This window comes from Gallinula chloropus (assembly GCF_964237585.1).
Source record: "Gallinula chloropus genome assembly, chromosome: 5".
In the NCBI taxonomy this organism is placed as follows: domain Eukaryota; kingdom Metazoa; phylum Chordata; class Aves; order Gruiformes; family Rallidae; genus Gallinula; species Gallinula chloropus.
In genome coordinates, this window is record NC_140090.1 from 66,237,672 (window position 1) to 66,309,760 (window position 72,089).

At 38.4% G+C, this 72,089-nt stretch overlaps 1 protein-coding gene across 1 annotated transcript; it reads right to left on the reverse strand.

Annotated features, from left to right (window-relative positions):
* Nucleotides 1-8,571: 8,571 nt before the first annotated feature.
* On the reverse strand, nt 8,572-45,944 carry LOC311192727 (gamma-aminobutyric acid receptor subunit pi-like; the record flags this gene model as incomplete). The annotated part of the gene is made up of 9 exons (XM_084265285.1): nt 8,572-8,883; nt 14,295-14,488; nt 15,338-15,490; nt 25,051-25,188; nt 29,578-29,660; nt 29,949-30,166; nt 31,542-31,609; nt 40,799-40,902; nt 45,889-45,944. 9 exons carry the CDS (start codon nt 45,942-45,944, stop codon nt 8,572-8,574), a joined length of 1,326 nt encoding a protein of 441 aa, XP_084121411.1.
* Nucleotides 45,945-72,089: the final 26,145 nt, after the last annotated feature.

Below are 72,089 nucleotides of genomic sequence, written 5' to 3' on the forward strand. Positions count from 1 at the left end.
TCACACTCCCTGAAGAGAACTCTGTGTTCAAATGCTTTGCAAACAAGAAATCATTATTGGCAGCATTTCTGCATTAAATTCTTCAATAAAGATGAATTATTTTTTTGTGAATACTTCAATATGTGGGATATTTCAATAATTGGAAATTGAGCACTGAAGTAATGTCATTGTTTCTTTTTCATGCCTTTATAAAAATACAAGTGTTATTGGAATGAATTGCTGCTCTTGCAATTTTTAAAGTTTTCCATAGCACTCAGTCTTGTGTGCGAGGACTTCAGTTCCTGTAGATGTTAATGTCACCAAAGTGTGACTGCATGAGAACAGAAAAATAACAGAGAACATAGTGTGAGCCTAAACAAGGCAAGTTCATTGTAGAATGACTTATTATTACAGAAAGCCTTCTAAAACACATAGAGAAGTTTAGAATCAAAGACTTCAACCTACTGCACATGGTACAGTAAAAAGGACAATCTATTTGGGGGAAAATAAACCCCAGCAAATACTGAATAAAAACCATTTTCTTAATTGCAACGGTGAGAGAAGAAAAAACTCTGCATTCCCACCAAAACGTTCAAAACAATACCAATACAGCATGAGCTGAGAGCACCCTCTTCTGATCATTATTTTGTTTTTCAGGCTCCAGATAAAGTATCTTGTGCATCTGTTGTAACATTGCAGTGACCTGCCCTTTAGTCAGAATTACAAATACATAATCTGCCTGGGAGATGAATACAATAAATTTGTTTCAGCTACAAACCAATGTTTTTACTTTAGTTTTCTTTTTTACAAACCTAAAGACACTTCTTCCAGTAACTCTTGCCCCTTGTATGTTCCAATTTGATTTCCATGAAGCCATCCAGGGTCAGAAATGAAGGAGGCAGGCTGGTTTTTTAACTAATGTGACCAAGAGAGAGATTTAAATTCACCTGAAGAAAATGATAGTCTAATATTAACACAGGGATTTTACAAAGATGAAAGAAGAAGGAAAGAGTAGGGGGAGAATGAGAACAGGAGGAAGATTAGGGACATAAATATTTTTTTCTATAGCTATAGCTGCATCAGTAGTTCTGTGTTTTCACACAGGCCAAACTGAAGACATAAATTCTACCTCCCACTGTAACTCAGAAAAAAAGCAGAAAAGAGCCCTTCTACCTCATTTTCAGTCTCTGAGGACCAGAGAAGGAGCTCATGAACACTAGAGGTAATGAAGCTTGATTTTCACTAGATTTGTGTTTCGGTGTCAATTGAGACTCGTGTCTAGAAGATATAAATTGTGACTGAAGCCTGTTCTGCATGTGAGGCACAGTGTATTCTCTGGGATTAAAAAAGACTCATGCACATGCTGTTCAGTGGGTAGCAATCAGATGTTTCTCTGACCCCAGACATCTATTTTCATAAAGCTTGTTGGAACATTCTATCTCTGAGATTCCTATTCTTTTATGATATTTGGTAAAAATACAACAATGCATTCAAAAATCTACATAGTGTAGACTAATGGGCAGGTATATTGATACATCTAAACTAATTCACTCTTCACCCCATCTTCATCTATCTGAAGCTTTTTGTTAGAGCACCCTTGAGAGGTAGAGGTATGGGTAGAAGGTCCCCTTGGTGCGGGCAGTGATTCAAAACAGGAATGAAACCTAAAGAGATAAGAGGAGCCAGCAGCTATGGCCAACAGTTTCCCGCACTGTAGATCAGGTGGTATGTTTTGGGGTGAGTGATCCCACCTCTCAGCAAGAGAGGTTTATGTACCAGTATGCACTCTCAGCATCACACACACTGAAAGCCAATAGAATGAAATTGGAAGATGCAGGCACAATCCTATTATGTGATAAGGAAAACAGGGTGGATAGAGACAGCACAGAGATAAGAGGGTCATGAAAACTAACAGAGTAATTTGGATCTGAGAAAGTGGATGCACCGTTCACCAGATGCACTTAGCCACACTGGATTGCCAGATGAGGCTTGTCCTTGTCAAAAAATAATAAATTAGCCTCTTCAGCCCTCTCTGCATTTAAGGTTCTGGCACAAACCATTTCAGACAAACATAGATTGATGGCTGCAGTGTGCACAGGAATGACACAGGACCAGAATGATGCTGAAATATCATTAAAATTGATGGGTTTGGCTTGTCCCTCTGTCATCCTTAGTACAGCATGGCAGTGCATGTGGAGACCTGACATTATCAAAGAACAATGTGGAGCCTTCTGGAAAGGGAAATACTGGAGCTAGAATATAGGCAAATGCAAAGATGCAAAAGATGCAGAAATAGGCTTTGATTCTGCTGGTAAAGAGCTGCAACAGTGAGACAAGTTATCTGACAGGAGAGGTATCCGGCTCAGGGCATTACTTGCACTTGCTTACATGTAGTTGCCATCCATATGGAATGCTTTATAGAAATGTATGGATCTCCAGAGTTATCAGTTCTTGTTATCAGGCTTTGCAAAACATGGACAGCAGTACATGAAAAGGTTGTTCAGTAGGATTAAAATTATCCTGGGGCATAGGAAGCCTCAGATTTTAAAGTCCTTAGATATTTGCACATCATACTTTATTTTTTTCTTTTAAAGAAAAAAAAATACAAGGATCTCTAAATCTTTCATTGTAAAAGAACCTCAAAATACTAGGAAGGATACTTGAGCACAACACTTATACAGTGATAAAGAATGATGGGGAAGATGATAAAATAATGCTCAATCTCTTATTCATCTTTCTGGGAAAGAAATTGAGAACAAAGTTCAATTTATTTTTAGCCACTTACAAAATTTCTTCAGACCTTAATCTGCTATATTATTATTTTGAAGATTGTGCCATTTCGAGAGGTCAAGACTGTCAGTTCTTGTGTTCTCAGAAATGCACCAAAGGGTTCTAAGTGTAAGCCTTCTAAAACTACAGCAAGGATTACACCAGTTACCTGTGGCCAGCTCATAGACCAATGGTGTAGGATAGAAGCTGTTCCTACAGGATGGGAAATACTACAGGAATGGATAGTTGTATTTATCAGATGCCATCAAAAATATATTGCTGTGAATAAAAAGTTCTTTGATTAGGGCTCAATTACCTACATGTACAACAGTTCAGCATATGTGTCTAATAGACTCACATTTAAATGCATATAATTGTATGGATGTTTCCCTTAGAACGGACTACTGCAGTGTTATATGATTCTTGTTCACCTTGTAGTGACACTCATCCAGAGCAGGTGCTTGATAAACTAAAACTGGAAGCAGACTGAGCTGGCTCTTACAGCAACTGGGACACAGAAAAGGAGGAGACAATCCCTTCTTCTGCATCTCTCAGGAATAAGTCAGTGGGTGTGAAGCCAGTTTTCCCTATGCTGGCAAATCTCACAAGTTTGTTCCTGTTTCTGAGATGCAATGAATGTTGTTTGTAGCACCATCATTAACATCAGCTTGTGGGTCAGGGGTATACAAGCTGAAAATGTTAATATGTAATTCAGGTTTGAAATCCATTTTATACTCTCAGTGTACAAACTTGCCAGTTTGTTCTGCTTCCAAAGCAGTCAAGCATCAGCTAGAGCTGTTGCTGTGAGAGCTGCTATTCTGGATCCATTCCTGACCTGCACTTAAAGCAGAAAAATTACATTCCTCTCCTTTCTGAGAAATCAAATAACTCTGGTATCAAATCTTCTACTGTCTATGTTCCAGAAGTTACCTGCTATAGCAAGGAACGCAACACTGGTGCAGCTGCTTGTGCATTAACACAGATGAAGTTATCCAGTGGTTAAATCTGGATTAAATTTAAATTCAGAGCAGAGCTTGAAAATTAATCAGGGTTTTGGTTTGTGTGCACATGTAACAGTGCTAAAATCTTATGGGGTTTTGTCTTCAGAAGTTTTGGCTGTGTTTGGTCTGGAATGAGAAAATAGGGTCCATTCCAGTTTGGAAAGAAACCCAGAACCCAAATTATATGAGTAAACTCACATCAAGAGACTGAAATGCCCCCAAACGCTCCTTTATCCTTCTCTTTCTGAGGGTGGAAAGTTTGACTGTCAGATGGAACCGGGGAAGAAAGATATCTCCAGATGGAAACTGATTAAAAGCTGAATTTGGCAATATTATTAAAGTGACCCCCTGGTTTTAATTATAAAGTTATATAACAAGTAACGGCAAATCTATTACACACTTCAAAATCATGTCAAGATTATCTGCTTTAAGCACTGCCAAGCACCCACTTCTCTACAGTGAGCAGAATTCACTCCAGTCTTCAGGTCCCAGGTTGAGCGAGGTAGCTTGTCCTTACAGCAAGCTGCTTAATCAGCCCAGAAGACTCCCACAACTTCTACAAACCCAGTTTCAAGGAAAAGTTTTCTAATAGGTTTAAGCTAGCTTTTTTAATTAATTTGGTCCTTCTGTCAACTGTTAGTAATTTGCCAATGAATTACCTGGGAACATTTATTTTGGATTCACAACTATAGTAAAAATGTTGGTACAGCCATGATGCTGCCTCCCTTGAAATACCGAGATACTCTAACTCTTTGATTTGTAACATTATAACCTGCAGAAGAAAACCTTGGTGCAGGGATAGAAAATTCACTCCTAGCTCACAAGGTACCGTGGGGCAGGAAGTTAGTTTGCTAGCTGGCAGAATACGTTAACAATTGCAGTGGCTAAAATGATGGAAACTACAGTCTGAAGCTTGAGCTTTAGTGTGAGAATGGAAGTCCTCAGCAGTCCACCTGAAAACGCCCTTCTCTCTGATTTTAATTAATCTGTCACTACAAACACGACCTATTTACCATAGTACAAATGTCAGCTTGTAATCACTTTTCCCTGCAGTCCTCCTTAACTAGCATTTGCCATTTACATTTGCTCATTCAATCATGAAGAGTAGTTAATTAGCTCCATCTACTGCTGCATGGAGTGAATTGTACCTACCAGCAGCTCCAGTTCTCCAGTAGCCTCTTCAGACCGTGCTCATAGCGGTGTTCTACCTGCCCAGCTGCACCATGCCCCTGGCAAGAGCTGTTAGCAGAAACCAGAAGGTTTACATCTCCCCAGTTCTTCTGTCACCAGTTTTAGTGTTACATAGGTATTCTTTGATCTCTAATCTTCTTGGCAATATCTTTCTGAATTGCAGGGTGACGATGTGGAACACCATTTTTTAAAAATACATTTCCCCATGCCAAAAGACGTTAACAGTTCCTTTAAAATAATTAGCACAAACAATGTAGCAACTTGTAAGGAAAGAAACAGAGCTATTTAAGTTACTGCTGCAGTGATAATAGAGGCAGCCACTATGCTGAAAATGGGCGCTCAGATCAACAGATGGATGCCCTGATCTTATGCTAGCCATATGTGTTGTCTGGAGTGTTCAGATGGGGTACTTAGTTGTTTATGTTTTAAAATAAATAATCTGATTTAATTTAAAATGCTTAGGTTATGAGAGAGCTATTGAATGCTTGTTCTAATATGTCATCTTCCTTAGCATTTCCCTTTTCATTTAGGTGGAATATTTCAAATGCTCTCAAAAGGTCTCAGCTAGCATCCAAGCAAGCAGGCTGCATGAGTTACTTACCTACAACATAACTGAACCAGAGAAACACATCAGACAATTGCAGATGAAGAAAGATAGCAAGGATGAAGACTTTCATCTATCTAAAATTTATTTAAATAAACAGCAAAGGGCTTTATTTTCATAACAGATTTACTTTTTCATTAAGAAAGAAAATAACACCAAAGAGCTTATTAAGGTCAGTGATGTTTTTCTAGCCTGCATAATGCTCAGACACTCCTGAGATGGCTCCTAACCCAAAAGACCAGGCTTGCAGGTCATAGAGGAAGGAAGTTCATTCCTTGGGCTGACGGCTGCCTGCAGACACATCAAAAGTAGTGCACCTCCTGCCAACAGCAAAGTAAATTACCCGAAGGCCCATCATCAGTTTGCACCACTACCACCTCCACCTACCTCACGTCCCTAGTTGTACATCTGCCCCAAGTGGCCTCGAAGTTTAACAGGACATTTCCGAATTAGTCTGAGGACTTTGCCTAGAAAACACTAAAATTGATATGAGCAAAAGACAGACAGCTATCAACCAGAACAGGATTGCACAAAGTCCAAGGTCTTTCCCCTTTTCATCGGGTATGAAACCAAAGCCATTTTCATTGCTGAGACTGGCTTTGAGTGCCTCAGCCTCAACTTCAGCCCCTTCTGAGCTCTGAAAGACATTTCTCCATCTCTAATTTACCTCTCTGGTTTTAACCTTAAATGCCTTAGTGGTGAATGCCTCTTACCTAAAAGAGCCTTTCCAGCTAACTCCAAGGAATTCCAGAGTTTCTGGGGACAGTTTTGTATGTTTGAATGGGTTAATCTAAATGTTCTTCTTGATTCTTCATACATCACACCGGAAATCTGTTCCCCTGTCCCCTTGAGGGAACATCTTCTACTTGCACAAATTCATGTCAAACCAAGTTTTATTTTTCAAATTTGTAATTAATGTAAAATTATGCCAAGCAGAATAATAAATAATCTGGCTGTACAGTCTCTTCTTTCATGAAAACATGAGGGATTTCAGTGTCTAACATTGCTTAAAATTAGCACATCAGTGGGAAAACAGAACCTGTTATCAGTTAATGCACTATAAATAAAGCCATCTAGACCTGCAACAGCTTTCTAAAGGAGTATTTAAAATTAATTACCTCCAAGTTAATCGAAAGCTGCTAAACTCTAAATATTTACCTTAATGGTCACAGTAAACAAAACCCCAAATTTAGTGTTAATGCAAAAGGTAACTTACAACTTATGCATGAACAACTTAAAAAGATACAGGATTAACATAAATATAAAATTTAAGAAATTAAATAGAGAGGTTTAATGTGTGTCCACTGTGAATTTTCTGAGATAGTGTCTGGAAAGAGATCTGAGATTCCAGTTCTATACATTTTTTCCAAGAAAAAAAAACCCAAAACCCCAAAACCTCATAGAATCTCTTCCCAAAGAGAGGGTTTAAGGTTAAATGTGCAACACCAGAACATTAAATAAAAAAACCCCATAATTTTTCTTTACTTATCCTCAAGGCAGTCAGGCTGCACTTGATTTTGTGAATGCACTTGCTTTTATATGAATGTCAAAAGAACCACAAGGAACCAAAAGCCACTAGATTGTTCTTGAAGCCTCAATAAACCTCACATGAGGAATTACTGATAACAGCAGTGAAATGAGCTTGTTCAGTACTCAACAAATTTAGCAAATGAAATTACTGAGGGAATGTTATTGACCTAATACTTGTCTACCAGAGTGCAATCATTATACCCTTTTTACAGATTTAGGTGTGAGCAGGTACAAATCGAAGCCACACTGGTATTTTGCAATTTGCTTCTCCTGTAGCAGTGCTCTTCCCAGGCAGCACACATACAAGCAGCTGATTCAAACAGTGTCAATGTTATGGGGACTTTCCAGTGCATTGCTGCGTGCGCAGCACATCAGGAGCCAACTGTTCAAGGAACAGTCTGTAAAAGTACACCTGCACATTTATACATATAGAAGCAACCCACACATATATTGTCAGGGAAAAGGTCTAAGACTGGAGTATAAGGAACAGGTGGCCATATCATCAGTTTCTATAAAATGTGTCAGTGAAGTAACCACTCAGAAAGACTGTTATGGCTTTTCATCATGTAACCATTCTCTAATATGGGTCATGTCAAACTTTCCCTCCTTTCACAAAGAGCTTTTGCATATCCAGAGGTTTTCTTTTCAATTCAAGAAGCAAGCCTTTTCATCTTTGCATTAAACTTTTAATGGCAAGTGGCTCAAGAGGAATTTGCTAAGCTGAAAATTAAGCATATCAATTTTTTCCTCTGCACAAGAGTTACTCAGGCAGATGTGACTGCGCAGAGTACAGCATATAAACGTCAGGATAAATGGCCATAGTCCATTAAGGATTGGCCAACACCTGAACATGTGCTCACTTGGGAAAAAACATCTCTCTGCATCTAAATCTGTTGGCTCAAATCCATTTCTATATTCTGCCCTGCACTTATTCAGAAAAGCCATTGATGCCTGTGGGAGTTCTCTATAAAGATGTAGGGAAGAGTCTCAAGATATATTTGTGACCATATAAAGATGAATATAGTTTGGTTTGTGTTGCTAGGTCATGCCTTCAAAGCTGTTTCTTGCTATGAAACAAACCCACTTTGATCTGCAGTTATACATTTTCTTATACAACGTGGAAAATTCATGCACTGACAAACCTAGAAGGAACTGAAGACACTCTTTATTGTCTTTACTTTTAAATGTATTCAATGCAGTTCAGAAACAAGTGCAATATACCTCTTATTTTACAAAGTTGACATTAAAATATTTTAAAGTGCTTCTTTGCTTTTGATAAACAGTTTAATACAGAACATGCATACTAATAGGAAAGTCAGTTTTGGATGGTAGTCATTCAATGGTGGAAAAGTGAGTTAACAAGAAACTTTGTAGAAACACTTGAAAAGATTGCACATCCTTTCATATCCTTTTATTCAAATACAACTTAATTCTTCTGCAACTCCCCCTCCTAGATCCACTTCCTAAACTTTAAAGCAATTTTACACATTAAAATATTTAGAAATACAAATAATATACCCAATAAAATACATTAATTATGATGAATGATAAAGGGAAAGAAAATCTGGCATAGTTGTCTATGTGATAAGGATTTTTAACATGGAAGCAGTCAAAGATACAGAAAAGTCTCTTCATTACAGACATTGGTGAACTACACACACTGTGTTTACTTCTCTCCCTTTTTCCATCAATACTGGTTTTGCTGCTCTTTTTTGAATCAATCTTGTTTGTATTGTCAGGGGCACTGCAACTGTTAGTAACTGCTGCCAGGACTCCGTTCCTCTCTTCTTCAGCTTCTTCATCCTCATCCTGAGAGGAAAAAAAATGGCAGGTACTTATGTGCATGTTTCATCACCTATTTACTTTAGAGCTGCAGCAAGCAACAGGATTTTTCTTATGACTCCTCCTGTAGCTCCCTGCTTGATTTCAAGGGTGAGCACCTACACACACACCAGACGGCATCTTTCAACTTTCAAAACCTCCATTTACAGGTAAAACATTGACATAAAACATTCGTAGGAATGTCAAGCAAAGCTGGATTTGTTCAAATGTGGCCCACAAAGCTTTAGACAGCAGCAAATGCATGAAATGCAAAGCTATCAATTGTCTTCTGACTCAGGGGAAATACCAGCAAAGGCCAGTGTCTAGAAAGTGGGTAAGGGAGAGCCACAGTCTGAAGCTGGAGAAAGTGGGGGAGCTGCCAGACCAGCTTGTCAAGCTGGCTGCACCCCAAATCAATCACCCCAGAATATAAGACATTTCCCTTCTGTGTAATTGGCCACTGGCTACTCTACTTCTAGTGCCTTGGGAAAAAAAAATCAGAATACTTTCAAAACCCCACAACAATACAAAGGAGAAAAATAGTGGATCATAGAGATGGACAAGCCCCACAACTAATTCAAAACTAAATAGCTCATACTACTCTGTTTCAAGTTCTGAAATTCTTGCTTTAAGTTCAAAGTTATGCTAAGGTTAAGCAAATTTTTATGTGCTTCACTGCATCAAGACAAGTCTTTGGAGAATGTTGTATAAGCCTTCTGGTGGGTTTTGTTTCTTGATTAGAAATGGCTCAGAGCCACGAAGTTCATGTATGAAATTTGCACCCTTTGAAGTCAGCAGGACTCAGAGGACATAGGATTAGACATCAGCTGCAGCTTCAGCTATAAACACAAACTTTCTTGAAAGTTCGGGGGTATTTAGTTTGGTTTGGGATATTGCAGAGACAGCAGCAGGCCCAAACTACAATTGGCTCCAACTTTATATCTAAGCTACACCTAAATTCATATAGTTGGATGAGGGGTCATTTTACTTTGGGAGGTGTACACATAATTTTTATTTTCTCCTGATGACTATTACCTTCCAAATTAATGAGTGGCATATATGCAAGAAAAGGCTAAAGATCTATTTGTGACATGCAGAATACAGAATCAATTTCCTCTGACCAATTTGCTTTTTCCATTTGTATAATGAGAAGAAATAAATTGGACAAGGACAAACTTTTCTAAAGTTAAGATGTACAGTGCTATGTGCAGCCACAAAAAAAAAGATCATTTAGAAAGATCCCAGCTATTAAAGTCAAAGAAAGCTCATTAAGCCACCTGATTGATCTCCATGCCGCTGCAGAATTGCTCTTCCACCCAGCTACCTGTAGACGGCACGGTTCTTGAGCCTTTTTTTCATCTAAAATTAGTAATGTCCTTGAAAATTAAAGTGGAGTCTGGACAATGTCCTTAGACTGCTGTGAATCACCAAAGCAGAACAGATGGAACTAGAAAAATGGATTATTACTGCTTTTCATTTTCTATTTGCCAAAAACCCCCAGTGTATTATATTTGAAAGAGATAAACGTAGCTCAATGCAACATGTCATCCTAAAAATACACTGACTACAAAACCTCACTCATCCTCCACCTAGCCTCCTGCAGCCACGCGAGAATATTGAAAACAAAGGCCGGGGGGCGGGGGAAATCTGCTTATAAAGCATTAAGAGGATCAATCCATAAAATTCCAGTCCGAACCTTAAACAATCCCCAGGGTAGTACTAAAACTCAAACCTGAAGCTTTACCCGGGGCACAGTTCTGTTATAAACACCTAGCTGTTCTGCTTCAAAAGTTCAGGCAGCTGAGGGAAGCGCTGGGGATGGCAGAGGAGCTTTTGTCAGCAGCACCCAGCACTTCAAACAAGGTACCAGAGCAACGGCCAAATGAATGCACTCAGCACTTCAAAAGTTAATACAATAAAGAAACCTGTCAGAAGAGTCCTGACTTTTTTTCCACTGCTCTCTTTTAGGAAGGGGAAAAGGAGAAAAACAACATATATACTTCAAAACTGGCAGGATTGGGGGCATTATTCAGTGTAAGAGCCTATGTCTCTCAGGTAGGACTGGCTAAAAGTTGTACAGAATTAGTTATACTGCAGAGCATGAAAGGACATTGAGTACATGTCATTTTTCTTTTCACACTACCACATGTGAACAATTCACAGGAGGCCTGTGCTTTATTAAGCTGTTTTTAAGTAATAGCTGCCTCTTGGAGAGTAGGAAGGAGTTAAGTACAAAATATCATACAACTCTGCACTTGGTTTCGTTTGCAGAGTTACAAGGGAGGGCAGAGACAAGTTTACAGCAGAAGTGCTGTATCACATTGCTTGAAAAGGAGAGAGTGATTCTAGAGCAGAGCCACAACTGCAAATTTTATAAACTGGGACTGTCAAGGGACTATTCCAACTCACTTGGGAGAACTGAATGTAATGAAAGTTTAAACTGGTTTACGGTCTATAAAAAAAAAAGCATTCCAAGTTTTTGACTGTGGCTTTAATTTTAAATGTCACACTGTTTTTTCTGGATTCCAGCTGCCAATGAGAAAATGAGAGCTGGTGCTAAGGGCTCTCTTTGGATACAAAATCAATTGCATCCAGGAACAGTACTGTACATCACCCAAAAAAAGCACTTTATATGGCACCTGCTACTGTTTATACTAAATTGCTTGCTGATATCTATCAGCCAACAGAATTGAGGAAAGTTGTCACTTCCACTGAATAATAAATATGCTCAAGATTAAAAATATTTCTACCTAAAGTGTTGCACACCCAGAGCTTATGCAGTGCTCAGGAAGACTGCACGATGCTCACACAGAAATGTCACAAAGGCTGAACACTGCCCTTGTAATCTTATTTTCAGTTTTCAAACTTTCCTCTTTTCCAACCAAAAGGGAGAGGTTTAGGTGGACGACAGATGAAGGCCAAGGAGACTTTTTCTATTGTGTAAGAGAGGACACCCTTGTCTAAAAGGGAAGCAATCAGAATTTTGGAGCAGAAACCTCTCTGCTTAGGGAGTCTGCTATGCTGTTAATGCGAAAGGCACATTTTGCCTGACCTTCCTTGCCCCAGGTGGTTCCTCTGCTTTTGCCATTAGCTGTGAAGCTGTCTCTGTGGGTCCTGGTTCACATGATGTGAGACTCCGACAGAGTTTGGATATGATGAGCTGTGTCACCAGTTTATATTCTAAGCTGGAGACCCCAAAGGCTTCAAAAGAACATGATATGCCAGTGACCAACTGCTTCAAAGAGCAAACTGAAAAGCAAACCAGTACAACTAATTCCTGTACAAGGTAGAGTGTCACATCTTCAATGCATCTCCAACATTTATTTACATAATTGAGTGCAAATTTTGTACCAGCTCACATATGGGAATAACACTGGTATGTGAGATTTCTAATTAACCTGTGTCCACGAGAGAGTAAGAGAATGAGAACCCATTTACAGTGATGATACTTAACAAATTTCTGTGGATCTGCTAGACAGCAACATGAGATTTTTTACTGCTGCTGCCCTTGCAATGTTTTGGGTTTTACAGTGAGAAATGAAACGTACAAGTGAAGCGTGCTCTCTGTGGCATCCTGCTCAGTAAGCAGTGCTTGTCCTTGGCTACAGTAGGGAAAGGACACGACAGGTATATTCCTTATTCTATGGAGCATTGAGTTGATTGCCCCTTATATGCTCGTATTTGAATGGGCAAGGAGTTAGACTGGCTTGCTCACTCCTGATATGCAGCAATTAGGAAACATGCTTGAAGTGACAGACCATTCCTTTCAATCTTTAAGTCTTTTTTCCTTCCTTCTTTACAACTGTACCTCCACTTACTTCCATGCACATCTTTAAAATCCAGAAATTCCTACATCTGCCCCGTCGGAACACACGCATGCCTGAGATGAAAGGGTATCTGACACAGCTAGGCAAAGCCAAGGGCAGTCGTAAGTGCCCTTCACGGACCCAAAGATGCTTAATCATCCAAGCATTGAAACACTTTACTTTTTTACCCAAACCCCCAATAAGCTTTTTGGTTTTTTCTGCACTATGAGCAAGATGACAACCACTTACTTCACAAGATGGATATGCTCAGAGGGAATTGTGACTGATGCTACCTTGCCAAGAAAAATTACTTTCAGACTTTCCACTCAAGTCCTCATTCAAAATTAGTGTTTCCCCATTTACAGACATCCCCCTGTTGGATCTTGTCTTTCAAAACCCATTAGGTGGCTCAGCTTTGTGTCCGTTTTTCAGTCCTTTTCCACATACCTAGATCTAATGACAGCTTTGAACATATTCTGATGTGTTTACAAAACCTCAACACTCATCCAAACACCCCAAATCCCATATTATTTGTTGAACTAGATATCTAGGCATAAATCCCCCATATTCATAGTTTTTAAGCTTTGAACTAAACCTGTTTCCTGAGCCTACTGAGGAGCTTTACTTCAGCATTTGTGATGATGCTCTGTTCTAGTTTGGCTTAAATAGTTAGCAGTCTTTCTTCTTCTGGCCATTTATCCCTACAGCACTCAAACAAACATTTCCCTGCTTTTTCACACTTTCCACGTTTCACTTTTTTGTATTTGTCCAGAAATTTCATAAGCTGCTTAAAATTTTCTTTCCTATTATGCATATTAGATTCAGTTCCTTAATTAAAAGCTGTGAGACAATCAGCTACCAACTTTCTTGTGATTTCTTTCTCACTGCATATGAAAGCAGCGCTAAACACTGGAGATGGAAGATGTGACAAAACTTCTTTATTAACCTGTCCTCATTATTTCAGCAAGATGACAACCACCAGACTCAAAACTGCCTGTGTTGATTTGATTCTTTTTTATTTTAAGCTTATTTCACAGCATTACAAAACTGTAAGAAGCAGAAAGCACCGCTACGATAACAATGCAGAAGAAAGTGAGTCTGAGACTGATCTTCAGCTGCAACTGTTGAAAGGGAAGGTGTAAGTGGAAGGCTATATGGATGTGGTATGCCAAATGCATGAAGTTGTCTGCTAGTAAACTGACTCACATACCACAGGCATGCAGAATGTCTCAGACAGAATGTGATGCAATCTTTTCCTTTTCTTGTTCACTGTACTGCAATAAGATCAAGTCACAGGGCTCAGTCTAATTTTTGACCTGTAAGTGAGTGTATACCCTTGTTGGGGAGACAACAAATGCCTACGATTTTTTGTGACAGGTTTGGTAAGTGGCCATAAAGTCTAGAGAGAACAAAGAGAGAAGGGGGTTTCAATTTGTTTGACCTCTTCCAAAAAGCTCCAAGTACTCCAATATTTTTTTCTGATGGTTATTCTGTATTCTAAAATACAGATCAATAATGCTAAGATAATTCATTCTCTTCAGCAGGTACAATTGAAGTCTGTTGCATAGGACAGCAATCAAAGACTTAAAATACCTTTGGAAGTTCTTTTGAACTGAGTCGATGCAGAGTGCAAAAGTGAGCCACAGCATACTCTAACAGTGCTCCAAAGATGAAACTGAAGCAGATACCAAGGTATACATCAATCGCCTTAATAAAGCAATTAGCATTTGGAAGTGAAGTCCTGGCTCCCATCATCAGTGTTGTCATAGTAAGGACCGTGGTAACACCTGTGCAGCACAAAAACATAACTTCTGATAAAACAAGGATGGCAGTGAGGTTCATCCTGCTACAAGATGTTTTTTCCTGGCTCTGTGTACTCCTAGGGTACCACAGCATTTAATGTGTCATGTTTTGGAAAGGAAAGGTTTATATGAACTTGTGATTCTGAAGTTAAATGCTTAAAAATACTTGTAAAAACTGTTTGTAAAGCTGAGAAGACAGGAAATTAACGTGAGAGAGTTTTTGGTGTCATAGAATGCATATTTATGAATAATTCATTATTATTAAAATACTGTGCAAATGCTCCCTTTAAAACATTGACACATTTTGCTCTGTGTAGCTACTCACTGGCCTCATTTGATAGGACGTTTTTTCATCCCTATTCTGTAGGACTATTTTTCCCACCCCACCTGCAGATCAGAACTGATTTGCATACTTTCCTTTTCAGAATCTCCTTTATCTGAAATTAATTATATTTAATCTCTTATAATTATCTTATTATTCATGTGTTAATTAGTATGTATCATTAACCCTCACAAAAGCCTCATAATTCTGTCTGTGCATGCCATGTGTTTGAATATGTAGAAATTATTTCCAAAATCACTGTTTTCCTTTAATTTCAGCAGCCTCCCTTTCCTCCAAGTCTCCTGTAGCTGCTACAGATTTTTTCTTAGTTAAAGTATAGCAAGGCTTTAAGGGGAATCTGCATGATGTACTGCAGATGGCAAACCAGGAAATTAATTCCATAGAACTCAGAACTTTCTGCAACTTTTGGAAATGGATGCTGTATACATGCAATAAATAAAGTATCTTAATGATCCAACTCTTGTTTTGTTTCTGTTTTATCAGCTACTCACCTATGCAGATTCTGGCTGGGACTGATGACTGGCTTATCCAAAATGATACCCAGGAGAGCACAACCAGCAGGATTGATGGTACATATGTCTCTAGTATGAAATACAAGATGTTTCTCTTGAGTTCAAAGTGAAACACTAATTTTGGGTAATGCCCTGTGGAAAGAGCAGGGGAAAAAATATTGTGAAGCTGTGATTCACAGTAGTTCTTTAAATTACTAACCTGCATTACTTTTGTGCATTATGATGTAGTAAAATCTTCAAAAGAAAGCTTGAAAAAAAATTAAACAGAGTGCTGATAAGTTCAATCATGAGGATTCTAAATTGAACCGAAGAAAAAAAAATCTAAATATATAATACCCAGTCACCACATCCAGAGTTCATTAAAGACTTATTGAGTTGGAAATTCACTGAGGATTATTGAAGGAAAAAATAAATTGATCAATGTGTGGAAAGGATGTTTCATTATATAACACAATACAAGGAAATTTGAAATCACATATGTGAATAGCTGTGGCTATTCATAGGAGTTAGCTCTATGAGCTACTGCATAAGCTACCATACCACTTAATCTTTAACTGCCTCAGATATATTTTCTTTCACTTTTATTTTCATTTATGTCTGCTCAACGCTTGCAAAGGCACCTTCTCTGATACTGCTGGCCTACCTCTTATATTCCACATAAAAACAAGCATCTTCACTTTTACATTTTTCTTTACATTAGTGCATTACAGCTCTGAGCAGTGTCACTGTTGTGGTGCAAATGGTTTGCTTCTAAAATGAGTGACTTCCAGAAGATATAAGTCTGGGCCCATGAAGACAGAATTGGGTTCCACTAGGTAAGAGCACACAGCTATAGAGCCCTAATTTGATATCCAGAAAAATTTTACTAAGTTTGGGCAACAGACATGCAGGATCTGAAACTGTGACTAGTCCAAATGATCAAAGTAAAAATCTTGCTTTTAAACATTCTTTTAGTAGAGGAACCAGAATATCAGTGACAGAGTAATACTTGGATCTGCTGTGGCCAGGTAACTGGCTTCATCTATTTGAATCCAACAAATAACTATCTCCAGGACCTATGTTTGTGCCAAGCATTGAGTGCTGTGAGTCAGGACAAAACTGCAGAATGGTAAATGCACTTTAGAAACAACATATGCACAGACACCCTATTTGTGCATCCCTCAGGTGTTCTGTGAGCCACGGAGTGAAAGAATACTCTTAAAAGCTTGGAGTGCAAGTAGTGGATGAAAAAAATGTCTTCTTGTTCCCAGGCTAGAAAATGGAGGGTTAACTTCACTTTTTTAAAAGCTTTGCATAAATTGCATCCTGAGAATAAGGTTTCATAGAACTCTCAAAATCAAAAAAAATCACTAGATTATGTAGGCTGACCCTAGTCACAAATCATTAAAATTCCCTAGTTATCCCTCACTTTCAATTCAATCACTTTGATTGAAATAGAATCCACCTTTCACACAGACATGTAGACTTAATCTGAGGATAGCAAAACATGCAGCTCTCAGTAACAACAACTTAAATCTGCCTATCTGTTTAAAAATGAATGCTTAAGTTATAATTTTTATTTTAAAAAGCTTAATCAAGCTTTCTGCCATGTTGACTCTGCCTTTTCACTAGTAGAATAAATAGTCCTTTGGTAGTCAGCTTTTTCCTCCTGAAGGAAAACACCATACTTCAGGTTCTTCCTTGTAAGTTCAACATAGTGAGTTCTTTGAGTTTCTGCCTGATAGAAAAAAAAAGACAGTAGAAAAGAGACAGCAGACACTAACTCCCTCTGAGGCAGGAGATACAAAGATGTTGTATCTTATCTTCATTATGTGAAAAGAGAAATGTCACATTACTGTGCCTCTAGCAATATTGCGACTTTTACCAACACAGTTGTTTCACTAAGTCACTTTGCCCATCAAAATTTATTTTAAGTGTAAGCAGACCAAAGCACAAAGTTAGGAAGTGCAAAACTAACAGTTGACTGTGCAACATTACTTCTGCTTCTGTCTGCACTCATCCTTGCACTAAATCAAGCACTAGCGCTATGGAAAAAACACCGAGTCTGTACAATAAAAGAATACAGCATAAAGCATGTTTAGGGAAGGAGAATTAGGGTTGCACAGGCAGCTGCAAACCTGTGGCTTTCTAGCATGCAAAAGCAGGCATTTAAAGCCTTAATAAAAACTGGTAGGGATTTTAATAATTTTGCTTCCAAACTTCTAGGCTGCGATTTAATTAGGACTCAAACTTTTAAATAGAAAGACGAGCATTTGTACCCCAAAGCTGTCATTATGGTGGCAGCTAGCACACAAAGGATGATGGCAGGGCCACTGTGGGTGAGCAAAGGGTGTCAACCCAGAGCTTGCATGAGAGTGCAGAGGGTGCAAACCATCAGGAGGAAACTGAATCCTCCATAACAGCTGTTTGTCTTGTGTTTCTGTGCTGACCTTCGGGAAGGATGTGGTACTACGTACCCAGAAAAGGGGAGTGAAGAGATTGGACTTCCTGCAGGGTACCACAGGCGCTTGGATGTTCCTGTGGTTCAGCCTTACAGCTTGTCTTTAGGAAGGCAAGCTCTGAAATAGCCTATTCACCAGTGCAAGACCCTTTCCTTGTTAGTGCCCTACAAGTGCACCCCTGTTCACCTTAGTATAAGTGTCAAATGTGCACATTTTGTACATGTACAAAATATCAAACTTGAAAGTCACACTTTTCTTCAATGTCCAAGTGTAGACAAGGCCTTTGAACATTCCTGTCTTCTTTCATGTTTTTTTCCTGGCGACAGAAATTTCTGAAGCAATATGAACAGAGAGAAATAGAGATGTAACAGCATATAGCTGAGTGGCTTTTTGTGGAACAAAAGGTATTTCTCTAACCTTAAGGCTGTCTGCTTGCCAGAAGCCAAAGACCCATCATGGACTTAATAGCGTCAGCATTTCAGAGTTCAGAAGAGCTTTTATAATGGAAATTTTGAGGCAACCTATATATAGAATTCATATGAGCTCCTCCTGTAATAAACTGAAGGAAAAACTACTCAAAAAAAGTATTCAATGCATGCTTAACATGCTAAAGAAAAGAGCAATAGGACAAAATGAAGACATGAGGTTACCATCTTTTTTTCATCTACCCTCCACATGTACCAAAAGTTACCTTCTTTAAAAAGAAAGATTTGTTACTCCTGTTACATGACTTGCATAGGAGATAGCAAGGATGTATCTCATTGCCTTTGACTCGCATATCTGAGGCTCTGGTGCCATCAGTCAGATCAAAAGTGAAACAGAATCATGTAATCCTTGTCCTAGATTAACCAGAATGAATTTTAGTACAGGTCAAGTTAAATCCTCAAAACTCTCAAATTTCTCCCCTTGCTTGAATCTTATTGGCAACAAAACATTTACATTTAAATGAGAATATGCTTCTCTGTTCAAGTGTCTACCCCATGGTGAATGGCACCTCTGTGCATGACTGCTCTTCAATAATGGGATGGAAATAATCTCTGTGCAGATAGCTAACTTTGCAGCAAAGCAGCACTAGCATTTACCAAAGGATCAAATTACTGTATTTTGCAGTTTTTCAGATGAATCCCAACCTAAATGACTGTGAGTACACATGCTTTAAATCTATTGGAAGGTGATGCATTCTGCTTAGGTCATCCCACAGCAAAAGATTAAGATGAGTTACTTGTGCTTTATAAAATATATAAAGAGCAGAGTTACAAAACTAGTCAGCAGCTCTGGCTTATAGATGAACAAATCAAGAGAGCTGATTATAGCCTTCATACCTACTCTAACTCTCCACTGTTTAAAAAAGAACATGTAGAAAGTAGAAAAAGGTGACAGATCAAGTTTCAGTTGGATCCAACTAACCTTTTCAGCATCATAAAAGTTACACCAGTACGGAATCTTTCCCAGTAAATGTGCAAGTATGGGTTTAGGTCTAAGGCTAGTATTTCTGAAGGTAAGAATAGCTAGCTTATTCCTCTCTAATTTGCCTTTGAAGTTTGGCTCTTGGCATCTAAACATAATTCTAATTTCCAGCACTGCCTACCTGACACTTTGTATAGATCTTGCCATAACACTGACGATTTTATCAACACTGACTATTGCTGCACTGCCTCAGAAAGAGATATAAATCTAAACAAACAGGATTCCTTATCACCCTAGGTCATCCATTTTTTTGTTATCCCATTTTTCTGTGGCATGTGTTCCCAACTGATGGCAGAACACTGCATCTCTGCTCTTTCCTGCTGCCCTCTGCCCCACAGACAGTAACAGTAGAGGTGCCTGAAGGAAGGACTGATGCTCTGGAAACACTCCTGGCAGTTCCTAGCCCCTACACAATTGTTACAGGATGGGAACACCTTCCCCATAGTTACTTCCTGTGGGCTTTTTGATGAACTCTACTCCAGTAAAAGACTGCTCCGTATCACTCTTTATGTAAGAAGCACTTTGGTATCCTGCACAGGGCTGTGCAGTCAGGCACAAAGAGCACATTCTTTTCCATCATGAAATATGTATGCTAACCTCCTGGGTGCCAGTTAAAACGTGTGATGTACATCTCAAGCACATCAGTATAACTCTACCAATGCATCATTTTTTTCTCTTCTTGCACCTTTTAAGGGCACAACACAGGAAAGCTTTAAATAGAAATTTACTGCCTTATCTATGTGCTGAAAAAGTAGGGTTCGGTATGCAATTTTTTATTGCTTGTTTACAATTAACATTCATTAAGGAATGGGTAACATCCCCACTTCTACCCAACAAATAAGTTGGACAAATGAAATGTAATTCTGATGCAGGATGCTAAAGGTGTCAATTTATATGGTTCACAGCTCCTTTGTCCCTCCCCCAGAACAATCATAGTCTGCTCTTCACAGTCACAATCTTTAAAAATGCCTCTTTTGCTACTCCTTCTTCAGAGGTGAACTAAAGGAAATGAAAGATCAGAACAGGCTTCTCAACATGTGTTTCAACTTCACAAAAATGATTTACAAAAAATGAGTTTGAAATCCAAATTTCCTAAAAATGAAACAAATCCTTTCCTGTAGTGTTTGTGTGCAGATACATTTTTGTATTTAGTTTAACAGTAAAAAAATTACAAAATTATGCCACAGAAAGTTTTCCAAGTGTTAATAAGTATTTCTGTCTACACAGCAAAACTGCCCAGAAATTAACAAAAAATGCCTCTTAATGCCCTCTATAGTCACTCTATTCACTGCATTTCCATATGTTTTTGTTACTGTAACTTTTTCAGATCTGTTTTCTTTCTAAGCTGTTTTACATTCCTCAAGTATCACAAAAGCAACTCATGGTGGAACACTTTTCAACATCAAGTGGTAAAGCTTGCTTTCAGGGAGTGGTTGTATGAGCTCTGAGAGGCAAGTTGAATATAACTCAGTAGCAGGTATACATGTGTACATAACTGCTTGAATCTTAGGTGAGGCTGACTAAAGGCTGACTATAACCAGATAAGGTTATACTCAATACAGTTCTGAGATGGCTCATAAGCCTTGTATGACAAAAAGATGTTCTCAGAAATACCCACTGGAGAGCTATAACAGATTAAAAAAGAACTGACAAAAGGAATGAGAGAAGTTCCTCAGCCTACCATGCCTCAAACAGAAGAGAACTGAAAATCCTAGAAGATTTTGATTGTTAACCAATAAATCTCCTGAGCCTTGGGAAACAGCTGATGGGCCTGTAGGATAAAGCAAGGTAGTCTCTTTCAAAAGAGGCATTATGACTGACAAACATAGACTGTGTAGCTGTCTGTTGTATTTATACACTCTAACATACCCTTCATAGTCCAATGTATAGTTTATATACTTATTAATTTTCAGATTGCTAATTATAAATGAGAGCAACTCATTACTGGCTTAGTTGTGACCTCCCACCTGGGAAGCTAATGACACGGAGTGCCAACTCTGCAATGTTTCAACACTGCATAGGCAAACAAGGTCTGACAAGACCTCTAGCCCAAGGAGGCTAAAACAGGATTTGTGATAGACATCAAAACCCTGGCAGTGACTGCAGACAAGGAACAGTGGCCTTTGCAGTCTTTTTCAAGAGGGCAAATGTCTTTGTGCTTCAAGGAGAGGAGACTGACTTCATGCTTTTGTCTCTTCTTTCCCTCTGTTCTGCCAAAATAATACCATTCATTTTGCTGACTTCACAGTTTTCTAAGCAGGAAGGTTCATTGAGAGCCCTGAGTGTCTGGCATAACTCTTCCTGTCTTCTGGGCTCAGGCTGAGGACTCAGTGCTAGACTAGACCTGAACAAGCTGAGTCTTTTCTTTCCTGCTGCTGCTCAAGACTTGGCAGGAGAGTTGCAGTAGTGAGAACAAGACTTAGGGAAATTGCTGGCCAGAAGAAAAGCTATCAACAGGCAATTAGCCTCAAGTGTAAGTGACCACTTTCGTCTTTATCCAATTAAAAATGTTAAGACTAATTAGGTGTCACTTGCTGTGAAACTAGAAGCATTTATTGAGTGGGAACACATGGGGTCTGTCCTGTGCCCAGGACTGCCTAATAACAAACACAATGACATACAAACTGTCTTTTAAGAGTGGAGCATTAAACACATTGCAAAACAGGTTTAGAGTTCAACCTTGCCTCAACAACTGTCAGCCTGCATAAAACAAGAGATGCAGGTCAACAAAAGCAAGTACAGAGTCCTACACTCAGATGAGTACTAGTTCCTTAAACAGAGCACAGGGAATACAAGGCTACATGGAAATAAAGGAGGCAGAAGTACTTGAAGGAGTCACAGGCTGAATAAGAGCAAAAGTGCACAACAGTATTCTGCAATAAAAGCAAATATCAATCCAGAATGGATAAAAAGGAACAGAGTTCATGAAATGCATTAAGTGATCCCTTCTCTCTGTGGAAAATATCTGATGAGAACAGGGTAACCAGTATTTGGGTGCTCTACATCAGCAAAGATAAGAGAAATTCAATGGGAAAAATAATCGCAAAGACAGACCTAAGAAACAGTTTATATGAATTAAAAATGGGAAAAGTGTTTGATAAAAGATATATCTGTCCTGAAACAGTGAAAGGGCTACTGAAAAAGAGCAGGAAATTTGTCTTCTATATCCACATAATGGGTTTGAAATCGAGCAAGGGAGATCAAGATTAGAAATGAGGAAATTACAATCACCAGAAAAAAAAAGTCACCTAGGGAGGGTGAAGCAGACACTCTGGTGGTTTTTCTAACATACTTCTAGAAACATCTGTCAGGAAGTAGGCTGTAGATATAGATGACCTTGCCTTGCGACATGAGAATAGATTAAATAAATTCTTAAAGTATATTTTGGCTTTAATTCTGTGATTATTTACACAAAAAGGTAGTCCGTAACAGACCTTCATTGTTACGTTCTTCCAATAAGGAGGGCAAGATTTATATATCCCTATTTATTATTTTGTGAATGCAGGTGCTGTTGGCTAGACAGCTAAAATAACACCTCAGCAGCCACAATGCACATACACGGCTTCAGTGTCCAAGAGTGTATCAGTGCATGCAGAATATGGACTATAGTTAAGACATGTAGGAATTGGTCCTAGCAATTAATTTACCCACGTCCAAAATTAAATTGGCCTATACCAAACCAAAATCAAGACCAAACCCCAGCCAGCAGTCTAGCTAACATTTTTGAAGTGACTTACCATTATGTAATCACAATGTGATTACTATTATGTGATACATGCTGTTCTATAAACAAGATTAATCCACAATGTCCTTTTCCTAAATTTATTGAAGTTACTTATGCTGGAATTTTGCTGACTGACATTTTAAGTTTGGCTCTGTCAGTGGCTGCGCATGAACTTGGGGGTTGCACTGTGGTACAATATTTCACTTGCACAGCAGCTGTACTGTCTGTTCAAGTTCAGAGTATCAAATCCTGATTGCTTTTTTTGCTGTGTTAGGAAATACTGCACGCAGCTCTGCTCTTGTATCTTTAACTTTGGCCTTGTGAATAACTTATATTTATAATGTAATGGCTATATAAAAAATAGTCTCATGTCTATTAATATTGTTAAGGAAATGCAAAAGTGATTACGTAGTTCCATAATCAGGCTGCTTTTTTCTTTTCATATTGCCTACAGAAGGCACTAATTTCCTAAAAAGATCTGTAGAAAACAGCACCTAATTCATTACAACTGAATAGAAATTTAAGAGGATTATGAGACTTCATTTTAAAATTACTGCACAGTACTTGATAACATGGCTTTCTTGAACAGGAGAGCTGAAACAAGCAGGTGTGGGAAGTTTTAATTGAATTAAGTTGCATGTGTTAAAATGTATAATTAAAAAGTGGCTTTTGACTTTATACGTCTGATTACTGCCAACGTAAAAGCAGGAAGATAGCATCCCTTACTGAAACCACAAGCACGGTTCATATCATGCCTCTTCAGTTAGAATAAAACCAATTTCAAATTATATTTGGTAAAAAAATAATAGAACTTTTCTCTTCCCCCTTTTCTGTACAGTGAACAGGTCCTACTACCCTTCTGGGCAGAGCAGCAGTGAAGGATTATTCTCCTTTCAGTGAGCCTGATGTTGCTTACCCAGCAGCTGCAAAGAAGAGGAAGGCAAGCAGATGTCACTTATGTAAGTAGCAAGATACTTTGTGATCCTGGAGCCTGCTGGTATGTATTTCATTTCTACTTTTCCAGGCATTTAGAGAACTTTGATTCTTAGCCTGAATTAACACCTGATATTAGATCACAGAGTTTCTCTATATTGAATTATTAAAACAGAAGTAGCCAACAATGGAATAGAGAAACTAGATTTCTGTGATTCAGAATTAGTAGTATATTCTCTGCTGAAACTACAGCTTTGGAGCACGTGTGTCTTCATTTAAAGATTAACCTTCCAGGTGGTGCGTTGACTTGAGTGAAAATAAAACTGAGTATGCAGTAAAGAACATCAGTGAAGGACCTAAGAGAAATTCAAAGAGCATAAAGCAGGTCTGGCAGGTCCTGAACCCTTCAAAAGCCCCTCCTTCTGGAAAATAAACAGAAACAGACTCGTTCATAAGGTAAATTCCTGCAGCTAGAGGAAAAATTCTATGTCCATTTCCTAATATCAGCAGAAAAGCAGGTCTGGAAATGCTTCTGACCCTTCCCTGGGCAGTGAAACCTCAGGTTGAGCAACCTACGCTCTGCTGCCCACCAGGCTGGATAGGGGCTGCCATAGATAAAGAACAATTCCTGTAAGCACTAGCCATGAAACCCAACTTCTTGTAGTTGTAAAAGCACCCAGCACACTCGTGGGCATTTCCATGGCTGAACAGAGACCTCTGCCTTGCATTATAAGGCTGGAGTGACTTTCCAGAAAGGCCGGGAACTGTTCTGAGCTGGGCATCCCGGCACCCTGGCCTCTCTCCAATTTAAATGCCCAATTGACAAGCCCTTCTTTCTTCACAAAAACTCCCCCTCAGGTTACACGGAACAGTAATACATCTCTCGTTTATCACCATTTAGATAACGTGCAGCCTCCAAGAAAATGCTCCAAAACTCTTGTCCTTTACATTACCTGGGTCTCTGCTGTAACATCTGGAAAAGTACATATCGTTTCAAGAATGCAATCTAGCAGAATATGAAAGCAGTTATCTTAACAGAAAGCAACATGCTCAGATCCTTAATGCTGCTCAGTTTCCAGAGCTGTATCCCATACTGTATCTAGAACAGGTTAGAGGGGTGTTTTTACCTGTTTCATATACCGCTTCAGATACAGAGGTAAAGTGGTCTTCCACTGTATATTGTGCCAGTCGGAGTGTGTCCAAACCTCGAACTGAATCATTTCCTCTAGTCCAGTAAAACATGACATCATTGATGTTATAACCCCCTGTAGTGATACACAAGCCAACAAAAGTGTTTATTTTACACAATAATTAATCTGTGCTGAGCACACTTGTGGTTCATCTGTTTCTTATTTGTCTGCCTGAAAGTACAATGAGACATAAACAGCAACGGGTTTTGGCAGAACGCAATGCCTGATCACAACAAAACTCCTAACAACATGCAAAGTCCTATCATTTAAAAGCCAACTTTTTGGAGGTGGTCTTTTTTTGTATCTTTCGTTCTAGTATACATGACAAACTAATAAAAAAGATCAGTACCACATGGTATTCCAAAGGCAAAAGCTATTCAGCTCTAAAGAAATAAAGCTTTTATGAATTATAGCACTGCCAGCACTCGGACTAAACATTGTGCGCCCTTTGTTGCATCCCAGAATGCTATTTCTCGATGCAGTGCATGTGGTCCTCAGTCCCATAGAAACAATGGGGTGAGGGGAGCAGCAGGGCTGCTGTGTGTTGGGCTTGGGTCATCACTTGGGATGACATTTTGTCTTAGAAGCTTGAAAGGTTCCCAAGGACAGCAGCTTAGAAACTGATGTTTCGGCAAGCTCTACAGCATGGCACACTTCAGAGGCCCCAGGAGATTTCCTCTTAACCTTCAAGTAGTAATTAGGAGTGGAGACGGGACATGAATCATCTATCAAAAGGCAACTGTATTTTGCACACACTTGTCAATATGCAGCACAATCATAGCTAAAATACCTCTGTAGCTTTTTCCCATTATATTAAAAGGCAAGCAATTTTCAGGCTAGTGTATATGATTAATTCAAGATTATGTTAATGTAATTTACATGTTAACAGGGAGCATTTGAACATCTTTTCCTTTAGCTTACTTAGATCAATCATTCCTGTATTTGACAGACTTATATTGTGCAAGTTAATAGCTCAGCTTAGGGGACAGAAACAGAAGCAGATCATTATTTTTAGACTCCAGTCAATTCTAAGCAAATTACAGTGTGAGACAATAATGCAATAGACTCCGCAAGGGTATATGCTACAAAAAGAACAAAGCTCTGGAATAACAGAAAAAGACATGCATTAAAATAAAAAATATTTTTTTAAGATAATGGCTTTGGTTCTTGCAATGACAAAAAAGAACTGACTTCCCACAACCATTTAATGTAGGAAAAAACAAGAGTTCAGAAACTTCATTTCAAGGAAACTGTGTACTGGTTACCAATTAAAATTACAGTTTCACCTGGAAATTATCTCCCTGATCATTCTTTAAAAGTAAATCCTGTTTTCCCTACCACTGGAGGTTTTCTGAAAAGGTATCATGGCTGAGAATCTCTGTCACTGTCACATTTATAGCAATTAAAGCCAAAACATTGCTACGTCAAGATGCTAAGCCAAAAGCATGCACGTCCATGCTAAGTGCCTGATTCTCTAAAACCACATGCTGGGAAGTTTCCCAGATTTGGGAGATGAAAAATAAGTGTAACATTTTCCTATAAACAATGTTTTGACTGAGGACAACATAAAGAGGTTTGTAGAGTCAGTTGTTATATATGACTCCAGGCATGGATTCATTTTACTTTCCTTCTGTATAAGTGAACTGTAGATATTTAAATAAAGTCCAAAGAACTACACAGCACCACAATAATTCATTTATTTTTACAAGATATTCATTCTTCCAAGTTGTGTGAGATTGGAAAAATTCTCGATGCCCAGATGGATAACAAGCATACCTCCAAAAGGAGGTTGTTTTGCTTTAATAGAACTTTTTTGTTCCAAGTATTTTCATTAACTGAACAACAAGTAGACTTTGATCATCCTTCCTATGAAAATTATTTTAAAATACTAATACCAAAACTCTATTTGTGAAGAAGTTTCATGTGGAGAGCCTTCCCAACAGACAGTAAAGTTAAATAGCACAGTGCTCCCTCTGTGTAAAGTTATTCTTTATTCAGAGGATTAATATTTTACTAATTATAAAATGTTTTAAAGTTAGAGACAAAATCCTCAAGGCACAGCTTTTTCAACTAATCTCTATTTTCTTTATATGACACTGAGTTCTCATTCTAATTCCTCAAGTCCAAAATGTTTCATTCCTGTACTTTGTCGATACAGTACGAGCAGCTAATGTCAACAGGGTTAACTACAGGAATAGTAAATTTGGGATTAAACATTCATAATGCCTAACACAAATGAGTTTCTTTACCTTTCTGTTGCTAATTTTAATTTTCCCTGATTGTCAAGCACAAGCTAAGTGCCTTCACATGGCTCTTCACTGAATAAATGCTAAAGGACAAGTTCAGAAGGAACTGAAGTTTCAGAGACGGGCCCAAAACATGAATATGTATTTAGACTGGAGGCCTTGGGAGCTGGGTGGGGAAAGAGGAAAACAGTTCTCAGCCCAGCGTGAAGGAATAGTGGTGTCCCCTAACACACAGCAGAGAACATGAACCCGCCAGGCAGCACCTACCTAGACAGGAGCCCTCCAAGTCCCCAAATGTTACATCTGTCACATCAGTGGAGACTAAGAGTGGCAACTCTGTCTCCTAACATATGCCTGTGCAACCTTATAAAGTGTTGCAATATCAGGGGAAGAAACAGCTGGCGTTTTGGCTGAAATGCATTTTGCTGCACAGAAACTACAAATGAATTAAAGTTATAGCTACTAATAGCAGAAAAGCGTGTTCCAAAGGCCATGAGGGATGCTGTACTGTGCATAGCTACTACTTCATAGTATTGATTGATTACATTAGTAATCACTTAATAAAAGCCCTGGCACTGCTTCAGATCACATATTTGCTTTATATTTTACATTTCTACACATCAGTAGTTGTGGGGATGCATATGAATGGCCACATTCACAATTCTTAAATCCAGGTATTTGCAAGCTGTACTCTAGGATGTTATCGTTCACCTATAAATTGCCATAGTTTGTCTCATGAGAAGGCAAACACCATTTGTGGCACACCCAAAAGAGAATACAGTGCACTGAAGAAACAGCTGCAGCTAAAAGCACGCTCTTTCCTTTTGCATTTATTGCTTCTAGATGTTTCCTTTAAAATTAACTACCAATGTCAGAGGAGCATTTGTGATGACATTACTGTTTTCCCCTTGGACAGGAGACACTTGTGTGCTGTTGAAAAAGCAGATGGAATCATTCTGAAAAATGCTTAATTTTCAGGTTTTTGTATTCCTGTCAAATAAATTTAAGTACTTGTGGAACATATTTCATTCTGGAACTAGAAAAAAATATTAAATGACTCATTAGGCAGTGCTGTTGATGTAAAGCCATATGCGTTTACTTACCAATAGGCTCTTCCAAAGGAAAATAAATTAGAGATAAATCCAAATTCTAATTCAACCCACTATTTGATAAACACATCTTACAAAACTGCTGACTCTAGAGGGACTCTTGTGTCAGGAGGGCTTTGGGGTCAATTCCCTTTGTGGTTCTGTCTAAAATGAAACTTCGCGGCAATCTTCTAATTGTTCATTACCAAGAGGAGATAAAACAGACACACACACACCTGAAACAGCAAGCAATAAAACTTCACAAGTATTGCAAAACCTTCCAAACGATTTAAGATGTATTGACACATATTTGAATGTATATTTTCATCTTACAGGACTGGGTAGCCTTTTACATTATCCCACGAAGTAACATTTTGATAGATTCTATATTAATAACAGCAAAAAGCTAGCTATAAACATGCATGTCTGGGTACTTGCAAAGCAACTATGCCTACAAAGCATTAGATAGTGTATTTTAATGAAAGTTATGAGACATGGGTTGATAAAATGAGAACCTAGAAAGGTATATTTAGTCTTGGTCCATCAATTTATGGCTTTTTTTCCTCTGGGCACTGGTATAGAGACAATAAATCACAGAATTATCTGTATGTATCCATTACAGAACAAAACTGTCCACACAATTACCATTTTTTTCCAATATGAAGATAATAAATTAAATATTAACCCCATGCCTTACAAATAAGCCTTATTCTAATTTCTTTCTCTACTAAAAGAACAGCACAGTGCCACAGGGGAGAAAAGAAATACATACTGTCTGAAAGAGAAAAATAAATAAAAAAATATTTTCTTGGCTGAGCTAGAAAATGTCTGCTCACAGAACTCCCCCTGAAGACCAACAGAATAACTGCAGGATGTGCTACAAAACCAGGCCTGTGGATCACCTGAGATACTGTTTAATCATTGATAGCACAGCAGCATTTCAGTACTCCCCTGCTATTTTCAGTGATGCCTCATGCATTTATCTTTGTATGCAGATACTGTTGTAATTCACCAGGGACTGGTCACAAGCTATCACCTGGCTTCTTTGAAAGTTCCAGCCTCTTCATTAATAATATCAAGCAGTCCTTGAAAAAGATCATAGATTTTTTTGTACTAAAATAGTGTCTTACAGCTTTCCAGTTGCAAAGTACACGTCTGCTTATCCATTGGGTATTTGGTCAGATCCATACTGCATGCAACAGTTGTGGTAATCCTTTAAAAAGATATTATTGATGATTATTAGTGGGGAAAAACTGTTCATTAGTTAAAATAAAAATAAGCCATACATCCTTCCTGAACTAATATTTGCAGGCAAATATCTATTGTAATTAAAAAGTCTAGCATTTACTAGTATCTAATGGTAAGATTAATAGCATTTAAAATAGGAAACTCCTCCAGAACAGCTGAGTTAAGTGGCATAAGCATAAAACTAAGCTAATCTGGAAAGTTTAAAATATATGTAGAAACCAAACTTAAAGGCTGCTGTGTGGTATATACATACCGAAGAGCATACAAGACTGTTCCATTAGGATATATCCTTATAAGACGATTCTCAACAGTGATATCGTGAAGAAAGGACTTTTTTGAATCAACTATGAAGGTATCTGGTACCCAAAGCATTTCCACAAGCCGACCATCTAAGCTTAAACTCTTATTACCATCAAAACAAAGTCTTTCATCAGTCCATCGCTGCCTTAGGAATATGGTAGCTGTGTAGTCCTGAAAGAGAAAAAAATTGTCATACAGAGCAAGATGGTATTACATTCTGTTTTACAAAAGTATATGGAAACAGCAGTTAGGCACAAATAGCCTGTGACTATCCATTTCCCATTCTTAAATGTTGACACTCTGATAGCAGTTTTACTGGCTCTTATCCTGTCAAATTTTCCAGCACTTGATGTGAGGTTGACATCATTAAGAAATATTATCTTGAGTAGATTTTGTTCTTATGGTCATTGGAATTTTACAGTAAGAGCTGATGGCCTAAGTCTGGGGCTATAAATCAGCTGAAGTCATCCACGTTTTGCAAGTGGATAATCTGGCTCTGTAAATCTGTAAGTTTTAGAATGATTTATAAAAGTGGCTGCAGACAATTTTGCTCACATAAACTAAACACATTTTTAAGGAAACCTTGGGGAAAAGATGTAAAAATTCAGATAGACAAAACAAGTTTGTGAAACCAGGAGGTAATCAGTTTGTGAAACCAGGAGGTAATCATCAGCTCTTAGCACAATTCATCCTTTCAGCATCACAAGGAAAAAAGGCTACCAGATTTATCAGTACCGTGAATATACCTGAGCCTAATACACCTTCAATTCAGATATGCTTTGTAGTCTTACATTAAAATCACACTGTTTCTCAGAAGAAGCCTTTTTAATCAACTTGCAATTTTATGGTGTGTTTTTATCAGTAGCATAATTTCACCCCTTTCTCAATACTAACACTAAGTACAGAGATATTCTAGTGTTCAATTTTTGTAGAAAGCTGAGTAATGAAATGGTGAGGTGCTGTTATATATATATACACACTTTATGCACATTTATATGTGTACACATTTTTACATATATATACACGCACAAAACTATTTTATAGTATTGAACATCTGATTTTGCCTTTTATTTGCATATGCCAATAGAGTATCTTTAATTGGAAGAGTGTACTCCATTTCATATTGTTCAAAAATAAATGATACAAATGTAATGAAAAACAGCTGGAATAAATTAATGTATGACCGTAAAAGAGAAAAACAATCTGAGTTCATCTGTGTCTAATCACAAGGAAAGGGAGTGGCGTCAGTCACACTAATATATTTTTTATTTTCTGAAATACATTTAGTTTAGACATTTCATCTGGAAAATAAATACTTTTCTACATGAATTTAATACGCAGAAGCAAATCTCTATATCTGAGAAAGGTGTAATTTGCATCTGTATTTCTACACTTATTGTAGTGTTTTAATTGCTATCTGTAGTGAAAAATAAAATTCCTTCTCCTAACGCCCATTGACTGCACAAAGAAAAATGCCTCAAAATCACGTTGCCAGCAGCTGTAAACACAGTGAAGCAAACAAAAAATAATTCAAATGCTACAATACCATATTTATTTCTGATATTGTATCAATGCTTGCAATATCCAGACTCATTCCTATTGACACAGGACCATCTGCAAAAAAAATTTCAAAGAGAGAAAGTGAGAATCTTGCACAGAGCTCTTTACTGCTCAGCGTTCAGAACTGCCCACAAAATCTTCTACAACAGGATCCTTTCTGCCCCCGTCCCTCCCCCCAAGATGTTTAGTAGCTTTTTTAAAAGGAAATATTCCTCAAACTTACAATTTCATAGCCAAAAACTAATATACTAACAATATACTAACAATAACTTGGTTTTAATAATCATGCTTTTTTCCTCGTAAATATTTCCTGGTTTGTTTGTTTGGGTTCTTTTGCTTTTTCAAAGTGCTAAGGAAAACATTGCACAACAAGGTGCGGAAGGTACAGTCCCCATGGCACATCACACCCTTCTGCTCTGAGGTGCAGAGCAGTGGAAAGAATTCTTCCAGTTGCAACATCTGGTCCATCAGATGTTAGTAAACGAAGGAGTTGCACCTGGCAGCATCACATGGTTACTAACCAGATGGGGTAACCAAGTGACTTCATTTACTGCCTGGTTAGGAATGTATTGTCTATGTTGTGTCACTGCCTTTTAATAGCTTGCTTTTGAACATTAGTAGTTGACTTGGGGGTTAAGTACTTGCACTTGTAAGCAAGAACTAGTCATTTTATTATTTTTATATTAATATCAGCTGAAGGCTTATTTGATGCAATTAAATACCTTGCCTAAGTAGTTGTCATTATAACCTTAGTACACGCAGACTCTCATTTCTTTGTGGATGCACAGTTTACAGCATGAGAAGGAAAATCAGCAGCTGCACACTTTAAAATGCAAAATTTGTGCAGATCTTTCATGGAAACATATTATTCCTGGTTGAATATGTGCAAAATAATTAGCAGAGTATATTTACAAGGGAGTTCATATTAAATCTTTCCAAGTAAGTGAGAAGTAGAGAACACAGTACTGAGAACTGCAGAAATATTTTAGGTAAGATCAATGTAGCCGATGGTGCCAGTATACTGCAGGCATGCTGCTGAAGTGTTCTCTTGGCCTCTTGCAATGTATAGTTCTTACATGCCCCTATGCATCATGCAGAGGAAGATGGGGTTCAACTCTTAGCCCACTAAGCAACATTAAAGAAAAAAATGTATCATTAAGTGGCATAAGTGTATTAGTGTTATTTTTTCCAAACTAATTTCAATTTGTAATGCATCTGTTAACGTTATTAAACATCTCACACCCCTGAAAAAAAAAAATCTTTAAGTACTTTGTTTTGGACTCACTTGAAAGTTCAAATATAAAGCTGCAGCTTAAAGCAGGGCTGGAAGCTTACAGCATCCCCTGATGGTAACTTACATGTTTATTACATACTATAAATTTTATGTAGAGATTAGAAGAAGTGTTCATCTGTTGGAAGATTACTTTGTTCCAAAATTAACCTCCAAAGTTATTTGACTGAAGTTCTCAGACCATTTCTAGCTTGATTCTTTCCATTCTTTTAAGGTTTTGATATTGTAAGAACAAATCTATGATTTGTTTCTCCTGGGTTAAAAACTAGACCCTCTAGAAAACTCAGCCCAGCTTTCTAGGGTACAACAGCAAAAGTTAATTGATACTTATGCTTACCATTGTACTATATCATTCTTCCAGGTGCAATATTGCCAGCCCTAGGACAGGAGTTAGATCCTCAGAAATCATTAAATTTAAAAATAAGCATGGTTGATAACACTTTTTCTGATTTTTTTTTTTTTTTAATCTCCCTACAGGCTCTCAAATGTTTCCAGAGTGTATTATTGCCAATTGTCACTCAGCAATTTGGGGGTAACCTCACCACGCAAGGCATATGCTTAACGATGAGCATGGAGTTGACAATGCAGTGTTCAACTGACTATGTGGTAATCGTAGCTGGGAATAATCAGACTCTTTCCTACTATATCCTATTTCACTGGTAGGAACAACACTTGATCCTTAAGGTAACACAGATTAGGAGAAGCATTCATTAGCAGCAGTTCAGTATCATCAGTGTTATTGTTATATAACAGAGGAAAAACCTGACTTTCCAGAAAAGTTATGGAAATTAAATTAGGTTTCATTTTTGTGGAATCACAGAAACAGAACTTTGTACATCTTTCATTCCTGTTGCAGTATTTTTCAAAACATTGAGGAACACAACAATAGCATTGGGTGACTCCCAACCACCAAAAGACCTCTGGCTTCGATTAAGAGGTACTTCAAGCCCAAACTGATTGTCCTAGCACAGACCTACCATGCAGTTCAAGTTCTAAAATGTAGTGGTGTAGTCGGGACAAAACCATCCTGGCTTTGCTAGCCTGGACAGCCTTCACAACCAAAGCGCTTGTGCTGTGCAGCCAGCATGTTGAGCCAAGCACTTGTGAAGACTCCACAGAAAATTACATCCCCTCAGATGCAGCAACAAGCCAGGGAGGAATTGTGCAGCCAAAAGATTATGGAAGGGGCATTTGTTAACACAACACAATCTGCTGAGAATAGCTTTAACAGTTAATTAAATCAGAACAATATTAATAGTTAAAGGTTAATTTATATTTTTGCATATGAAACTAACCACAATTTATGGTGCTTTACTAAATACACAAAGTATTAATAACAGAATTAGCCTTCCCATAATTATCCACCAGGGTTTCCCCTGAACTTCCTCTGAAAGGTCTCCTGCTCAGTGTCAAAAACAGGGCAGGAGATCAGACGTGGATGTCTGTTCCATATGTTTGGCAGGAATTGTATGTATAGTGATGATTTCGCAAGAAGCGTACTGATCTTCAGAAGAAAGCTAAAGTCAGTCTGTCCTGGAGTCATGAAGGAAATCTTCAAAACATGGCAGAGAAATGCCAAGGCTGTATCTTGTTACAGTAATGGGCACACTACTAATTAACATACGTTTTAACTTTGACTGGAATTTATGCACAAAGACTGTTACTTTATGCACTTCCCAGATATTCAGAGTAATCCCATAGGGGAAAGCAGCCAGAAGAGTGGCAGATAGCAGCCTAAAACTTAAGTCAGGATCACTGCAATGATCACAGTCCATGAGACTTTGAACCAACAAAGTAAAGCACCACTGTGCCACACACGTATTTGTAAGACCCGCTACTTAAATCACCTGGCACTGTCATGAGCTGCCAGTGCTGATCTGTTACTACCAGCTCTTTCATTTAGTTCAAGAAAATTTAAAACAACTTTCAGAAGGGATGACTTTTTGAAGGAACACCTCATCCTTGCCGCAACACTGGATAAAATAACATGCAACTCTAACAGAAAACTCGAAGGAAAAGTATCACTAGAATAATTTATTATAGCTTCACGCGTTTGTCTGCCTGATTGCCAGCTTTGCTTTCATTTAGAGTGTTAAGGGTCTTTTAGATGGCGATGCATTATGTTTGGATTTTTTCAGTGCATTTAACTTCCCACCACAAGACAGCTTTCTTGACAAATACATGTTACATGAAGAGAGCGGGCAGATTAAGACAGGCCTTCTGACAGACCTCAGCTGTAATTGTTGATACGAAAACATCAGAAGACAGACTCATTTCTAGCAGGAATCAGCTTCAATCCTATTTGTTCGCATCAATGATCTTTAGACAGGGATGTAGGTTTGCTAGTACAGCTTGTGGACAAGACAAAAATTGGAGCGGATGGTAATAACAGCTTGTTAAATCATTTGTCAAAAAACCCATATTTTAATACAGCCAAATGCAAGCAATTAATGTGGAGACAAATAATGCAGGCAGTATGTAAAGGATAGGAAACTATCTTGGCAAGCAGTGCCTTTGAGAAGGATTTAGAGGTTGTCAGAGATAATCATTTCAACATGATCTTTCCATATTATGTTTTGGCAGAAGCACTACAGCAATGAGGAGCAATACACAGAATTAAGTTATCTTGCCATCTAGACTGTATTGGCAAGACTGTTATGAGATTACTGTGACAAGATATATTTTTCCCCACATTTTAGAAAAAAATGTGTCAGAGTTGAATTTACAGAGAAATATTCCAAAAGACAAAAATTCTGGAAGCTTAATATCAAATCTTGTAACATGAAAATCAAGGAACCGCGTTCACTCAGCTCTGCAAAGAGAAGATGGAGATGTGAACTGCCCAATATCAGTAAATGCACAGACAAAGCATCAAGTAATAAGTTGTACAGATTCTCTGAGAAAGCAATGGAAAATCCCAGTTTACAGAAGCTACAGGCAACATGAAACTCCAAATAAATTGATTTTTTTTCTAACTGAATTTAGTCACTGTTTACCATTTACAGTCTCTAGAACTCAGTACTTGGGGGTCAAAGTAAAAAAAAAAAAAGAAAAAAAAAACAAGCACTCTGTTCTGTGTAGTGGCAAAGAGTCTCATAGGGTCTCTTATTTCCATGGGAAAGGAAGGAAAAGCTACGTTACCATTTATATGAAGTTTACTGTTTTACACCAAGCAATTGATTAATTAAATCACAATTTTGGTGATTGAGCAGGGATTTATTTTATTTTTTCTAATATACAACCGGCCATACATATTCTGGGCTTTTTACCTTTGGATGACTAGACACTGGCTAACTTGTACACAGAAATAGCAAACAATTACCATTTAAAGACTTGCTCATATACTGTATGAGCTTGTCTCACTAAATTAAAGGGTCTTAGAAATGGCTAGCATTCTGATACCTCCTGCTGTTTTGGGGGTAAACTGTGAGCTTCCAAGGACTAAAATGTCTTTATATAATTAAACTACTAGAACTTAAACATTTTGGGGGAAAAAAAATACGATGTCTGGTCTTACACAGAAGGTTGTAGTATAAGATTTAATTCATTTTCTTGAATTTAAACCATAATACCCCTTTACTCGCTAAAGTTAAGGAAAATAAACTTCTAAATGTGGTTTAGAATAGCTGATTTAAACTTTACACTTCTCTCTACCACTTGAAAGCAGCTTCCATATTCAAATATACTTAGCTGTGACCTTTTCCTAGTCTCTCTCTCATTAATTAGAACACTTAAGTTATCACATTCAATCAGAGAACAAAATCTATTTGTATAAAATTATTTACAAGATTTTATGCATCCCTTAACAACTCCATGAACCTCATCCAAGGCTCAGTGAAGTCAGCAGGAATTGCTCATTAATTCAGAGAAGTTTGGCACAGCAGCTAAAGTTATAAAATCAGTCTACACGGTTTCAGCAGAAAACCTAATGTTGAAATCAGCTTGTACTGCTAAGATAAAGTGTTGGGGTCATGTAGCACATTTAAGGGAAATAACTGTGCGTTTTAAGTCCCTTATGTCAGCTTTTCTATAGAAGACTTTCACATCTATTTAAAAGTCTAGGATGGATATTATTACGTTAAGGGGTATTATATACTGACAGTAGTACAGGAGTATTCCAGTCCAAAGAATGACTAATATCACTCCAGATTAGGTACTTTTTTTAATTTGCTTAAGGAACTTCCTGGGACTATCTGTTCAGTTTATTAAGACTGGCTTGATGAACCAGTTCAAAGAGGGTCATTAAAATGCTATTAGTTAAGGAAAGAAAACATTCTTAACAGTAACATTCAGATGAGGGCAGAGCCAAGTAGCTCTGAATCCAGATGAGATTCCTCTGCACTAAATACTGCATAAAAGTACCCCCATAATTTAAGTGGCATATGCCACCCACCATGGACAAATATAAAAACACAGTCAGCTTTACTTGTCCGAAGACTTTGACATAGTAAGACTAGTTTTGACTGGCTTAAACTAACCTAACTTTAGGCACTTGGTTTAGATGCCTAAAGATGGGAATAACAGTCTGTACTGGGCATGAATGCCTGTGTTTGGGTAACAAGGGTCTGGATGGGCAACCCATGCGAGAGATTACTAGAGTAAGGTGAGATCAATCCAGGCTTAAAAATCTATAAATCTATTAGTTCCAATCCATGCAAAGAGAGAAGATATTTTTTATGTTGTTATACAGTCATTGCATTCAAATGAAAACTATCTTTTTAATCCCCTCATTAATAACACTAGCTGAATTGTATCCACTTAGGTACTTTCCAGTCATCTACCAGTCCCAGCACGAGGACCACATGCTTAGGAATACACAAATGGAGGGCTTATTAAACTAAGAGCTGACAAACTACCACAATTTTTCCTTGACAAATAAATATTTTGTTTTTTCCCAGCTTTAAGAAAAAGAAACCTTCATTATGTGATCAAAAAACTAAAAAACCATTTTGCTAAATAGCAAGGAGTTCAAGTGTCACTGATTTTGTAAGAGCATGATTGTATCTTGGCAGCAAAAAAAAAATAAAAAATCCCCATTTCCTGCCTGAAGAAAAATTTCAAGGACAAATAACTTTGAAATTACTTTGAATTACGTTATTCTAGAATTCAAGCCAACCTCTGGCCCACACTTGATAAAAATCACATTTCGGTGTTCCGTTATGAGTTGCTAGCATTAAGTTCAAAGCACTGCAGATGGCAACAATGCATATTTATAAGTTCATATCTAACTGACCACACAGAAAATAGCACACATTCAAAAGCAAAGGAATCTTGGCCAAAAAACTAAGTGAGCCAAGTATCTTAAAAAGGCTGACTTTAGGATATTATTTTGGTATCTCTGTGTACCAACATACACATACTAGATTCCTATTTTACACAAATCCTTTCATGCACTGCAGTTGGCAAACAGATCTCATGGTTCATATGTATATACATCCTTTTCTGTTCACATTTCTAGAAATAAAAGTTTCCCCCTCAGTAAATCAGCACTGTTAGGTTGACACAACGAGAACTGTGTAGGCTTTTACAGTACCTGATAATCTTCATTATACCAGAATAACCTGGGTCATGCTTTTGCCATGCATTTGCTCATTAGCCTCCTCAAATCTAACCAGCACTTTGATCTTAGAATCCTTTCTTGATTGGTCAGTCTCTTACTAATAACATGCAAATATCATACTAAAGAAATTAAGGATTTGGGGGGATAAAGAGGGTTAAAAGTGTCACAGAAGATATATAAATTACTAAATTGATATTCTGACTTCATCAACTCTTCAGCAGGTGTGCTGTAACCACAGGCATAATCCTAAATGAGTTATGCTGAAATCTCTCATGAAGAACAGATACAAAGTGTACCAGCTGTAGGCAGAAAATATCCATAAAAATAAGGAAAATATGACGTGGAACAAAGGCAGGGTAGCTGTCGTCACACAGATCAGTATAATTATTGATTTGTTAAGATGAGCATTTAGGTGGTTTACTGCTGCTTCTGAAAAGAGCAATAGCTTCTCCCAGAGCTGAATCTCATCTGACCTGCAGCCCACCTTGCTGGTAACAGATAGGGGTCAGAGCTGGGCAGGTGCCACCCCAAGCATTCACACATCACATAGAAAATGATCCCAGCAACTGATCTTGCAAAAAGACAGTTCCAAAAATTGGAATGAACACTTCCTGGATGACCCTCACCTAAAATTATTCCTTGAAAAAATAATTTTTCACAAAACCACCCTCCCTGCATTTAGAAGTGGCATTAATAAAATGTAGTTTTTCAGTTTCTCATTCCATTCCTTCAGCACTAGGGCTAATATAGATCCATCAAAAGTTTCTGAGACAGTGTTTTCCTGAGCTGCAGCAAGCATATGCAGTGATACTGACACTGTCTTGAAGTGCTAGACCAGTTTTGCATATGACTTAGACTTACATAGGCTTGAACTCCTCTGAGATTTTCAGGCAACCATCAAAAGTCCTTAGCATCCCTCTGAACAAAACTCCCAGGCAGAAAAAGAGCTATAGCCTTGCTGCACTATAACAGCCGAGAAGAAAGTCTGGCTCACATTAGGAAAGGGCGATTTGTAATTCAAGTGTTTCACTGTTGGTCTTGATTACTATCATAGGATTTTGTAATTAAATCCTGCTTGTTGTCTGCCAAAGCATATCCAACATATCGCTAGTACCACCATGAAGTAATGGATGAAATACATTAAATGGCCACTGAATATACAGTTGTCTTCCATTATGCATCATCTCCAATGAGAAGGGGTTCATTTGTTTATTAGCATTATTTTTATTTTGTTGAAAATCTTAGGCCATGTTCTTTACAGAAATTGTATCAGCATCTGAGACAGCTGAAATAAACCAGATGAAATAGTTTTCCCGTTCTTCTAAACCTAAAATCCAGATTGATCTTAATATATTTATGATATGAGCTGAAAATTTGCACATGATATGGCATGCCCTTATTGAGTAGTCTGGTAGTCTCACTGGGTATTTGGATGGCCAGAGGTAATAGTATGGTCTGAAAAACTGTTTACTCAATCATTTTTAAGCAGGATAAAAGGATCATCTGAAACCTCTATCATTTCTGAATATGTAACTTAAGAACTATTGCCTGGGACTCACCCTGTAAGTTTATTTCCTAACAGATATGTGGTGTTGAACATCACTTCAACATGCAGCATATTTTCTTTTACAGAATTCTTCTGTTACCCCAGGCAGGGATTGTCACCCTGCCTTATAACCCTTCAGTATTTTTGATACATGCAGTAGCCTGATTCAAGTTAGAAAGATGTTGGTCATTGAGATTCCAGGTGCCCAACATTGACTGCACCACAGGATGGCAAAATGACTATCGCTTCAGCAGATTACGTGAGTCTTCCAACCTAGAGACCATGTCCTTCTGATGCAGGGAACTGATACTTTCAACTTGTTTTACTCTCACAGTTCTGCAGTGAACCAGTTCAGTGACCTTTAAGTCCCGAGGCCAGAAGTAGTTATTCATTGCAACTCTCTTGCAATCTTATGGTAGATGCACACAGTACTTTGTGTAGTAACAAGATTTGCCTATGCTTTTGTGAACAATTTGATATATAAAGCTTCCTTATCTTTAATAAAAAAATTAGTTATTATTGTGGAAAACAAGGGAAATTATGTTTTTTTCAATAGGACAAGTATTACAGCTTATTTCACTGTGGACACATGAACATCAATAGTCAAGTTTCTAACAGAGCCTGGAAGTTTTTCTTGTGAATACCTGCAACACAAATTCTACCTTGGGCCACAAAAGCTATTATGCTATATCTCATTATATCCTAGTACATCATGTATAATCAGATCAATTACTGTTAAACACTGCACAAAAGAGCATGGCAAAAAATACATTTGCTCTCATTGCTGAGCTTCAGACACTACATTATGTTACAGCTCAAACTTATTAAAACAGCTTTTCTACTTACTATCAAAAAATGGACGGAGATATTTGTTGTATCCTTTTATTATTTTTTGTATAGTTGGAGGTAGAATTTCACCTTTTCCATCAGCTTCAGGAGTTTGCATTAACCTAAAAGAAGTTTTAAAAGGGTTTTAGAAGAACATCATCAATCACAGCAGAAATGACATTCCAAGAAAATTGTTCTGCCTGGAAAAGAAGCAGCCAAGGGGAGACCTTACCACTCTCTTCAGGTCCCTAAAAGCAGATTGTAGCCAGGTGGGTGTCAGCCTTTTCTACTAAGTAACATGCCATAGGACAAGAGGAAACAGCCTCAAGTTGTGCTGGAGAGGCTTAGACAGGATATTAGGAAAAATTTCTTCACCAAAAGGGTTCTCAAGCATGGGAACAAGCTGCCCAGGGAGCTGCTTGACTCATCATCCCTGGAGGTATTTGAAGTACATGTAGATGTGATGCTTAAGAACACAGCTTAATGGGGGACTTAGCAATGCTCGGTTAACATTTTGACTTGATGATCTTAAAGATCTTTTCTTACCCAAACTACTCAATAATTCTATAAAACATTGTATTAGTTTCAAGGTTACTGACAATCACTGCCCATCAGAAAACATATCATGAAGCATTTGCATGTCTGCATTTCATACCAATGTACAAAAATAATGTTCTAGGAGATATTAGATTTTATAATTTGCAGTAGTCTCTTACTAGCATGACAATTAAAAGGCAGCACTTTTATACATTAAAGTTTATCCTTTTTTTAAATTCTATAGTTTCTTAACACTCTGAGAAAGCAGTTCAGCATTCCCTAATACCTTCTCTGTAAATAGGACACCTCTGTTATAATGTAGGAATGCAGGATGGGTGTTGATTGTTTATTTCAGCATTTCAAATTAAGCTTCTTTTCACATAATGAAATACATTTAATTTAGCTCCTGGAGAGAGACAGAAACCAGCCTCAGAGATTAGTGAACAAAAACACTTTTAAAATCCTGCTTTTACAACATAATTTTTAAACAGGTTACAGAAATAACCCTGTTAGGCAAAAATCAGTGAAGCATAATGCAAATGCAAGCCACTCTTTTGTTCGGAAACAGCTACAAATAAGAGTCACAAAAGCCAAATAAAAATAAGTCATTACAAACCCTAGTTTTGCCCTAGGGCCCTTACAGAGTTCCACACAGGAGCCTCACCAACAGGCTGAGTGAAGGCTCTATAGAAGCTACATACCTGAAATGCTATTGCTTACTTAGTGTCCATCAGGGCTCATTTTTATATATTTTCTCCCCACCCAGTCCCCTATTACCAGGATAATGGTTGGCAGCTGTGGGAGGGGCACCTGGAGCCATTAAGGGTTGTTCACTGTCAGCAGCAGTCACATCACAAAAGATACCATAGCTTTGCTCTTAATTTCTGCCTAACCCCTACAATGCTCACCCCAAGAGTGTGAGCAGGGTGTGCTCAACCATCAGAGATTCAGGCCGTGTTCTTCAGAAAGTAAAACACCAATGGTACTGGCTGCTTGGTGCAATAATTTGCCAGGTTCCTGCACACGGGTCAGGACAATCAATCCAAACACAAACACAGGCTGGGCTGAGAATGGATTGAGAGCAGCTCTGAAGGGAAGGGCTAAGGGATGTTGGTAGGCTGGTACCCTTTGAGGAAGTTCCTCATTTTCCCTCATTGCTACATGATGTAGGGCCTCATATCTTTGTTCTTTAGTTTTATGGCTAAGAAAGCTTGCTGGCATGGGAAAGCTGTTGTTGTACCATGTGTGCTATTTTGTCATACAGTCTTAGAGAAGTCTTATCATAGTGAGCCATTATATGAGAAGAACCTGCTGCCTCGTGAGTGTGCAGTGTTACCACCCTGGTAACTTTGGGGATAGTCACGAGCAGGTTGTCAGTGTTGAAAGGCAAGAAATGGACAGATGTGACATGCCTTAAGTGGTTTTGCTTATCTACACTTTTAGGGAGGATGCCTTGTTTTCTTTAAAGTGCCCTCATATGCCCCATTCATCATTAAGAGTGAGCTCACAGCTGCATACATTCCTGTATTCAGTTGTATAGCCTTTTTGCAGGGATCACGAAGGCTAAAAGTAAAAGCTGAGACTTATTCATCTTCTGGATGTCCATCTTCCTATCAGTGCACCTAAGTTTCTCTTTTACCAGGTATTCCAGTTGTTATATTAACTAATTGCATGTTTTAGTTCCTCCATTTTCTTAATGTATTTGAAATATATCGGCATGTATCTAAGTATGTAATTATATTGAAACACCTGTTCCAGAACTTGAGAGAAGAACAAGCTTTTACAGAAGAAAACTAAATTTATTTGACAGCCAGGGATATCTATTTATTCTGGGCTGTCAATGTATAATACGTGCTTTAAACTCCTCAAGGTCAGTGACCCATGCTTGCTTTTATAAAAGCTGAAATACATTTATTTAATTTCCTTAGTTATTTTTGTGGTTCAAACTTGCTATTTTATAGGCTAGGCTAAACTTGGGAGGTAGAGCTGTTATTTATGATACTTTCAAGTTAGTGACTTAACAGAAGTGGGTAACTGGAGGGGCGAAAAGGGAACATCTGCCCTAAACTGTAGAATATATCACTGCTTAAAACACAAGCACAGCCTAGACACAGGTACAGGAATATATTTTGTGGCTATATTTTGTCAGAAGTTATGTATCATGAAAGAGGCAGAAACACCTTAGAACTGAGAAAAGGGAGAAACAAAATGCCAAACACAGTCTGAGCAAGCCTTTGAAACATACCCCTCAGGAAAATTTAGGGAAAAAAAGCTTTTTTCAGGCAATCCACTGACAGGCGAAGGGCTTACAGATGCAAACAAAGGTGCTACTTCTTGTTTCATACCTGACTTGCTCAAGGATACAGGTTTTTATATGGCTTTGTACATAAACTGCAGCAGAATCATCTACATCACTGATTAATTGTCTGCTTCCAAATAGCCAGTGCTTTATGGTTAGTTGGTGAGCTTAAGACAGTAACATTATGTTAGCCCTTTCCAGATACAGGAACAAATACTTATCTAATGTAAGTGTTATTAAACTCACACACATGCAAAAAGTTCCATGGCATTTTCTGGACCTGACCCTGTAAACCCTTTAATCTGAAATCACCCTTCCCGAAATTAATGGGAGCCCTTCTTAGGATCAAATAGTATATGTTTACTTGAACTGATTGCTGATAATAGTTTGAAGTGTAATTTATTTTGATTAATCTGATAAATTTGCCTTCTTTTTAAATTTCTACTTCTTAATAAAAATATTTGGGGGAAAGTGGCTATTCAGAAAACCTCCTGGACATCGATTTTTAGTGTATATACCTATGATGTGCTTGTAATGCAATTGGATGTCAAGTGCTGAAAGTTGAGAAATGCCATTCAGGAAGGGAGAACAGAATCACATCCTGGTGTGATTCTGTTAGCATGTGTGTTGTGACAGATCATGTTCTTTGTATATGATGGGGAAGGTGAGGCTGTGGCCATCTCTAAAGTGGAGTATCTAAGGGATCACTTGGGGGACAATCCTGGCCCTTGCTTCCACACACATTAGCCCTTGGATGCTTGCTCAAAGATCCCTGTTGCAGTGCCAAAGAGGATAGCTTTTTGGTTTCAACAGCTCTTTCACCAAGCCTTCCTAATTTGTGCACTGGAAAAAGGGATTAGTGTACACCATCTTGGCTGTGAGCTAGGCAAGGGGTAGAGCTGCTTCTCAGCCTGTGATTGGATTTGGGCATGACATGACCAGATCAGCCTGATCCTGTGTGCTTCTGCCCAAGCTAAACGGGTGCTGTGATGCGTGCACAGACCTCCCACGGATACTGCACAGGAATTAATGGTCCATGCTTCTGGATAGTCATAGCTATGCGAAGCTGTAAGAGGATTCACAAAGTCTACGTGATAATAATGAAGGCAAATACATGCTGCACGCTGAACTTCTCAGGGAATTTTGCCTCCTTGTTACTTAGATACTTCCGAAATTGTGTTGGTCTCTCTGCAGTGTTTTGTTACTGCAAAGTCATGAATCATCTAGTGATTATAGAGTGTGGCAAGTCACAGCTGAAAAGGAAACAAGATGGAATTAGAGCAAGTGTATGTTCTGGACAAAAATGTCTTTTCAAGCACTGAATAAAGTGGGGGAGATGGATGATTCAATTCCCTTTCAGGCAACTGTTCCACTTGCCCTCACAACCAAGCGGAGGCTTTACCTAATCGTGTGTTTGCAGACCCACTTGAACTAAAGCTCTGGCAGAACTTTATCTTGAGGGGTTTACTGGGAGACCAAATAGGTTAGGCAATTCTGCATGGAGAATTGGCTAACAGTCTTGAAATACTTCAGTTAAAGGTGGTAGTGACAATGCTTAGCCTGTCTATGCTTTCATCTTCTTATTAGAATTATTTATAAGTAAGAAAAGAATATATTTTAAGTTTTCCATTTCTACCTTAAAGTTTTTGTCATGGCAACTGCACTGTGAGCAGGGTTACTTGTACCCATAAGGGATCGGTTTTACCTTCCAGGTTAAGACAACTTAGCTTTCTTAAAGGTTTCAGGATTTCATCAACAGAGAATAAGATGGCAATGGTTTAACCAGGTAATTTTTTTTAAGACATTCTCCTCTAGTAAGAAATACACAATGATGACTTGACTGCCTCAAGCTCATCTAGATTGACTGTGATTCTGTCCTTGGACAAGGTACTATCCTCCAGGCAAGAACTATGTGCCCTCTCTAAATTTGCTAAGGATCTGATATGATATTAACATACTCTAGAGTAATCCTTTATTTGAAGGACCATTTGCTTAAGTTAAATTCCTTTCTTTTTTTGTACCCATCAGTTTTCTCGGTGAAAAATCTGTAATGCAATCAAGGAGGCTGAAAAGATTTGCCAAGGAGTTGATATTAATCTATTTCTGCGATTAATATGCAGGTTGCTTAATCCTTGTTACAGGGAATATTCAACTGTAATGTAGATCTGGCTTTGTTATCTGCTCAGATATATTTCTAATTATAAATAAATTTATTATAAACCGGCTGATATTATACATTGAAGAAATAATATTTTTTGCAAATATTTCTTACCTACATAGCATCAATAGAAAAAGGACTCTGAGATTGCAGCATTTAAGACTGCACATTGTGAGGTGTGGCTTCCAAAGTTCGTGTAGTTCCTAAAAGAAAAAGTGCAGAGGTAATGCTTTATGACACATTTGCATTTGAAATACACAATTTCAGGTTTGCAACACTAAGGACATTAGATTCTGAATAGCTGCTGCTATGAGTGATTAGTAAATATCTACAAACAATTTAAAATTTAAAAAAAAAACAACTTTAAAGCACCTTAGAACACAGAGCTGTTAAAGACCAACATCTCTGGTACACGGGTAAAAGCATACCTATGGTACATACCTTTAAGCTTTTTGTTAGTGAAGAAAATTAAAATTATATATTTCTACTTGTAGCTATTAAAAAAGATCCTTTGCATATAAATAACCATAACCATCTGCCTTCATCAAAATGTTTGGCTGAGGCAAGATGTTTTCTTCTGAAAGGGATTTCTTGCTTTGCTTTTGTCAGAATGATTCACATCTATAGTGGTTATTTTAAGTAATCTGTCAGCTCTGTATTCCATTTCTGGATGAAAAGAGTATCAATCGATAGTTTAATGCAGCCATGCAACAGATCTGAAACTCACAGACTGTGCAAACTTTTGCTGTATTTCATCCAAGCACTGAAATGTTATTTGTAAGACTTGCTTGAAATATTAAAAAAAAAAAAAAAAAGCCCTACATGACAGGAATGTCACCTACCCAGGATCTGCAAGACAACTGTTAAATGAAATCTGTTCCAGGATGTAGGAAAAGATGCTTAAGCAATACTATTTTCAATATCCAGAATTAATTTCTCAGGAGTCCCTTGCACTTCAATTTCACAATAAATTAAAAACAGTAAAGAATTTGAAGCTTCACAACTTGAGGCTTTAGTGAGCAATGCACAATGCACAATGCTAGCAAACTTTTACCCCAAAATTTTTCTTTGTCTACAGTTCTAGTAAGAACAGCACTAGTGGTATTTACCTAAATTAATGCAGTGTGAGTGGTATTTGACTTGTATGTAACAGTGGTGAAGTGACAAAATAAGTTGCTAATGTCTCCAAAGAAAAATTAAAGCTCTTTCAATGGCTCTTTGAACAAGTAAAAATTCTCAGCATCTTGGATACTTTAAGCATACACCAGCCTGGTAAATATTAATGTCAAAATAAATCATGCACTCCTACTGACTTTCACAGAAAATCATGCATGAGACATTAAGAGAGCCTGTTATAGGAAGATACAGCACAAATGAGCAGATGGTGTTGTCAGAACATTGCTCTCTAAATGCTGATTCTGTAACACTCCTGGTGCATATCGTGGGATCTCGTTTGCGTATTTCATTTTGGGTTTGGATGGATACTTTCTCCATTTGCTATCTTTATCTCACAGGGAAATACGCTAAAAATAAGTATTATCTTTCTGGTTTCCCAGAAAACCTCTTACTGACTTTAAGTACTTCAGAAAGCTTCTTTTATATTTAGCTTTTGAATTGCTACTATGAGCTCCTAATGTGTCTGAAGATCCTTTATAAGAGATTAAGGAAACCTATGGATATTTCTGTACTGGTTTGGTTTTAGTTTTCACAGTACTGAAGATCAAAATGAATGACTTGATTACTAATCTTTCTAAAGCAACTGTTTTACCTTCAGATCTTAACTGTCATCTAATTTAGCAATTTGAGGGGGGGATGGGGCAGAGAAGTAGTCTTTAACACATGAAAGGTCAAATCCATTCTACATTACATGATAATTTTGTAGGCTCAGGAAGAGAGAACATGGAAATAACAGGAAGGAGAAGATCTCTCATTTCTGTATGAGAAATCTAATTGCCATGTCAACTGGCAGCCCATCACTGCAAAGGGATTCCCCATGTCAGCCAAGGAATAGAACCAGGTAGCTACTGAAGTCTTAAGCAATTTCACAGATAATAATTAAGCTAGATGTATAAATCACTGCTTCATGTGCATACACGCTTGCATGCACACACATTTTTCTGTGCTTTTTGATGGAGCTTACTGAGCTGGTTAGTTCCATTAAAAAGCCTGCCTCTTGGCATGTTTGCACATCTGGACTTTCCCTCTGTCATCCATTTCCTTATCAAATGCTATCTGCTCACAGCATGATTCCTTCTTGCAAACGTACACCTTGTTAACTTGCTATTTAAAACTAGTTCAGCAGGACCTAGAATATTTTCTTCTTTCCCAGAGCCTAGAAAAATATATGCAACATGTTCTCTGTGTAGAATATCTAGTCATTTAATTTTATCAGACAGGCTATGTGCTGTTCAGATTATTGTGTATACCTTGACACATCTCGTGTTCTAAACATACTACTAAGTAATTGAGGCAAAGGTAACAAATATCTGCCCTGTTTTCCTATATGACTGGGCATCACTTTCTGTTTTGAATCAGATCAGATTAGGACTCTAAAATAGTATATAATGTTTTGGCATTTCCCCCAGGAATTCAGAATTTATTATTTTCAGCATGAGAGGAAAAGCGAATTTTGCAAGTTTCACAAACATCTGAGACTGAAATGGGATGAGGCAGAGAGCTGGCAGAGGTAGTAGCAATATCTTAAAATTTCACTGGAAGCCAATTTTCTGTGAATGAATCAAAGGATGAAATGCCTGTTATACTGAAGCATCTCATCCACAAGACTAAATGTTATTAGATAAAGACACTTTGTCACATGGTGGTAGCCATATGCCTGAGTTCCCATGGCTGTTACAGGCATCTAAATCTGTGTGCAGAATTATCTTAAAATAAAAAGTCAGTAGTTTTATGGATAATATAACATGAATTACCATTGAATCCAAACCTTTGAATGACAGCACCTTTAAGTGCCTGACTGAAAAGCAACTAGAAATTCAGGAGGGATTCAGACAGAGTTCCAAAGTACAACTACATCCTCTGCTCTGCATTGTCCTACTTGCATTGTCTGCTACAACTGCTGCATAGCCAGTAAGTGTAAGTTTGTACATATATTCTTTAATTGTTCCCCTGGTGATTAGATCAATATGAAACAACTTGAGGGAAAATGATGGAAAGGTGAAAATACTAAAGACTAAGTGGGAGAAAGGCAGTGGATATATGGAAGCCAGTCACAAGAAAAGATTCAGAAGTAGACCAGCAGAGAGATAAAAAGGAAAAACTCCTTCAGGATACAGTCCCAAAGTGCCACTGTCACCTCCAGGTATTTTTCAATTCATTCTTCACTCCTGGCCTTGCTTTTAGCAAACTTGCACCGGACACTACATTGCTACCTTTGTTGGCTTCTCCAGTTGTTCTGGGTAGCCTTCATTCCTCCTCCAATCTCCATATTGCATAGGAAATATTTATTTCCCTTCAGCTGTGCACAAGCAACAGGTGTAAACCAAGAAATAGGGAGTAATTTTTTGCTTATCACTTGTAAGAGTCAACTGCATACAACCAATTGACAGTAGTCACTGACAGCATTTTGTGGGATAAAGCCACGTGTATTATATCTGCTGGCTGGCCCTGTATGGAGCCAATGATCTTTCTCGATCCCTTCCAAGTCAGTATATTCTATGGTCAATCAGGGTGCTCATCTATAATAGCCTTATTTTTATGATACTTTTTAAGACACAGATGATAGAGAAGAAACTGCAAAGCTCACACATTAAGATAATTTTTCATGTTAAGATCAATTAATACTTCGGGGGGGGGGTGTGGCTGGAGTGAAAAGTAGAAAGTTGGGGGGGAGGGGGGTTGAGGCAAATTAGAAAGAATAAATAAAACCCAGCAGCAGCAAAACTCCAGGTCTAACTAGGGATTTGACTGATGGAAGTGGACCAATGCCTGTGTCTACATCCTATTATAAGGGGCACCCTCTTATATAGCTGACAAGCTGGCTCTTGGCATACCAGCAAGCTCATTTCTAAACCTTAGGCACATCTGATCTTGCCTAGCATGGACATAAATCATGGAAAGTCTCCTTGGGCAAGTAAGCAAAGTTAGACATACTTGGTCCACAGAAAGCAGCTGTCTTGTCGTGTTTTCTTTGCAGAGACAGGCAGTACAGGGGCTGTCTGTGGTGACAGGGCTGTTAGCAATTGGATGGATGTGAAGTTTCTACTGATGGATATAGCAGTGGTTGAAAGGGAAATAATGTATTCCAGTTATGCCCTGGTGTTCTGATCAATACACCTGTCACGTGGTAGGTAATACAAAGAGTAGCTGAAAATGTCTCTCTCTCACTGAAACACTTGGGAAGCTATTCCTGTCTTTCTCAAGTTTTCTGCTCTGAGATGTTTTTGCCAAAGATATTGTTCAACAGCAGAAGGTCATATTTTTTAAATAAATAGAGTGAATTTAAGACCCACCAGACATGAAAATCTGCTTCTCTGGTACAGCAAAATGAGCTGTAAATGAAGCTTCTCACTTATGCATTTATGTATATGGCATTGCATGAGAGTCTTGCAAGTGATCCTGAAGAAGTCTGTATGAAAAAAATTTCATTTATTTAAAAAAAAATTGAATAAGCATGGCAAGACTTCACACTGTAGCAGCCACAACTCAGTGATATGTTTCAATATCATCGAGTCTAACTCCTGGCTCCACACAGGGACAGCCAAGTTAGAGCATGGGACTGCGTGCTTCATCCAGATGCTTCTTGAACCCAGCCCAGCTTGGTGCTGTGACCACTTCCCTGGGGAGCCCATTCCAGTGCCCGACCACCCTCTCAGTAAAGAGCCTCTTCCTAACATCCAACCTAAACCTGCCCTGTCGCAGCTTCATGTTGTTCCCTTGGGTTCTATCACTGGTCTTTTTGGTGACCACTGGTATGTTATTTCTTTTAGTGTTAGTACTTCTAACCACAAAAGGAGTAAAGACCAGCAGCATGCTGCTAATGCTTTGCAGTATTAAGTATATGAATACGGACTGTTAGACATTGGTTCTAGATGGAGGTCTATGTTTCTCAGTTCTCTGCATCATCAATTTCATAAACATCAGAGCCTTAGAGTAACTTGCATAACCTCTAATAGGATTATATGTTTATCTGTTGATGTTTTCACTCTGTGCATTTTACATAGATTAGTATGTATCTTGGTTTAGCTGGGGAAAAAGTTAACTGGCAGAGATGCTGATGTTACAGAGCTTTCCTGGAAAATGAATGCCGTGTAACAGCTGGGTGGTTAGGATGGTAATACAATTCTAGGAGTTTCCTTCATGGAACAAGGGTCGTACTTCCAACTAGTATAACATTGAACAGAAAGGTTTCAACAATGTACAGAAATCAATGTAGTATTACACACAGAATAGGTTTTAATTAATGAATGTGCTTATGTTTCTACTTAAATATAGCACTCATTATGGGCTTTGCTCATATCTAATGAAAAAATCTATAGAAAGTGTGCCACATGGGCTATTTTCTAATAAAAAGGCACTGGATTAAGTAACTTATGTCCACCTTGTTCCTAAATATGCTTTGAGATAGCTGACTCTCAAAAGTCCAGCACATCAGTGGTATTTTGTTGATGGTGCCATTTGTAATTACTCAAATTAATCAGAAGCTTGGGGGATTATTAATGTTTGTTTATAGGTGTGTACAGACTTTTTTACTTGAATCTTGTGCTCTGTACATTGCAGATCTCCTATCTGTGCAGCTAGACATTGACATAAATCTGCAAATGTTTGAGTCCTCTTGCACCATACCGCAGGGGCCTCAAATCTGAGACCTGCAGTGGCTTTTTAAGGTGTATGTCAACACTGCAAGGTCCTTCCACACCCAGTCCCGCAGGCAGTTGAGGTCACCTTCTGCCACACCAATCTGTGTTTGACAGTCACAAGTCGCAGCCCACCCATGTGACTTTGCCAGAGCAGCAAGGAGCAGAGAGGTGCTTGGTTTTGGTGCAGTTTAAAGAATTAATGTGTTTGAAGTCAAAGGTAGGCAACCTTCAGAGGCTGCAAACAATGAATGAGACCTCAAAAGCACGTTAACAAAGGTGTTGACTTTGCAGGAAGGTACAAACAGCTTTCCCACAGCTAATGCTGATGGTTTGGGTGATCTCCCAGCTCAGACATGGCAGCTGTCTGGGAGAGCACTTTAGGTCACCGAGTTTCTAAAAGGAACCCACAAGTGTGGGTTGAAGGCAGATGCAGTGCTACTGCAGCACTGATGCCATACTTCACTAGTTATACAGGCCAGGGTAACTTGTTTCTATAGCCAGTAGCAAAATGGGAGCCAGTTTTGTCTGGGCACTATCAAAATAGATATGATTAATATGAGTACTTGAAAATCCTGAAAGTTGGACAGAATGTGCTGGTTCAGATTAAGAAAGTAACATCTTGATTTGAAAAGACGAGTGAAGTCACATCTTTCTGATGCCATCTTAAATTATTGTTTCCTTATGAAAGCTAACAGATAGAATTTTCTAGCTCTTAACCTGAAGGAGTCTTCCCACATAGACCCTGATGTCTTTGAGGTTTGCTCAAGCATTCTTATGTCATAGAAGCTATCTGGGACCCAACTAATCTCCCTGCAGCCTCTGGCGTGGGAGAAAGAGGGACATCTCACTGTATGTCACTGAACACACGCTCGAGGCTGTGAGGGAAAAGTAATAGCCCTGCAGTAGCAGATTAGGCTTAATCATCTCCATCTTCTCTCCTCATTCAATATTTTGTAATGTGCCTCTGATTTACGACAGAGAATCAGCCCTGTGGCTTGCAATTAATTTTGTTTGCAACTGCAAATGTTTATTTGTCTGAGGGGGAGAGGGGAAGAAAAGGGATTGTACCCCAGTGATGCCTTGTTTTCCATGCAAATTAGGAAATTGAATGATAGATTTTTTTCGTGGTTTGACTGTTCACATGCATGCCTATAAAACCTCCAGAGAAACTATTCTTTTTCGTGGGACTCTTAGTCACCCAACAACTACTTGTCAGTTTGAGTCTGAGGTCATAATGCCTTCCTGAACTACTGCCCTGTAACCAGGGTATTTACAAACTAACCATCTTGAGCTGAACAACAGGATGAAAGACTAGGAAGGAGAAAAATCTACTTTTCAAAGCAGTTAAGGTTGTTTTACAATCTAGGAATGTTGTGCATTTGAAAAACAACTAGCACAAATTAATGTAATTAAAATTACTCAGTAGATACATGTACTAGCAAATGATAATCACAGAAGAAAGGCTTTTAAGTGCCCAGCCACACAAAAAGATGAATGCTCTCAAAGTTCAGTGTCCAGCTGCACACTTTGATACCTGCCAAGGCTGAAGTTAGAGAAGTTACCCTGACTGAGAGGTGGAACTGAGATCAAAGTCAACAGGAATTCAGTCTAAGAGGAAATCACAAGAGTGGTTTTGAAAGTATGTGGCATTTTTCAATAAAACACGTATTTCAGATTTTTTCCACTAATACAGATTTAACTAATCTTCCCATGTGGTATGTGACTGTTTCAGGATCTTCCTTAAGTACATTCTGCTTAGCTTTATTCTGTGACAGTCATTAGAGCTACCTGGAGTTGTGTCATGATGAAGAGCAGCCTTTAAAAGCCCTATTTATAAAATTTGAATAGACATTGAAATTACGTATATAGGTAGGTTTTTTTTTTATAATTAGAAAAAAGCCTTCTAGAGGAAAAATGCTTTCATTTAATTCAAGTATTTCCTTTCATCATGACTCAATACCCAACAACAGGTTTAATCAACATGATCTCTTTTCATTCAAACACTGCACAGCTCTTTAAGCACTGGCAGACCGTTCATGTCCGTATTTGTTTGAGGTGCAGATCTGACAGGGAATTGAGGGGGAAAAACAGCAAGCGGGACCTTGAATTACCTTTCTGGGATAAGTTTCTCCACGTGCCATTCACTGTATTTAAAGGCCAGTTTTATGCAGGCTGCTTGGGCGAAAATCACTCCTCTGATTGGACTCAGTTCGTTACTGTCCATCTGAGGTGCTCGGTGATATTTTAACCCAGCAGAATGCAGCTTAACAATACCTCCGGGACGAGAAACCAACTTAAAACCCGCAGCTGAGCAGAGGGAGAGGAATGAGAAGGGAAGGCGAGAGCACCCCAGGAAAGGAGCAGCGCTGGGATCAGGGTGCCGCGTCCCCCGAGGGCCACCGCGCCTTACCTGCAGCCGTGGCCGCGGGCCCTCCGCGGCGGCGGGCGGAGGACGGAGCGCGGCGGCCACCTCCGTGCAGCCTCGCAGCCGGCTGAGGACTGCGGGGACGTGGGTTCGAGCCCGCCCACGGACAGGGGTGGGCGGCAGCGGCCAAAAGCCCCCCTCCCTCCTTCCTCCCTCGCGTTGGCAGCCTAAGTAAGCCCCCATAGGTGCCTCTAAGCAGCATCGTCCCCTTCCCTGCCGCTCCTCCTTTGCTTACACCCCTTTTCAGTTGCTACTGTGTTTGGGGGAGAGAGAAGTGGTGAAGGATCCCTGCCAGACAAAAATCAGTGGCAGCACTTCCCACCACTTCTTTTTTCTCAGTGCCTCTGTAACATGCATGAAACGTCCAGTTTATTGCCTTGTTTCCCTTCTTGCAGTTGTCAGACACCAGCTACCACGGGTAGAAATGTTCACCTTGTTCCCTCTTTGACGTGGAAATGTTCTCAGTGTATTCAGGTAACACTGCTCAACACTTCCTAGGAGTGACTGGAAGAAAAATACACTAGTTTTGCAGAAGTCATTTTTCTCTCTGACCTCTTACTTTGGGAGCTGCTTGTGGATAGATGAAAAGTACCCCTTTCTCTGGGGAAACGCCATTCCACACCATGGGAGATGAGGACCACTTACAGAATGTGATTCCCAATGCAGGCTGTGTTAGGGGAAGCAGAGTTTAAGATCTGCTGTCAAAAATCATTGCCTGTAGATAGGATATGAGGAAAAGGAAAAGAAAGCCTTCCTGACAGGGTCACTGTCACCAGTACTAAAATATGGTATTGCTGGTCCAAGCTGCGGAGGAAGAAAAAGATTTTCTATGAGTTTGGTTTCAACTGCTAGTGCTGCTTTTGGTGATGACAGCTGATAGCTGTTGAGGAAGGCAAAGACTGAGAGGTCCCAACCCTGTATGCTCTGGCAGTAAAGATGCACAGATTTTGCCTCCTGGCACATGCTAGTCTCAGCTCATGTCAGATGCAGACACGTTGTTTGCTTTTTCTTAACTTTATCTTTAAATTAGTTACTGACATGCTGCTCTAAGAGGCTATTTTGACATTGCATGTTTGATGTTGCTGCACTGGAAGCTCCCCCCAAGCTACAGAATGTGGGAAGGTCTGAGGCCCAAATTAGGAGAGGAAAAACACAGCTCTCCATAACAAAAAATGGAGCATGTTTCCCTACTGTTGTGTGCTTTTCTGCTACTGTTATTGCCTAAAGCTCTTATTTGTTACTGCATCTGTGGGCAGGAGAAATTAGAGAAATGTAAACTCCCATATTCCCTGCAAATGCTGATCCAATTATAAGTCAGGAATACATGCTGAGTGTGACTGCTCTGGGATACCTCCCCCCATATCTCATTTGAACAGTCTAACTGTGTAACACGTATAGAGTTCATCTTTCATCAGCCAAGCAGAAAGAAGCTTGAAACCTGGGACAGGGGAGGGGGGAGGGAATTCCCTGATTGTTTCTATTGTGGAACAGCTGCGAGTGAGAGAATCAGCAAGTTGGGTCTCATGTGGCATTTCATAGCATTAGAACTGAGAAAACAGCTTTAAAGTCAATTCTATTACCAACTGGCATAGAAACAATGCTCATGTTTGTTTCTTATTCCCAATAGTACTCCAAGCATAGGATCTAGTCCTTAAATTTCTAGGGATTTCTGTCTACATACATCTTAAAACGTATTTCTAGTTCCCACTAATGGTAGGTCATAATTCAAATAGGATGAAAATACTGTCTTAAAGCATCACTGTGCTGTTGCCTGTTTCAGTTCATAGTGGTCAAATGGGGAACTCTGAAAAATAGTATCTTAAAGTGGGAATTCAGGACCTGTCTGAATTTCAATTCTTTGAGGCAGTTGAGATGCATTTGAAAGCCTTGGGCAGCACACATCCTTCCATCCATACAAGAGCATTGAGCAGTGGCAGTAACTGGGACTTCAGATCACCTGAAGCAGCACCTGGGACATGAGCAGCATGGCTGTGTCTGTTGGACACAAGCAATAAATGACAGGGCTCAAATTTAATTACTGTGGACTGAAATAGCTGTCAGTAAAACCTGTTAATATAAAGCCAAAACTTATCCTGCTTACTTCTAAAGCTCATACCGATCCTTCAGAGTGCCCATGGTTCTCAGTTTATTAATTTTTCTGTCAGGGCTGCTGTAGCCTCAGCAAGGGCTGTAATAGATTAGACGCCACTGGCTGATGTAACTGCCCCTATATGCAGAAGCATACCTGCCCTGTAACCCTGAGAGCCCGCTCCTGCCAAACCCTTGCCTTCTTTGTATTCCCTGCAGCAGTGGGATGGATCTCTGAGGCACCAAACCCACCGCTGGCCCTTGAGCTAGTCCCAGAAGGGGATGGCTCAATTATTAACCCAAAGCTTTAGTCTTTGAATAGAGCCATTCATTGACTGGGAAAATCAGCTGACTCCATCCTCAGGCTGGTAAAGGGTAATGAAATTGTTTCAGAGAACAGCTTGCAGAAAAGGCTCCTTGAACACGAAAAATCTGGATTCCCCTGGTAAGAAATAGTTTAATTCCTTGGTGTATTTAGCCTTCTGCATCTGTGTCGAAGCCTATGTTGGGTAAGTTGGGGGCAGGGAGCGGTTAGTAGATTTTCTTTACAGTTTGTGACCTCTTGATTTAACATCCCGAGCACTGATTAAACAGCTGTTTGCAGTTGTAATCTGTAATGACTTTCAGTACCTGTAATGCCAAGAACAATAGAAAGCATAGTGAAGTTCTGGCATCCCAGGGATTCCTAGAGGTGTTAAATTCTGAGCAGCAGGCTACCTGTGAGGTTTTAGGTACTTGAACTGCTTGCTCAATAACACTTATACATAAGACAAAAAAAAGCATTACCACTTAAGTATCATATTGATGTATAAAATACTTGGCAATGTGGTGTATCAAACTAAAATGTCCTGGTTTAAATGTCAATGGAATAAAATTTTAAATATGGGCGTTATTTTGGATGTATTAATGTAAGTGCAAATGATTGGAATGATGACCAAACATGTTCTGAATAAATGCAGTATTGAGTGAGGGTGTGAGAATGAGACCAAATAATATGATTTTGTATCCAAGCTAAACGCAAAGCAAAAAATTAGGAAAATAGCCACTCATCTGTAGATAGGTTTAAAGATTCCCATTTTAATGAGGCAACAGGTAATAGCAATACTGAGGACTCTCAAAACCTGATAGTTGAAGAGGAATAATTTGAAATTACTATAAACTCTACTTCTCTTCAGCCTCCCAGGGAATTTAGTGGAAAGGATGAAAATAACACCATAAAATGTGCTCCTTTTTTAGAATTCTTGGGGGGGGGGGGGGAGTTTTCTGATTACTATAAATTTTATAGGGATTAGAAGATGAGTTGGTGTTCTAATACCTGGCAAGGTCTACTCTCAAATAGGAATGCTTATCCATGAAACTCTACATTCTTATGCCTACCAAAGACTGCCTGAATAGTTGCATTTTAAATTATTATAATAATACTCAGTGACCTGAAGGCTACATACTCTGCAACCATTCCAGATTATCTGAGTGGAAAATAATGAAAATATAAAATGTCTTAAATTTAAGAGTTCCTATTTTCCTTTTTTGTATCTTCTTGTTCAGTCACACAACAAATTCTTTGAACATTACTTGTAGCAAGTCATGACTAGTAAAAAAAAATTCTTTAAGTGTTGGATGTCTTAATTTTATTTTAGACCCATCTTCAGTTGAATTTTTTCTCCTCTTAATAAGCCTTTACTTGTCAAGGCAACTTTCACTCCTTGATGGCTTTTTTCACTGAAGTTACTGAGATTTAATTCATTAATGTTCAACTGACCTCCTGTAGGCCTACTTGTGTGATGAAATCAAAGCATGTTCTTACTGAAATTAGAGCCTTCTACCCCACCTCTATCTGGATGACTATGACTCTCCTAGTTCAATAAATGCTGTTACAGGTAGCCAGGATGCATCTTGCACCTGAACATATTCAGGTCAGATCCAGGTTTGCAGGTGCTATGCTAACCTTTGTTCTTCCCACGGGGTGACAAAGCACTCCAGGGTGAAACCTTCCCAGGAGCAAGGCACCATCATCTGAAACCACTGTTTCCCTAAAGGTTGTTTTGAGAAGCACATATTTCTGGTTGTATTACTTGTCAGTTGATTCATAACAGCAAGGCTGCATTTGTCATAGCTTTGTTAGCTCCTGCTACACTATTGAATATGTCCAGGTGCTGGCTTTAATGAAGTACTTATGTTTCCATTATGCCTGGAATAAAGTCAATACTTGAGAATTAGATTAAATGAATGAGAAAGCTGAGATGAAGGCAGTGGATTTGATTATCTTGGGTAATTGATTTTCATTCTATGATGCTGTCAATGCCTGAAAGGCCTGGTGGATTAACTGATTCTGTCAAGAACAGGCAGGCTTGTGCTAGTCTTGTATCATATACAATTTTCCAGTTTATCAGTACTTTATCAGTACAACAGTGGAAATGTGTAAGCATATGGCTGAGATGTCCCCTACTGTTTTGAAAGGCTTGGTTTCATAGAGGGTGTTTACTGGCCTGAAATGCTTGCTTTTCATCATGAGCAGAATGTACCTGTTCAGCTAGCAATAACAAAAAGCCTCCAAGTGTGCTACTGAAACATCAAGAAGCACTTTTCACAGTCCCCATTACCCCATGGAGCCATACAGACACTAATGATGTGCATTGTGAGCTCTCTGGCCTGGCTATTACATGGGGTAAAATAGAAACTCTATACTTAGCTCGCCCCATTTAAATGGGACCAGAAAAAGCCACGAAGCACCAGCTTCACTCTCACTGTCCAGCCAGACAAATTTGCTGAGCTGCTGATGTGTAGACCCAGGGGCAAAGCTGAGTTTTTGGCAGAAGGTTGACTTGCCTTCCCCAGAGAGAAACTGGAGTGGTTACTGGGCTCTTCCTACACTTCCTCATAAAAGAAGTGGTAGTCCTCCTGTCTGTGCTCAGTCTACCTAAGGGTACCACCAGTGTCCATGAATGTAATGATCATCTTTTCATCGCTACATGAGATATAGTAAGAACTGTAGGAGCTGATATATCAAATGTTCATTATTTAATTCCTGCCTGCTATGTAATCTGAACAAGACGAAGGGAGCTGATGGCATAATACTGAAACTCCACTTTGACAGAAAAGATTTTCTTCCCCCGAGCCCAAATGAGCTTACACTGTGCTGTGAATGTGTACCACATGGCTGCATCTGTTTATGGTTTAGTTTATTCCACTATATATCAATATGTTACAGAACATTAGAGAATCAAAGCTTAGGGGGCAACCTTGTAAAAAAAATCTATATAAATTTCTTTTTCTTGTAAAAGGAAATGTTATTTTCATTCTTCCTTTTTCAGCACTGTATTTTACACAAGAGTTCCTACTATTACTCCTAATGGTTTTCAAAGCATACTGAGGGAGCTAAACAAAATTTTGTTTCTGTAGTTGGCTGTGCACTACCCCATAATCTGGCTCCTATTTGTATCAAATGTAGCCTTCAGTCTGTTATTTATTAAGGCTTAGTAGCTATGTATGAACACAAAAAGGATTTACCAATATTTCTTATTAAAATTAGCTATGAATAGGGATAAAGTAATTCATTGCAGGGACTTGTCAGGTTTTCATTTACTGTAAAATTATAAAAGAATAATAGCAAGATGTAATAGCTTCTTAAAAGTCACTTGCATGATGGTCTCTTACATTTATCAAATTAAAATGTAATGTTCATTTAAGCCTCTCATGAGCATACTCTATATGAAATGCTAACCCATAAGGAGTAGTCAGGCTGGTAGCTGGTAAAGGTAAACTTTCCACCAGCTCATTTTAAGTAAGTGATAGCAACATTATTTTCTGGTTGGGACCACCTCTTTTTACGGGTGTTAGATTTAGAGCAAATTTTCCAGGAAAAAAATATAAATTTCGAGTACATAGTTACTCAAAGTGATTATTTTTTTCAAAATGTATTTGGCTGAATCTAGGAGGTTTGCTTGGGGAGAATTGGAAGTGTCTATGCAAAAGGTGGTGTTTGGGCATTTTTCAGCAGCTGCCTCTGTAGCCCTTTGGAGACCACAACAACCTATAGTTGGCAATAGGTAGGCTGGTGTAGTCCAGGCAGAGTTGGAGGAACACAATGGTGGGAAAAAAAATCTTGGATGAGACCGTCTTCACAAGACAAAACATCATAAAACATTTTTCATTTTTACCTCTGGTACATACTTAAATCCCTGCGTTGCTGGAGGTGTTTAAATTGATAGTTTGAGATCCCTATAAAGAAATGGGCATCCTGGCTTATGACTTTGAAATTGAAGATTACAGTGCTAGTTGGCAAGGGAATGGAATGAATACAGAATATTGGACTAGGTTTCCAGTCCTAAAGCCTGAATATCCACATCCTAAAAAACTTTTTGAGAGGCTAACAGATTGCTGTTGTAGCTCAATGTGTCTGAACTTCAGGTCATGAAAGAGGATTTCCTTGTGTTCCTATTTAAATCAGGATAAAACTTTAATCTGGGTAACAATGGACATTATTTTCACAGAAAAATTGTGTTATCTACATTATTCTTGGGGGCTAAAGAGTTTTAAATTGCAAAAAGACCATGTGAGAAGTATGTGGTTATGTCACTTTCTTCAGAAGCACACAGGGAGTTGTTTTAATTCAACAGATAAAATATCTGTGTCTGATCTGTTAAACCAGAAGAAAAAAAAAATAACTCTGAGAATAGAAAATGCCATAGGCAGTTTAAAGAGTTAAATATACATGACATATAAAAATCTCCTAGTGAAAGTTAATGCAAGTCAACATCTACAGTGGTCTTAAATGCCACATTGATTCAAAATCACATATCAACTGATGAAATGTGAACGAATTATCTTCAATGTCTCTTTTAATGAACATGGCAAAGAATTCTGCTCAAGTATGCTAAATGAACAGTCCTTGGGATGTGAAGTGCTGAGGCTCAGAGCCTCAAAATAACACTATTTTTAAAAGTTTGTGGTTAGTCTATTCCGAATGCTAATCTTTTTTTAGCTTTGTTTTGTTATTTTGTGTTTTATTACTCTATAGCTTTGCTTCTAACCTGCATTCTTCTCTGCTCCCTAAGTGTATTATACTGAAGGCTTAGAAATCATCCTTTAATACTTCAGTTTACGCAATTATTCTTAATCTCCTGGTCTGGCTTACATTATGATAAAGCAGAGTAATACAGCTTTATACAGTCAATTTTACAATCTAGTTCCCAGGCCATGGGAATACTATCGCTCTGCCTTGAAGGGGGAGTGGAGCAAGGTGTTTTACCTTGGGTCAGAACTGACAGTAAACAGCTGGAAAATTGGAATTGCTTGCAATATTCAATCTATAAGGAGCAAGAAGATTAAAATAGTTTCTGTGTTTGGCTCATGGCTGTAATCTCTGGTGTCTAAAAAAATGTCTGTACTGATGCTTTTTCTTGTGACTGGGGTGTCATCAGGTCTCTCCTGAAGAGTGGGCTACTTAAGGGCTAGATAAGGTTAAGTACAGGAGCCTGTCTTTCTTCTGGGGTGAGGTAGATGATCTAATATACACTGAGATGATCTTCTTTCTGTGCTAATTTGCATAAAACTTTGGACAATTCAATATATTTGAAACTAATCTATCAGGCCTGATACAAATTAATAACTGCTCTCAAAAGTAATGAGCTGAAATCTTACAGGGTAATATATCACCATATATATTTATATGTACACCATGCACTTTTTTCCCTAAACAACTGGACTGAAAAATAACTCAAAGCTGCAGAATTTGTTGTTTTTTTCAACAGTGAAATAAACATTTATTTCAGCTCCGTAGTGACAGTATGATCACACAATGCTTAATCTCTTGACAACGCAGAATTAAGTGTGATAACTTTAGTAGCTAATGTACTGACATTTTTGAAGCAGCATCAGGTTTATCTCTGAAGCCAAATAAAACTTTTCAGGAATTAAGAAAATAGAGTAGAAAAAGTTCTACTTTGTACAGTAAAAGTTTAAAAGAAGGGTAACTTTTTAACAGTTTTAGTTAATCAGTTCTGTAATTAATATTCTTCTGTAGTCTAGTTGCTGAAATATTTATCAACCAAAATACTTTGGTTATCTGCAAACCTCCTGGTGCTGAAACAGAATATGGAATATTGTCTGCTTTCTGCACATAAAAAAAGACTTGAGTTTATCTACTGACATATTGTAAAGTAGCAAACTTTAAGGAAAACATCATTTGCAGTATGTTAATATATTTTAGGTTTACAGTATAACACAAACATGAAATTGGAGGGGTTTGGTCTAACCTGCGATTCTTGTTTACTCTGTTCTGCCCATTTTCTTATGGGCTACTATTTTTCTGATTAATTTTGAAGACATAAATATGAAAAAAAAAAAGAAAATGTGAGTTGTGGGGGTGGTGTGGGAATATCAGAATATCACACTTGCATTCACAGGTTACACTGCCCTGACACTGCTACATATCTGCCCAAAGTGTCTTACTAAAGTCTCTAATGTTTCATTACAGAGCAAAATGGACAAACATGGACAGGAAGCCAAGTCTATATAGGCACTATTATGTGCCCTGAAGTTTAATAATTTTAGAGAAATATACAGACTGCAGAGAGGAAAAGGAGCTGAAATAAGTGGAAACTGTTACTTAATGTTTTGAAATTGCAGATTTTGTACGAATGTTGGCACCCACTTAAGTGAATGAGAAATCAGTTGATTCCAAGATGCATACTTTAATTAAACATGTGCTCTGCAGAAATATTTCAAGAGTTATCTTAAAAGTAAGTTTGCATATAGTATTTAAAGCACGGAGGATCTTTATTTCCAAAGGATAAATTATGTCAGCAAATCTTGTGTAATATTTTAATATAGAACACTGGTTTTCCTGCGTGCATGTGTTTCCATGTGCTTATAGAATGGAAAAAGACGAATTCATTAGTTCTGAGTTATTTTTAATCACTGTGTATCAATGAAAAAGACACACCAAAGCTGTACTTCAGTAATTAAGACAGACTACTTATTACTGTGGTTGCTCATCAGTTTGTCAGTAGCTGTTCTCTTCCCATATTCAGGAGGACCCAGAGCAGCGCACAGCAAACTTCACTGGTCGGGAAATCAGCTTTTTATTTCACTAAAAGTGCAATGCTGGGTTTATTATTATTTCAGAACAAATTCAAGATCATTTTATCCTTTTCCCTTTTGAAAGGAGGAAAATGTTTGTACTAATGATGATCTGCAGTTCCTGCTGAGGGTGGCAGTGTGGTACCATCCTCAAACCAGGGAAAAACTTCAGTAGCCTTTCTGCTTCTGTAGGGGCAAATGTGCGTTCATCCTGCAGTCTCCTAGTCTAGGAAGTGGGTTCACTGATTACGGACCAGTATGACAAGGCCTGATACAGGTAAGGTGCCTTCTGTGGTGTCTGTAAATAACAGGTTTTAAGTTATTAACGAGAAAGATGGGGCAAGGCAAGTTGTGTGGGGATTGCAATTCCAACTCTAGGAAAGAGTGTCGGTTTAGCTTTGAAGGGAAATGTCTTTCCCAAGGACCTGGTGGATATTAGGTTTTGTTGACTTGGCAGCCATGAGGAGTCTGAGGTCAGCATGCTAGCACATGTAACCAGCTCATGTAATGCTTCTGCTTTATATAAAATGCTGTCATACCTCTGTTTAAAATGGTTGATATACCTGCAGGAGCAGGACAGATGCTGAGCTATCCATGCAAAGTTGTTTAATTATGGGCTGATGCTGAAATTATGTGGAGTAATATAAAATTTGTGTCTTTCTTTACAGTATTGATAGAATTCAGCCAATGTTACATATGTTTGCCATAGCTTAGTTCAGTCAGTATTTCCTTGTAGGTGTGTTTACATATCCCTTATCTGTAGTATATGAGTAACTTTTTTTGAATGTTGATGGGTGTTCAGGTAGTTCCGAGTGGGATTTCCGTCTTTGTAAGCACTGTAAGAAACTCTGTCTTAGTTATGCAGTGAAAGCAGTTAAAACTTTACTTAACTTAGGTTATTTCTTTTTTTTATTATTATTTCAGCCTGTATTAAGGAAAAGACTGCCTAAACTACAGGGAAAACTAATTCCATCGTTTAGGTTTTAGTGAATATATCTTGAAATGAAACTCCTAATTACAGAAGCTCTACCACAAAACTCATTTTATTAGAGAACAATTCCTTTCCAGGATAGCATCTCTATGATGTAATAAAATTGGAAATTTATCTAATACTTATTGAGAGTTCATATGGAATGAAACAGAGCATTTGAACTTCTTTGTTTTGAAGGGAGCATGAGATAATGATTGAGATTAGAAATTGGGGAATTTGTGTAATAACCTTGAGTTGGTAAAATAATTTGAAATTTCACTTACATTAAATCACTGAAGAAAATGGCCTATACAAGGCCCTGAATACTCATATTTGTAACAGAGCTGCATCCTGGAAATACACCAAGAAATGTATTTGCTTAAATACTGCCAAGCAAACATTAATTAAACGTTAAACAACTACTGCTAAATCTTATTTAATATAACTTGAAGAAAATATCTATTTTTTTAAGATATATTGTCAAACTGGTCTAGACTTGTTACTGTAATAAAGACTTTTTTCTAAATATGAATCAAATTCAAGCCCACAAGCAGTACATTACTTACTACTCTATGTGAAAGTAAGCACAGAATTACTGACATTAAAATACCTTGGAAATTGGTCTGTGAATATTTACTATACAAAAAGAATAAGAATAATGTTAAGGTTTAAAAAAAAAGTACTTGTATGCAATATGTTTATACTGTTAGCTTTGAACCAGGTCTTCAGCGATACTTCTACATTGGTACACAAGAAAAGTGTTGCAAGTGCCAATGCTGTTTGAGCCGGCCAAGTTATGTTTCAGCAATGGAATTATTAATGTACCACATGCAGTTAAGAGATTGAAGAGCTCAGTCTTCCTATTATGGTGTTGGCAGAGTTTTGCCTGGTGTCAGCATACTGGGAGAGTACTAGAGGTTGGAAGATTGCAGGACCTTCAGGAACAAGATGAAAATAGCTTGCCAGAGCAAATATATAAACTCTTACATTATTTAAACTGGCATATTCATGAAACAATTTAATTCTTAAGACAAAAAGAGGCTGAAAAATTAATTTATGTGGAGTAGTTAAATTCGTAACTGATGTGCCATGGTGTCATTGGGCAGTCTAAAGCAGTGCATCAGTATCACTAGTTTTATATGAACATCTCTTACTTTAAGCTGTGTTATGGTATTCAACTGGTGATATTCATAACCAGAATAGAAAAAATACAAGAATGAATGCTTATGTTCCTGTTTCTGCAATGTGATAACAAATGCACATAGTTCAGCTCTCCTACTTTTTTCCATGATGAATTAGTATTTTGGCTAAGCGCAAGTCTGAAGTTTTGATTACAAGAGCTAAACAATTTTTGCAGTACACTTGAGTGGTAAATTAGTATTCAAATACCAACATGTTTTTTAAATATCTCAAAATATTGTGTTTCATTCTATTTAGAAAAGGTTTATTTGCAAAAGTGTCTGCTAGCTGCCTCTCTCAAAGTCTTAACTCACCCCATGTATTTAAGCTTGGGTAGGTCAGGGAGCAGTTTTCTCTTAAACAGCCTTTTTTGTTCACTTTTACCATCGCCTCCTTAAAGAAAATAGAATCATATTTGCAGTAAAATTCTTGAAATATTTCTTATTTGCTTACACTTGCAGCTATATTTTCTTTACTTTCTGTTTGTCTGCTGTGGGAAGAGGGAGGGAAGCATCTACTGCTTAGTTTCCTTACAAATCACAGTGAGACACTTAAGCTTAAAGAGCAATCATATTTTTGAGGTACTTGAGGATAATACAGTACACAACTAATTCCCAGTGTGTGACATAAAAGGCTCATTGCTTTTAAGAACTGCCAAACACAGCTCTGAAATGTGGTGATAATAGTGAGAAATTCTCTTGCAAATAAAAAGCTTTCACAGGATAAAGTAAATTTCATATAATCCATGAGGATTGCTTTCCACAAGTAAAATGGAGAAGGTCAAGAAAACTTATAGGGCTTTTTTCCTTGTATTAAACAGCTTAATTTCTACATTCAGAAAACAGCAAACCCATTTATCAGTTTTAACCTACATCAACTTCAAGCGATGAGCTGCAGTGCAGATTATTAAAGTGACCTAGACCAAAGCAGCAGAGACTGACACAGAGTGTTTTGTTAGCTCCCACAGGGTCAAATCTAACTCTTTTTTTTTTTTTTTTTTTTTTTTTTAAGAAAAAAAACCATGTAAAGGGGCAAAAGCATCCTGTCATCCTTGATGCTGTTGTGCTGGTGTTTGCTGTGGTGACCAGCATGGAGCATATACTCTTGCTAGTTTGCCATGTGACTTAAAGCAAGAGTATATCAAATGGTGTTTATCCATCAAAGCATGTAGAGAATAGTTATACAGGACAGTTCTTTTGGAAGTGTGCCATAAACTAAGACAGACAAAATATCTGGATAGATCTCTTCTGTGTGTTTCTGACCATTTGCACAGGTTACTTGGGCAGTCCTCAGCCTGGGATTTTGCATCATGGAGTTGCCCAAGGAGACATGGACCAAACTGCTCCTGGGATGCTTTATGCTGTGCCAAGTCTGGGGCCCACACTGCAGGAAAATGGTGAACTGCAACTGTCTGTTAACCCATGGATGCTCATTTACCAAAGAAGAGTCCTCTGTGGGGAGGGGTACAGTGCTTGCAGTGGATGAGCTGTACAACACTTACATGTCCTTATCACTGTAGCCCATATGGGCATTGTTGCACTTCAGCCTTATAGCACAGATACTTGCTTGGCCTTGGGGAAGCCTCTGTCGCTGAGCTTGTCTAAGAAGTGAGTCAGAATTTAATTCTGAGGGGACAATTGTTTCCTTCTGAGAAGCTGCAAAAATCCATTCTGACACAAACAGTATTTGAATGATGGTGAGGCTTTCAACAGCTGTGAACAATGGACAGGGTGCAGGCAATGCTGGAAAGCCCACTGCTTTGGAGATGTTTCTCAAACACCACTCCACCTCCTCAGTCTGTAAAAGGCAATAGGCCTGTGGTCATGTGGCAAGAAACCAAAATATTCCACTGCACCATGTGGGCAGTGCTTTTTGCTGTATTTATCTTTTCTGCAGAGGAAATAGGGCAGGCCTATAGACACCCTGAATTACAAGACTAAAGAAGCAGGCAATCAAACAGCAGCTTTAATCCTGGCTTTTGTTTTTTGTTGGTGGGCATTTTTCCGTTCTTTTCATTGTTTTACAGAAGCTATCTCTTAATGAATCTCATAGCTTTTCAATGTTTTTCAACAGTAATCTGTGTTCAGCCCTTTAGTCCCCAGTGCCACGCAGCAGCAGCACAGTTAATGCAGTCAGTGTCCTACACGGTGGCACTCAAGGAGGCGACTTGGCTGCCATCTGCTTTGCTTCCAACTCCAGCCTGAATGACCAGTGCTGTTTTACTCTTGTGCTGGACTTCACCCAAAGTCCTGAATTGCTCTTGAACTTCGATTTTTTTGAATTGCAGTTGAGGAAGTAAGATCAGGACTCAGTGAGAAGTGCCTGAGGGACAGGATTTGGCTGGTCAGCATTAGGGTTTTCTGTTGCAGGATTTCTCTTGTTGCTTGTCTTGCCCTTGCTTCTTTCATTTTATAGTCATGTTACAGTTCCTTTGAGTAAGGTATGATTCCAAATTTCCTTCTTGAAAGGGTAATTGAGAGAAGGACTCAAGGAAGATATTTATTCAAGAATCATTAGGATGGATTCTCAAGGATGCTAAAGGTACAGACAGACCGCCTGGAAATAGACACTGAAATGACAGCAAGAAGGTTAAAGGGATTTTAAGCAGAACTGGGTGGGTCTGGAGAGGTGACATCCATTACCAGCGGGGGGGACCTGTCTTCCCTTCCCTGTCTTAATGGTAGGTAGGGAAGTCATCTTAATTAAATCAAACTCAAGGGATGGACCATAAATATCCAAGTTCCACTAGTAAAAGGTGATGAAAATTACCTGGAAGAATTCCAGTAAAAATCTAATTTACTAAGACTTGTACAGGTGTGGGTTTAAATAAATAACATCAAGCACTGCATTGCTGCATTTTGCCATTCCTGTGCCTCAGTCAGCTGGAAATAGGGGTCAGTCTGAAGAACCTTTGGATTCACACCTTGGGGTGAAAAAAGGAGGGAGGGGGTGTATGATAAAATCAACAGCTGCAATGGTCCCTTCCAAATAAGGAATTAATTACTAGTGAGGAAAAGAACTATATTCTGTAGTTTGAGTGCAGTTAGTAGAACACTAAAAAGTAATCTAAAAACTAAAGATAGTAAATGCTGGCTTTGTGCAGGTAAACAAGAATTTCATGAAAGTAGCTTTCAATTATTGTTTAATTATAGATTTTGCTATATAAGAAATGCAGACAAACACTTTTCATAAATGAGTGCATTGTGCAGTAGAACTTCAGCTTGTCATAGCTGTCGCTGCTATCATTATTTTCAAAAGTCACATGTATGAAAAGTGTGAAATGCTTCCCGGTCTCAGTTCCTGGCAGTCATTTAAAGCATTAATGATAGACTGCTACATAATTATGCCATACTCTGGTATACTGTAAATGCTGTCATATTTAACTTAGTCTCAGACTATATCTGGAAACAATTTAAAGCAATGCTATTACTGTTTTTTTCTGAGTAAAACAAGTCTTGATGTTTTAGGCATAGTTTAGCAGCATTTCATTCAGAATTTCTTATACATAAAAGCACACGAGTTGTAACAAATGGGAGATGCCGTAAATCCTCTCCAAACAAAAGAAACAGATTAAAAACTCCAATTAAAAAGCCTTTAATTAAAAAGAAAAAAGAAAAAATATTTACGAGAAAATGACTACAAGGAAGTGAGAGAAGGGAGTACTTAAAAGGGAAAGAGCAACCAATAGATGGGGGAAGGGAGCAAGGGAAAGTGAAACATGAAAAAAAAAGTTGAATGCTGAGGCAGGAGCTGAAGGGTGGCAATGGGAACTATGTAAGAAAAGACTAACAGCTTGAGGTTGGCAGTGTTTGTGTTTGTACATGCTAATGTAGCCCCCTGTCAGTTATTCCAGGAGCTCTGTAAGTTTAAGTGAGAGGTTCCTTTGGGAAAATGCATTTTCCTATTTCATGCTACTAGGAAGACTTGTGTCACAGTGGTAGGTAATGCTTTTTCCTGAATTCCAGACTGTTCCTTGAAACAAGAGTATAAAATAATAAGAATAATTAAAAGCAGTCAGAGCAAAAGAGAAGCAGAGCAGACTGGAGCTAATCTGCCAGCACTCAGAGGAAAAATATTTTCCCCATCACAAAGAACCCTATTGTTCCTGTATTAAATACTTAACTTTGCTTTTAAACCAAGCTGTCTTAAAGTCTGTTTTCTTATGATAGTCAAACAAATGCCAGTTTCTGTGGCGGTGTACAGTGGAACAGCTCCAGGGAAGAGCCACCTCTGCCTTTTCCAGGGTTGTTCATTTTTTGTCAGCTTGCTTACACTGATTTTGGTGGGCAGGGCGTGACCTGCCCTTTGCACTTGGGAAATCTCACCACATGGTCAGCACATGAATTGATGTTACATGGGAAACAAGCCCATAAATCTGAGCCTTTTGGGAAATGTTGGGGTTTAATGACTGATATCCACACATGTATTTCTGGTAAATCTTATTAATGGATCTTTGGTGTATTTGTTTTCATATAGGCTTCGTCACTAAGTGTTCAAACTCAAAATTTTATTTTCTCTGAGTTAGGAAACTGTGTGCATGGACTTTTTTCATAGGCAAGTATCACTATGCAGTGCATTTCCCTGGTTGTGCATCAAGTCAAGGACATCTCCGTCAATATTAGAAGAATTTCTCCTTTTATTTATCAGAAATGAAACTGTTATCAATATATGGAAGGTGTTATTAACAAATAACTATCTATACAGTACTTTCAATTACTTCTTCCTTCAGTCACATCAACTCACACACTTGGACTTGTTACCCAAGTGAGGAGGTGGAGAGGGCTGACATGCTGCTGTCTTTGCTCCAGCAGACCAGTTTGGCATATTTATAACAGAAAAAAATCCAGAGTAGTATGGGGGAGACTGTCAGTACACAAATATGCTTTAACAGGACTAAATACTGTGGATTTTTGATGCCATAGCACTCTTGTTGAGGCTACTTCTGCCTGTGACTACAGCCTGAGGACTTTGAGATGTGAGGAGTGTACCAAAAACCATAGAACCCTGGAGAAATTACTGTCTGTTTCAATTCAAGATCAAGCTGTCACTTGAAACTTATGATCTGAATGTGGAAAATTAAATTTAAAACAGTGTATGGTTGTCTTGAAAGCAAGTGGAAAACTCCATTTTTGTTTAGTTAAACTCAGTTTGTAAAGAGAGTATGCTTGAAGTCGTAGTACATCTTTGCATGCCTGTGTAATTTCTTTGGTCAAAAGGAGTATAAATTGCTTAAAAATAAAAAAAAAAAACAAACCAAACCTGTTCCAGAGTAATACAGCTTAGTTTAGCCCATAAGAGGATGAAATATCTGAAATCTCCAAAGTGTACTGACCTGGTATATTTTTACACTGTGTGGTATTGTTGCTTGGAGAAGTTCCTTGATGCTAAAAATAATAATTTCTACACTGTTTTCTATCTCCAAGGTTACTAAATCTTTTTAACCTAAGCATAATTAAGATTATACCTACAGAATATATTTTTAGCATGGTTGATTTTCTGGGAAGTAAAGTTGTTCCAGTAGAAACAGATGATTTCAGAAGAAACGTTCTGGTGAATCTAAGCTGTGTGGTGCAGTGGTGGAGGGAAAGGATACCATCCAGACAGACCTTGACAGGCTTGAGAGCTGGACCTATGTGAACCTCATGAAGCTCAACAAGGCCAAGAGCAGTGTCCTGCACGTGGGTCAGAGCAATCCAAACACAAACACAGGCTGGGCTGAGAATAGATTGAGAGCAGCCCCAAGGAGAAGGGCGCAGGGATGATGTTGATAGGCAAGAAGCTCAATGTAACGTATGTTATCAGTCCAGAAAACCAACCATGTCCTGGGCTGCATCAAACGCAGCAGGGAAGGGGATTCTGTCTCTTTGTTCTCTTGAGACCCCATCTGCAGTTCTGCATCCCGGTCCAGGGACCCCAACATAAGAAGGACATGGACCTGTTGAAGGGAGTGCAGAGGAGATCACAAGGATGATCAGAGGGCTGGAGTACCTCTCCTAGGAAGACAGGCTGAAAGAGTTGGGCTTGTTCAGCCTGGAGAAGAGAAGGCTCAGGGGAGGCCTTACTGCAGCCTTCCCATAGCTAAAGGGGCCCTACAGGAAAGCTGGAGAGGGACTGTTTACAAGAGCATGGAGTGACAGGACAAGGGGTAATGGCCTAAAACTGGAATAGGAGGGGTTGAGATTAGATACTCTGTATAGCGATTTGGGCAACCTGGTCTAGTGGAGGGTGTCCCTGCCCATGATAGGGGGGTAGGAGAAGGTGATTTTTAAGGCCCCTTACAATTGAAAGCATTCTGTGAATCTACAAATTCTGCTCCATATGGAGGTAAATAGTTGAAGAAGTGAAATCAGTAACTTCTATAGGCAGTTGTTTCCTTTTGCAAGTCCAAAAATTTTGCTTAATGACCTACAGGTCATTAAAAAACAGCTAACAAGCTCTGTGTAAACTTTTTTAAAAAGACATTTGAAATCTGAGTTAAAGTTAGAAATTGGACATTCCCTAGCAAGTGTGAAACTAGAATTATTTCTTGAATTAACTTTTTAGACTATTCTCCTGCTTTAAAGGTTTGGGTTCTTTTAAATAAAGAATTGCTATCCTAAAAGTATGACTAAGACTGTGGCATGTCAGATAACTGTTCTGCAAAGGTTTTAAATTAATACCTGCCCAGAGATGACTCTCTGGACTCAGCAGCTACCCACCCCTCGCAGGGCCTTGCTGGGTCCAGTGGGTCTCAGGCTGCCCAGCCTGCAGTGCTGAG